Source organism: Mus caroli, chromosome 2 (assembly GCF_900094665.2).
Source record: "Mus caroli chromosome 2, CAROLI_EIJ_v1.1, whole genome shotgun sequence".
In the NCBI taxonomy this organism is placed as follows: Eukaryota; Metazoa; Chordata; class Mammalia; order Rodentia; family Muridae; genus Mus; species Mus caroli.
In genome coordinates, this window is record NC_034571.1 from 26,649,371 (window position 1) to 26,704,244 (window position 54,874).

At 52.5% G+C, this 54,874-nt stretch overlaps 4 protein-coding genes across 11 annotated transcripts in view; 2 read left to right on the top strand and 2 right to left on the bottom strand.

Annotated features, from left to right (window-relative positions):
- Window positions 1-12,719: 12,719 nt before the first annotated feature.
- Window positions 12,720-21,133, bottom strand: C2H9orf50 (chromosome 2 C9orf50 homolog). Of its 4 annotated transcripts, none has more exons than XR_002377350.1 (7): window positions 21,019-21,133; window positions 18,016-18,103; window positions 17,835-17,927; window positions 15,029-15,141; window positions 13,592-13,757; window positions 13,336-13,474; window positions 12,720-12,962 (listed from the first exon to the last, which is right to left on the bottom strand). XR_002377350.1 is itself a non-coding variant. In XM_021155680.1 (7 exons), exons 1-7 carry the CDS (start codon window positions 18,636-18,638, stop codon window positions 12,852-12,854), a joined length of 1,128 nt encoding a protein of 375 aa, XP_021011339.1. In that variant the 5' UTR covers window positions 18,639-18,769; the 3' UTR covers window positions 12,720-12,851. The 4 variants fall into 4 exon arrangements, 2 of the variants coding, with proteins under 2 accessions (XP_021011339.1, XP_021011338.1); XR_002377351.1 differs by having other exon boundaries at window positions 13,300-13,474; XM_021155680.1 differs by lacking the exon at window positions 21,019-21,133 and adding an exon at window positions 18,221-18,769.
- A 135-nt stretch (window positions 21,134-21,268) lies between these two features.
- On the top strand, window positions 21,269-40,609 carry Ntmt1 (N-terminal Xaa-Pro-Lys N-methyltransferase 1). Of its 5 annotated transcripts, XM_021151122.2 has the most exons (5): window positions 21,269-21,443; window positions 24,700-24,860; window positions 37,262-37,465; window positions 38,061-38,313; window positions 39,987-40,609. In XM_021151122.2, exons 2-5 carry the CDS (start codon window positions 24,714-24,716, stop codon window positions 40,241-40,243), a joined length of 861 nt encoding a protein of 286 aa, XP_021006781.1. In that variant the 5' UTR covers window positions 21,269-21,443; window positions 24,700-24,713; the 3' UTR covers window positions 40,244-40,609. The 5 variants fall into 5 exon arrangements, with proteins under 5 accessions (XP_021006781.1, XP_021006791.1, XP_021006794.1 ...); XM_021151132.2 differs by lacking the exons at window positions 21,269-21,443; window positions 24,700-24,860 and adding an exon at window positions 24,867-25,034; XM_021151135.2 differs by lacking the exons at window positions 21,269-21,443; window positions 24,700-24,860 and adding an exon at window positions 25,356-25,641.
- An 82-nt stretch (window positions 40,610-40,691) lies between these two features.
- Window positions 40,692-45,551, bottom strand: Asb6 (ankyrin repeat and SOCS box containing 6). The gene is made up of 6 exons (XM_021151120.1): window positions 45,325-45,551; window positions 44,259-44,434; window positions 43,067-43,173; window positions 42,864-42,972; window positions 42,212-42,298; window positions 40,692-42,082 (listed from the first exon to the last, which is right to left on the bottom strand). The coding sequence occupies exons 1-6, from the start codon at window positions 45,435-45,437 to the stop codon at window positions 41,418-41,420; spliced, it is 1,257 nt and encodes a 418-aa protein (XP_021006779.1). The 5' UTR covers window positions 45,438-45,551; the 3' UTR covers window positions 40,692-41,417.
- A 7,096-nt stretch (window positions 45,552-52,647) lies between these two features.
- Prrx2 (paired related homeobox 2) overlaps window positions 52,648-54,874 on the top strand; it is a 48,113-nt gene continuing 45,886 nt past the window's right edge. Inside the window, exon 1 of the mRNA XM_021155560.1 lies at window positions 52,648-52,916. Within this exon, the coding sequence (XP_021011219.1) occupies window positions 52,820-52,916 (97 nt within the window). The 5' untranslated portion in view covers window positions 52,648-52,819. The remainder of the gene's footprint in view (window positions 52,917-54,874) is intronic.

Here is a 54,874-nt window from a genome sequence, read left to right on the forward strand (position 1 = left end):
AAAAAAAAAAAAAAAAAAAAAAAAAAATTCTAAGTATAGTCCTGAGCCCATCCAAGATCTGTTCCCTCTTGAATCTCCCCAGGGCCCATCACCCATGTGACAGATCTTAGCTGAACATCAGGTCTATTCTCTAACATTAGTCTCTGAGTCAAGGGTCAGGATCCTGGGGGATACTGTCCAACCGCAGGGCAGATCAAGGTGTCATCTCTCCAAATGTGCAGAGCAGAGCACAATTGACATCATGGGGCTCTAGGATTGTGGCTGGTTATCCTGAGAGAGTGATGTCACTGGGTTCTGGTTCTCAGCTTCAGCAGCTTGTGTGTACTGGGGATCCTGACTAAGCTGTTTTTACATGTCTAAAGGGCATTTTTTAAAAAAACCATGTTCCTTACATCCTTACATGGGGGCCAAAGCTCTCTCCTTGAAAGCTAGCTCTACAAGCTGAAAGTCAGATCCTCGTGGCACCAAATCCAGATTATATAGGAAAATTTGTCCCTAGAAAGACCCTTGGCAGAGCCACCCAGGGAAAGGCCAGCCACAGAGTTCCAGACATGCAGGCTGTAGTCATGGGCCTCTTGGGAGCAGACAAGATAACACAGGGGTCTTTTGGGTTATCCCCACACTACAGGGCTATACCCCTGACACTAATGTTCTAGAGCCTTCCACCCCAACTGCCCCTCCCTCTTGGTTCAGCACAGGACCCATCCAAGAGCTGTCCCCTCTTAAGTCTTCTTAGGTCAGGCTGGACCTGGGCCAGCCCACACTGCAGAAGGAAGCCACACCACTTGTTCCTGGTCCAGTTCTCAGCCCCGTGGAACCAAAGCAAACCCGTGGAACTGCGACCCATTTCCCACCTACAGAGAGCTGCGATGCTAAAGTTCTGGAACCAGGCCGCCTGGAGGATGCCCGGCTCCATACTTATTATGGGCTGGTTGGTTGTGGGCAGGTGGTGGGACCAAGTGCTCCTCTCCCCCACCCCTGAGGGTCAGAGGAGGACTAAGGAGCTGAAGCAGGCCCGGCAGGGCAGCGGCTGGGGCTGGCGGACGGGTGCTGGCTTAGTAGGCAGAATTCCTGTCCATCCCCAGCACGGCAGTGATTACACTCTTCACACAGCCCGAGGACAAGGCTGCGGCGGGCTGGGCCTCTAGGTCTGCTTCTTTTCCCAAGGAAAAGCAGTCCTCAGCTTTTGCTGGGTTGCTTGCTGCGTGTTTTGGAGACTACATTTCCCAGTTTCCTTAGCCATGTGACCAAACGCTGGCCAATGAGATGTCAGCAGAAGTTTTCTGTGAAAGCATTGGGTAGAGCGCGCGCGCACACAGACACACAGACACACAGACACACACACACACACACACACACACACACACACACACACAGAGGCGCGCGCGTGTCCCTCCCCATCCCCCGGCCCGTTCCCATCCCCCTGACCGATATCTCTTTTCTTGACAAGAACGGGAAGCTGGAGTCTGGAGCAGGAGCAACCATTGTGTACTGTGTGGTTAAAAGCTATAGGATTTCGTTTGGTTTGGGTTTGAGTCAATGTCTCTGTAGCTGCCTTGAAACCCTCAACAATTTGAGACCCTGCCTCAAAACAATACAAAAGAAAAAAAAAATACTTAAAAAAAAAAGTAGGAAAGGTGGGCAGGGATGTAGCTGGGTCATACAGCATTCGCCTACATGTGCAAGGTCCTGGGTTCAAAGGAAGGAGGGAGGTGGGGGAGGGAGGCAGAAAGGGATTGTGGGTACATGCATTTTAGATTTGAGACCCTCATAGCTTCTACTTTCCCTGCAGCCCCTAGTCTAGTTGGGGAGGACCAGTTACCATCAAATCAAGAAAGAAAGGGCATTCTTCAAAGGGCTGAACCTGTCTATGCAAAGGGCCAGAGGTCTGTCTCCAAAGGAGGGAACATTTTGATGGGGCATAGAAGGATGTGTATGAGGCTGGCCACAAAGTTCGCAAGAAAGCTGTGTGCAGGAGAGAGGGTGACAGTCTTGTTTGTTTGTCCAGTGCCTCACTCATCCTTGGGTGATCACAGACATAGCCAGTCCGTGTGACACCACTGACAAACCAGAACAGTGGTTCCTAGGAGGGACTTGAAACCCCAGGCTGGCCCGGGTTTATCCATGGGCTCCCACCCCACCCCAATACATGCCGTGAAACATGCCCGGTGGGCTCCCTTGGCTTCCTGGAGCCCAAGCCCTTGGGGGAGTGGGTTCAGCAAGGGCCCCAAAGAGAGCTTGGCCGCCAGGGGAACCAAATGGGAGTTTCCGCTCTGGGAACAGCAAACGCTAGATGGGCCTGCATGAACAGCCACAGTCCCCTTGTCTGGAGTTCACAGAGGTGTCAGAGGCGGAGCGTCCCTGCAAAGCCTTGAACGTTGCAACCAGGGGTCCTGGAGCGCCCTTGGGCTCCCAGGAAGGACGTGTTGTTGGGAGCGATCCTTCTCTGTCGTCCCCCCCCCCATCCTTTTCCGCGGTCCTGGGAAGACCCGGCTCACCCTTTCAAGTCGGCCTGGGAGTCCCCCGGGCCGCCCTCCCCAGCGAGGGCCGGGACATCAAAGCGGCCGCCACGGGATCCGGTTGCGGAAGGGGCGGGCGGGCCTTGGGGAGGTGGCTTTGCCAGGCTCCCTTTCATCCCGGCTGGGAGCCGACTCCCCGGGAGGCCGCTCTGGGCTTCAGCGAGTCCCTGCAGGCCAGGGGAGGGAGGACGTGGGGATGCAAAGCTGCACAGAGCTGTGTGACCTCTGCATGCCACTGCCTGTCTCTGGGCCTCGGCTTCTCCAGCTGCCCGTCTCCCTGACCAGCAATCTCAGGCTCGGGCTGACCTCTGGGAGGGGTCTTTTAGGAGGTTAGCGCTGTACAGACCACTCTAGCTGTCCACACACAGCTGATCCCCCCACCCCCCTTGCAGGTACAATATAACCTTATATCCTTTCTCTGTTACGCCTCTGCAAGTTCAGAGCGGGCAGGTGACTTGCCCCCAGGTCACACAGCCTGTGGGGAAAGTCTAGGCTCTGACCTTAACACGTGACACTTGCAATAGATTGCCCTTCCAGAGATGCACATAGCATCTCCATTTTACACAGGGAGAAACTGAGGCACTGGGCCACACAACCTGGTAAAAAACAAAGATGGGTGCTGAGCAGGATGGCACTTCTGGCCTCAGACCCTAGAGACTGCATCACAGACAGACAGCCTCTGGCGGAGACAGGCAGGTCCTATGCTCAGTTCAAGCAGGGAGGCTGGAGGTGGACATTATGACCCCCCACCCCCCACACACACAGGGGGCCACTGAGGAACACAGAAATGACCGAGTTGAAGCTATGTGGGAGTGGGGCTTCCAGGGAGGCAGAGACAGGCAAATCTCTTTGAGTTTGGGTTTGAGGCCAGCCTGGTTTACAGTGAGATCTGGGCCAGTCTGAGCTACACAGCGAGACTCCACCTTCAAAAAAGAGCAGGGTGGTGGTGGTGGTGGTGGTGTCTAATCCCAGTACTCAGGAGGCAGAGGCAGACAGATCTCTTTTAAGTTTGAGGCCAGCCTGGTCTACAGAGTGAGTTCTAGGAGAGCCAGAGCTACAGACAGAAACCCTGTCTCAAAAAGCAAGCAACCAAGCAAGCAAATAAACAAAAACAAAGAGGGAAGAGGGTCCCCTGGATGGAAGCCACAATTTGTACTGGTTTGTCTGGGTCCTGACAGATTTCCCTGTGTGCATGTCAATGTAAGCACAAGTGTGAGTATGTGCGCGCGCGCGCACACACACACACACACACACACACACTCCATTTTACTGCACTGACCCAAGGCTGTGGTGACCCCACTCTCTGTGAAACTGTGATTACAGAACTCTAGAGGGTCTTCTTCGGTGTCAGGCTCACCTGCTGGGGAGGGACAGTTTTCCCAAGCCTCCCTCAGGGCTCCAGGTGCATCCGGGTTGGTGGGATGGGACAACTCCTCAGGCTGGAGATTTAAAATTCCTTCCTTGGAAAAATCAGATAATCACAGAAGTCAGATAGCGTGAAATGAATGTGAGTCCTGCAAGCCCAGAGGAGCCTGGCAGAACCCTCAGACAGCAAGTGCAGGGCTCGGCACCCCGCCCCCCCCCCGTGCCCCCCATCCTTACAGGCAGGGAAACTGAGATCCAGGATATGAGATGCTCACAGAGAGGGCCCAGCCTCTGCCCAGTGTGTGCAGAGGCAGGCTGTGCTGCAGGGGTTCATTGAGAGCTGTCCCTGTGCTGTAGGGATGTGTGACTGAAGCTCGGTTTGAGCGTGAGAAAGCTCCAGTGAACCCATGCTCAGATTCAACAGGGCTGTCAAGTACAGCGTCCCTGTCTCCGGAAGGAGAGCCACACGTGCAAAGGCCCTGGGGCATGAATGAGTTCGGCTCAACAACATAGCATACAGAAGTCAGGGGCCTGCTGCAGAGAACATGAGGGTGTGGGCAGAGGCTGAGGTGAAGGAGCACAGGAACTACCGTGGGATTTGGAGAACGGCCCAGGGAGATGCTGGTGGTGGATACTATGAAGGTGGCAAGCCAGCGGGGATATCAAAACTGAGCATGCAGGACTTCACCACACTGCAGAATCAACCTGGCTGAGAGCAACTGCAGAGGGGCTGGCCAGTCTCTATGCCTTTCTGGACCCTGCTTCAGCAGCACCTAACCACCCAAGGAGGGAGATCAAAGGGGGCATTTGCAAGTTAGATTCAAACCTTGGGAGCTGCTGGAAATATTATTAGGGTCTCCACGGCTACCAACTCTGGATGTTCCTGAAGGGAGGAGGCATTCCCTTCCCCCAGCAGGGATTCGTGCCCTGGGTCCTGCTTGAGTTGCAGCCTCAGCCTGAGGCTAGGGGTAGACAGCCCCCCTCCTTGGTTGTGGGGACAAGGTTGTGCCGCTTCTCTAGAGTGTGGACAGCTGGTGGTGGGGTGGACAAAACACCCGGTCTGCGCTGGGGGAGGGTCGGAGAGAGGACAGAGGGAAGAGGGAAGAAAAGAGGCAGAAATACTAGAGAGAGAGAAGGCAGAAAGGGAAGGAAAGGGGAGGCTGGGGAGAGGGTGGGAGTCAGGACTGGGGTTAGGAGGATGCTGTGGGTAGGAGATGGGGCACTGAGCTGGGAGAAGGATAACAGGGGGGAGGGGAAGCGGTGGTCCTCGCTGTCTGTCACTTTCCTCACTGTGTCAGCACCACTTCTTGCTGGTCCTTCCCTGGCATCTCCAGCTGGGTCTCACAGGGACTGCAGTCTCCAGTCTAGCCAGCTCAGGTCCGAGCGCTTAGCCAGGGCTTTCCCTCCAGGGTCCCAGGCCTGAGCCTGGAGGTTATGGAGGGGCTGTGCACACTTGTGTGATTTGTGAGGGCTGTGGCCTGCGCCAGACAGCCTGCTTGCATCCTCCATCAGTCACTTCCTAGCCCTGTGAGCTGCAGGATCCGACCAACCTCTCTGTGTCCTCAGGCTGAGGCTCAAGCTGATGCTATCAGACTCTCACCACGTGGGTGGCAGTGTGGGTTCCTTTAGGAGAGGGCCTTAAGTGTGTGTGTGTGTGCGTGTGTGTAAGAATGTGTTTCTGTGTGAGTATGTGAATGTGTATGTTTGTGTTTGTCTCTGTGTATGTGAGTGTGTCTGTGAGTGTCTGTGTGAATGTGCCTGTGTGTGAATGTGTGTCTGTGAGTGTGGGAGAGGAAGTGTCTAAGTGTGTGTGGGTGTCTCTGTCAGTGTGTGTCTGTGTATCTATGTCTATGTATGTGTGTCTATGTGTAAGTATATTTCTGAATGTTTATATGTCTATGTCTGTGTGTTTATGTGTGTGTTTGTCTCTGTATATGTGTGTGTGTGTCTGTGAATGTGTGTCTGGTCTCTGTGTATGTGGGAGTGTCTCTGTGTGTGTCTGTATCTATGTGTGTGCATCTGTGTGTGAGAGTGTGTGTCTCTGTGTGTGTATTTGTGTGTGCCTATGTCTATCTGTGTGTGAATGTGTGTGTATGAATGTATCGGTTTATGTCTGTCTCTGTGTGCATGAATGTGTCTCTGTGTATGTGTGTTTGTGTATGTATATGTCTATGTGTCTGTGTATATCTCTGTGTGGTAGGGATGTCTGTGTGTGTCTCTCTCTGTGTGTCTGTATGTGTATGTGTGTGAGAGGTGTCTGAGGGTTTCTCTATGAGTATATGTGTGTGTGTGTGAGTGTGTGTCTGGCTGTGTGTGTCTGTATATCAGGTGGCTCACAGCCAGGATCCTGATGCTTTCTGGCTGCTTTCTGGCACCTGCACACACATGATGCACATATATACACAGAGGTCCACATATAAATAAAAGCAAAATGAAAGAAACACACACATGAGGGCCAGGGGTGGCTGGTTCACACCTTTAATTCCGGTGTTCAGAAGGCAGAGGCAGGAGGATCTCTGAGATTGGAGCCAGCCTGGATTGTACAGAGAGATTCTGTCTTAAAAAAGCAAAGCAACTCACAGTCAGCTAGTGGATGGAACACAGGGCCCCCAATGGAGGAGCTGGAGAAAGTATCCAAGAGCTGAAGGGGGTCTGCAATCCTATAGGTGGAACAACAATATGAACTAACCAGTACCCCCAGAGCTCGTGTCTCTAGCTGCATATTTAGCAGAAGATGGCCTAGTCGGCCATCATTGGGAAGAGAGGCCCCTTGGTCTAGAGAACTTTATATGCCCCAGAACAGGAGAAAGCCAGGGCCAAGAAGTGGGAGTGAGTGGGTAGGTGAGCAGGGTGGGGGGAGGGTATAGGAGACTTTTGGGATAGCATTTGAAATGTAAATGAAGAAAATATCTAATAAAAGAAGTCAAAAAAAGCAAAGCAAAACAAAAAACCCCTGAACAAACAAACCACCCCCCACACACATACACACACACACACACACACACACACCACAATCAAACAATGCTTTCAGCCTAAGGCTTACTGGAGTGGTTATAGCACTAGGTTCTTCCTCAGCCATAGAGCTCAGCCCTCCCTGGAGCCTAGACGGACTGAGTTCCTGGTGCTTATCACTGGGACCTAGTGGACCAGCCACCTCTTCTGCCTGGGGACCTGAGAGGATCCTGTACCCAATTCTTACCTTCCCTGCCTGACCTTGGTGAGAGGACAAAGATTCAGAGAGGCAGTCGTGTCCAGTTTCCCGGGTGGACAGGGCCTGATCCTGACAAGCAAGCCACCTTCCTGGGTTCATTGGCTCAGCTGTGTGACCCCACACAGTAGCTGCACCTCTGAGTCTCTTGTGAAATCACCCAGTTCTTTTACCTCTTTGGTGTCAGGTCTTGCAATTAGAACAGGAGAGAGGCTATGTGGAGGTCTGGAGACATGGCACAGAGAGCTGGTGACTCCACACAGCTGACAAGAATACCCACACTTGCCCTGAGATACTCTGGGGCTCAGTGTCTCCAACCGAACAGCTCAGCAGCCGTGGTAGGCTATGAAGCGGGGTGCACAAAGCTGGCTTCAAGAATTTTGCCTTTGCTTTTCTGTGCAGACTTATTTTTATTTTCTGTGTACAACTGTTTTGCCTACATATATTTTTATCTGTGCACCATATTCATTTCTGGTGCCTGTGGAGGCTGGAAGGCAGGGCCGGATCTTTTGGAACTGGAGTTAGAAATGGTGTGAGCTGCCCTGTGGGTGCTGGGAACCGAGCTTGGGTTCTCTGCAAGAGCAGCCAGTGTTCCTCATTGCTGAGCCAACTACAGCCCCAGCTTTTTGGTTTTGTTTTTCTAAGACAGGGCTCCTCTGTATGTGCCCATGACTGTCCCAGAACTCATTGGGTAGACCAGGCTGGTCTCAAACTCACAGAGATCTGCCTGCCTCTGCCTCCTGGATGCTGGGATTAAATGTGTGTGCTACCATTGCCTGGCTCAGTTTTTGTTTTGTAAGAGAGTTTCATGTAGCTCAGGCTGGTCTTGAACTCAGGATGTAGCAAAGGCTAACCTGGAACTTCTGATCATCCTGTCTCTACCTCCCGAGTACTGACAATAAAGGCATGTACCACCAAACCCAATTTATGAGGTGCTGGGGACTGTACACAGGGCTTTCTGTCTGCTAGCCAAGCCCTGAGCCCCGGGAAATGCTCATCCTTACTTCAGTGGTTTTGAGACAAGGTCTCACATAGCTCAGGCTGGCCTCCAGCTCCTGACTCTGTCTCTACCTCCCGAGTGCTGGAATCACAGACATGCTTCATCACACCCCGCTACAAAGCAGGATTTGAGTAGAATCCGTGTGCAAATCTGATGTAGCAATGGCGCTTCCTCACCACACTGGGAACTGGGTTACGGGGCTGCAGAGGCTGGGCCAGGCCTCTCCTCCTGCATCCTGGGCCTGCCCACCATCACACACTGTCCTAGACCCATATGCATGCCTAGTAGAGTGGATACTAACAGGCAGGGGCGGAGGGGTTGGAGTTCTCTGCCTGACCTTCCTCCTGACGTGAGCTAATACCCACAGTCCTGTGACAAGCTCAAGGGTCAGCAGAAAAAGGTCCCACTTTTCTAGGGTCTCCGAATCCACATTCCAACCCCTCATGCCAGCGTCAGAAACAGTCAGTATTTTACCTTGCTCACAAGACCTGGCCCTGAGGACAGCACAATTGCAGTGCTGGCCAGCCCAGTGCCTGCCATGAACTTGGGGCAGGGCAGCATGTGTGGCCCATACTGGGTGCTTAGTCTTGGCCCTTCAAGAGACAAGCTGCTGCAACAGTCCCATGGACTACACACAGCAGAGAGGCCAAAGTTCAAGGCCATGGGCCAGAAAGCACAGCTGGGCACTTGGGGCAGTCACTGGTGGTTTGTGGAGTGCCCCTGCCTCAGCCCTCCTCAGTATCACTTTATGCATATGGGTGTTTTGCCTGCATGTATGTATGTGTACCACATGTGTGTTGGTTGCCCATGAAGGCCAGAAAAGACATCTATGCCTGGGATGTAACTAGATTTACAGGCAGCTGTGAGCCACCATGTGGGCACTGGGGACTAATCTCTTGTCCTTTATAAGGATGGCCAGTATTTTTTAACCACTGAGCCATCTCTCCAGACCAGGATCACTCATCTTTCTTACGGACACTGGGTAATGGGAAGCATGCAGCCTCTCCCATGGGACACTTGCTTTGCAGGGACTGTCTTGGAACCCCATCAGCACTCAGAGGCCCGACTCACGATGCCAGCATATCCATCCAACTGAGGTCTCCATGAGCGTTTGGGAGACCTTAGTCCTCCTGGACAGTACAATGGCAGCTGGCATCCCTAGGGTGCCAGTATGGCTGGTTTCACTGGAGAACAACGCTTTTCCTAGGCCTGCCTGGACTTGCTAGCTGCCTGCGAGGGTCCTGTCTGGCCTCCAGGGAACCATCTTGATATCAGTCCCTTCTTCCCAGGCCAGTCTGCCAAGTCACCTCCCCTGCTGAGGCTTCAGTCCCTACTGGGGGGGGGGGTAGGATGCACAGAGCTACCCCATCAGGACAGCCTCTGGTGGGAGCAACACTGCCAACGGTGGGCTCAGGATGTGTTAGACCTCTCTGGGCCTCAGTTTCCCAGGAAAGAGCTCTCCTGAGCATGGTTTCTGAAGAAACCCCGTGTCCAGCTGAAGCCTGGCAGGCTGCAGGAAGCTGTGCGTGGGTCAGTATCTGTCTCTCTGGCTTTAGGGTGCTCAGGGTTACCTAGAGCTTTGTAGACCAGGCTGGCCTCGAACACTGAGATTCTCTCCTGCCTCTGCCTCTCAAGTGCTGGGATTAAACCCATGTGCCACAAATTCCAGTTTTTTCTCGCTCTCTCTCTTTCAAGGGCTTATTTTTAAAGCCAAGCATAGTGGTATACACCTTTGATCTCTCCACACTTGGGAGGCAGAGGCAGGAGGATCTCTCTAAGTTCAAGGTCAGCCTGGTCTATAGAGTGAGTTCCAGGACAGCCAGAGCTGCATAATGTGACACTGTCAGGAAAAAAAAAAGTTTAATTGTGTTGGTAATGTGCACACACACACACACACACACGTGCACATGAGCATGCACACATGTGAATGACCATGAGAGAAGTTAGAGTCCAGAAGAGAAGTTGAAATTACAGGCAGCTGTGAACTGCCAGGTGCGGGTGCTAGAAACTAACCCCAGAGTCTCTACGAGAGCAGCTAGACACTGAGCCATCTCTCCAGGGCCACACTGTGGGGACTGGACCCTACTCCTCACACGCGGTACAGCATACACAACCACCCCTCACTTCTAGGGCTAATAAGCCACCTCCTGGGTACAGGTTACAGAGGCTTACATGGCAGGGGACATTCCAGAGAAAGGGACAGAGCTTCCTGTCTGGATAGGAGACACCCCCCAGCTGTCACCCCAACAAGCCTAGTTCCCCTTCTCCACTCAACTTGGCCCAAGGGACATAGTCTGTGACGGTGATCAGGGAAATGAGAGCGATGGGAAGGCCTCACAAGGGGAGAGGAACAGACTGGCCCCAAAGCACACGGCTCACAGATAAGATACCCGCTATGCTACTGGGAACAGACCCAAAGCTAGGATTTTCCCCTAGCTCCCCTGTGCCTGGGGCCACCTGTCAAAGGCCTCATGAGGCACACGGTAGGTATGGTGGCACTCACTTTAATCCTAACCCTGAGGTGGGCAAGGCAGGCAGGTCTCTGAGTACCAGGTCTACAAAACAAGTCACAGATCAGCCAAAGCTCCGTGTGAGACCCTGCTCAACCATCCAGACAAAAACGTTCAGTGTGGACTCTGGGAAGGAGAATGGGACCTCTCTGAGGAGAGACAAAAAACCCAGGACCGAGGTCACCGGAAAGGGTCTTTCCCCAGCCTCAGCATTCCCAGAGCCTTCTTGGTCACCTAAGTTCAGGTGTCACATGAACGTCGATGTTGTGGCTGCAGGCAGATACCACCTCTCTGGAGTACCAGTTCTCTGGGACCCGGTACTCCAGAGGTCCATGCTTCAATATGCAACACATGTTCTGAAGTGTGTTATCTCTGTGTGTGCAATGGGCTGTGTGTGTGTGTGTGTGTGTGTGTATGCACACTCGTCTTCTCCATGTGGGACCATGTCTGTTTGCCATCTGTATGGTCATATGTGTCAATGTGCTGTCTGTTTATGTGGTATGTGTGTGGATAGCTCTTTGTATCTGTGTTTTTCCATGTGTATGTGTTACATGTGTGTCTCTCCGTGTCCATGCATATCTGTGGTGTGTCTCCATAAATATGGACTATGTGGTATGTGTTGTCTCTATGTATGTGTGTGTGCAGTATGTGCCTCTCCATGTGTGGGGTCTGTACATGGTATATATATATATAATATGTTTACTATGTGTCGTGTACCTGGCAGTATCTGTTGTGAACATCTGTAGTATGGTTTTCTATGTGTGTGGGGTCTCTATTAGTGTGGTATGGTGTGTCTGTGTGTTCTCCCTGTGTGTGGGGTCTCCAGGTGGTGGCTGTGTATGTGCTATCCTGTGTGTGGGGTCTCTGTGGTGTATGTGTGTGTGTGTGCACACGCACGCATTTGAGCACGTGCAAGTATGTCTCCACGTGTCCTGTTTCTGTGCTTGAGGTGTTCTATGTGTGGGATCTCTATAGTGTATGTGGTATGCAGTGTGTGTGTGTGTGTGTGTGTGTGTGTGTGTCCTACTTCAACGTCCAAGTTTTTCTCCTTGCGTGGTCCGCTCTGTGTGTTCCCAGACTCTCCGTGAAGGCCAGGTCTCAGGGTTGCAGGTTGGAGACTGGATTCCCACAGTGGGACGCGCCAAACCCATCACAGTGAGCACTGCCTAGGGGAAAGTTTCTGACAACGACACCCGGACGAGAGCTGAAGTTTCGCGGCGCAAAGCCAGGCCAACACTGCCCCCGCGCGGTGCGGTGCGGCGCTGCAGGCGGCCGGGGAAACTGGCAGACCCGGCACGCGCGGCGCGCAGCAAGCCAGAGAAACGGGGATTCCACATCTTGGGTCACAGCCTGAAAGCTCAGAAAGGGACCGAACCCCGTTCCAGCCCAGCGCTGTTGACGTTGATGCATCGCGTCGCATGCCGGGTCAGCCCTTCATCATCCCCAGCCCATCTGGTCCCTAAGATGACCGGCCCAGTCCAACCCAAACCCCCAGCTTTAGCATTCCGTCCTCCCCGTTAGACTCCACTCCGCACCGAGTCCGAGACGTTTCTTCAAGGGCCAGCAGGTGGCGATAAAGACCTGGCCAGAGCGCAAGAACAAAGTGAAACTCCAAAGAGGGAGGGGCGGCACCCAGGCTTCCCCCAGGGGTTCGGACATGGAGTGATGGGGCACCCAGGTGTATGGCAGTATCTATGTTAATGCAGTAGATAAATTCTAGGAGGCCTGCCACGGTGACTCAGGCCACTTTCCCCATGTGGATTTGAACACCGGAGCAGATAAGAGAACTAAGGATTACCCATACACAGGGTCTGGATACCCATATCATGTACTAAAAGGTGGACAGAGAAAAACTCTGGCGCTAAAGACAAGAAGTTGTTTATCCACTCTCCTAGGCTGAGGTTATGGCTGGGGGTCTCCTTCAGATTTAGGTTTGGGGTTGTGTAGTGAGTGGTCCACCCCTTGGGAAAGCATTCCCTGGGACAAGCTGAGCCCCTGGGCTGCACTGTCTCCCACCCCCAATATCCAGCTGTCATCAGCTTCATCCCAGCTGTGTGAGCCCACACCAATCTCCCTCACCCAGGAACCCCAAGTGGTCCCCAATCAGGCACCTAGAGTGGCTTTTCCTGGGAGACCTAGTGATCCATCCCAGGCACCTGGGAGGTGTGTTTATTTGTGGGGCGAAGAAGCACTCTCCTCATTGCCTGGCATGGGTACACTCCTGAGCAGGGGGGAGCTCTGGTAGGCATTCACCTGTGAGCCTGCTGCCGGTTTGTGGTGGACGGCAGGAGCAGCTGGTAGCCCTTAGGGCGGCCTTGCTTCAGGACAGACTGCAGCACCAAACTGGGCAGAAAGGATTCCTAGAGGGAGAAGGATGCCTGGCATGGCACTGCTGAGGGGACCCCAGGGAGGAGACAGGGAGCAGTCCCCTGGGAGTCCAGGTGGGAGGAGACAGGTCCCAGGGGCAGGCGGGGGTAGGGGAGCAGGTGGTTCCACATTACAACTGTCCTAGGCTGAAGCACAGCCCACCCACTCATTAGCCTGGCTCAAGGGCCTCCTCCCCCTTGGCTCCACCCTGAGGGAGGTCAGGCCACACAAATCCAAGCCATAAACCCCATGGTGACTCAACAGAGAGGGTCCCCTACAGAGTCACTGAGGGCTGGTGCTTCTGCTGGCGGGCTGCCCTGGGCTGCTCACCAGCTTCTGGTTCCAGGGATGGGGCAATTTGCCCACCTGATCCACATTGTTAGGGGTGTCCAGGAAGGTTCTGAGGCCTCCCCGTGGCCTTGGGATGGTGGCCCTGGAGATGAAGGGTAGGTGGCTGCTCACGGAGGCATCCTCAGAAAGGTAGAGCTGTGGTTCCTGAGCTGACCTGTTGGGGAGAGGGGTGCCTATAGTTTTTTGGCCCTGAGTTCCAGACCCACGTACAGTTTGTAGCTGGAGGACCTAGACCACAACCCTTCTGCTTCCTCTACCCACAGAGCCTCACACTCGGGGGCAGGTCCAGAATGAGGAGCTGGCCACAGTGTCTTGGGCCCTGGGATAAAGGGCTCTGGGCAGACTGTCCAACCATCTCCCAACACTCCCGAGCACCCGTTCTGACACAGACACAGCTGGCAAAGCTGTCTGCTCACTCGGAAAGATATTCTGCCGGACTAGAAGAGAGAGAGAGAGAGAGAGCAGAGTGAGTTCCCTGTCCCCTCCCCCAGGGAGGGGCATACTGACACGCCCCCACCCTCTCTCCTTCCTCTGACTGGCAAGGCTAGACAGAGCCCTGTCTCCATGGCAACCGCAGGCTCCCCAGTGCCTGACGGTTGCCTCCAGAGAAGTCCTATGTTTTAAAACTACCTCCCTGTGACTATTTCTGCTATACCACAAAGCTGATCCCTGTCGTGGTCCTACTTCTGCTCCAACCGCCAATGGGCCCCTTTTCTCTAAAGTAGGAGGGCCAGGTACCCCACTTTGGAAATTCCAGAGGATGCCAAGAATCCGCAGGGGTTGGAGGGGAGGGGTCTCTCGGGGCTGGAATCCCAGAGGCTACCTCTGATGGGAGAAGCCGAGGGAGGCTTGAACCTGATGCTATGGGGGGTGTGCCACAGTGCTTGGCCTGTCCTAGGATTTCTGGAGCACTCTGCCCTCGGTTCTAGGCTTCCATGGCTCTTACACAACCACCCTTTGCCTCAATTTCCTCTGCAATCAAAATAACCAGAAGCCGGAGTGCAGCATTAGTAGGCAGGAGGACTAGAATTTCAAGGTCAACCTGGGATACATGAGACTCTGTTTCAAAAAAGACAAGTCTGCATTGCTAGTCTTAGTAGGCACACGAGCTCTCAAGTCTATTAGCTGAAAAGTCTATTAGCATGTGAAGCACACACATGCACAAAATATAGCCAGAAGTTGGGCTTCCCTGATTCATGTGAGTGTTAAGGGGAGGTGTCCTGGGGCTACTGAGTCTGGAGGACAGAGGCTGGGTACCAGAAAGTCTTGTCTTTCTCATTGGCCTACCTGCTCCCAGCCACCCATTCACACAAGTCAAAGGAAGCCACCCCTAGAGCTGAGAGGTTCGCTCCTGCCTGGGGTTCTGAGTTTCTCTCTTAGACCCTTTCAACATTTTTCAAGAGAGAAGATATTTCCTCTTCTAAGACTTGCTGGACATCTGGTCAACCTGACCCTTGGACTCTGTGAGGGACTGGGAAACAGTAAACTGTGGTGGCTGAGGAAGGGCTCTTTAATGCTAACAGGGCCCGGGCAGCCATTGTTTCCTTGGCACCATGTGCCCAATGCCACCCACCTCTGCTACCTCTCTGTAGAGTCATTGGCCTGCCCTGCTCTCTAAGGACCTGGAGCCACAACCTGTGGCCTCTGCACTCCTCGCTAGTTTTTTTTTTGTTGTTTTGTTTTTTTCTGGAATCTTCTGTGTGCTCACCTGCCCGGTTGCGTTCCCAGTACCGGAGTGCTGTGTCCTGCAGGGTCTCGTCTGCGAATCGTACCCGGAAGGGACAATAGCGTTTTCGGGGTCTTGAGCCTTCTCCAGCGGGGCTGCAAATGAGCACAGTCTTCACTTTGGGTACCTGTGTGCTGTGGAGTCTGCTGAGAGGAAATGAGAGGCCTGGGAGCAGGGCTCCTCGTAAGATCTTAGGTAGGGCTTGGAGAGATGGCTCAGCCTTTAAGCGTGCATTCCTGAGTGCTCCTGAAGAGGACCTGGATTTGGTCCTAGCACCCACATTGTCGGCTTACTGTCTGTGACTTCCACTCCTGAGGTAATCTGACACCTTCTTCTGGCCTCTGCAGGCACCAGGGCTCAGGTGAACACCCTGCCCTCACCCACCCAAACAAAATATAAATCTTGGACAGATTTTGGTTGGTGGCAGAGCTCTACCAGTCACACGTGCTCCTTCCAGTCATCATGTGACATGTTTTATCCCACGAAACCCTGTCACTATTCCAATTACAAGTGAGGAGACTGAGGCACAGAGATGTCTGGCCCACAGCTGCCACTCTCAGACAGCAGGCTAGAGCCATGGAGAGGTCCTGACACACGGAAACCTGTCTCCTCCTCTGTGATGAAGATTAAGCCAGGCACGGTGTGGCGGGTGGGACACTTGGGAGTGGGAGGTCAAAGGATCAAGAGTTAAAGGCCATCCTTGGCTACATAGTGAGTGTGAATCCAGCCTGGGCTACGGGTTGACAAATAAGCAGATAGAAATAAAAATAAGGAAATGATGGTGCCCCACCCCTTCCTCAGCACAGGTGTGAAGAGATGGGGTGGGCTGCAAGAGCATCCTGTCGAGGGTATGCCGGGCTGAAGAAGCGTCTCTAGTTTCGAGCTGTCACGATAGCTGTCAGCCTCGATTGTGCCGCCGAGGCCGTGTGAGCCGGGGCACACTGTCCTCAGGGTTCCACTTGTCACTTTTCTCCTTCCGGTCATGTGCTCTGTTACAGGCGGGATCATTCCGCCCGCCGTCACAGGAACTGGGAGAGTGGAGTACCCCGTGTGGGGAGGCACCTAGAACAGGGCCTGTCAGTGGGGTTGTGCTCCATAGAGGGTGTGTTATATTTGTATGTAATAAAAATGTTAGACCTGTTCACTTCTCCCTCAGGGGCTGGGCTGCCAGCCTGGTTACCTGATCACTCAGAAATGCCCCATTGGACCTTCTCCACCTTGGCCACATGTATTTACACACCCATACCCACTGATCCTGGGCCATCTTTGTGGATGCATAGGGTGTGTTTCTCACTGTCCACCAAAGAGCCATGCAGCCGGGAACCCGACTATAGGTGTTGGGGCTTAGTTAGGGTCACAGTGTGTGCATGTGGAACCTCAGCTCTGTCCTGGCAACAGGGCGAGGCTGAGACATCTCCTAGGTTCTGCCCGACAGTGACACCATGCTTCCCTGCCTGGGGAAGATCACTCACTGAAGCAATCTATCGTACTGAAGGAATGTTATGTATACATAAGTGTCCAACTCTAGACTCCACTTTTTGTCTGCATGTAGGTCTGTGTGAGGGTGTTGAATCTCCTACAGCTGGAGTTATAGACAGCTGTAAGCTGCTATGTGGGTGCTAGGAACTGAACCTGGGTTCTCTGAAATAGCAGCCAGTGTTCTTAACTGCTGAGTCATCTCTCCATTCTCCTAAGTCTCTACTTTGATCCTAGAGAACTGGGTCAGAGAAATGTGCAGTGATCCATTAGTAATGTCTGCCAGGGATACAGACAGAACAGTAATGGTACGCTTGCTCTGTATGCATGTTCCCTGGTCCATCTGGTCCTTCCTTAAATTGATTGAGACAGGGTCTCCTTTGTAGCCCTGGCTGTTCTGGAATCACTATGTAGACCAGGCTGGCCTTGAACTCACAGAGTTGCTTACTTGAGCCTCCAGAGTACTGGGATTAAAAGTGTGCACCACCACATCCAACTCTCTAGTCTTTAAACCCCCAGACAATGGCCTTCACCCTGCACTTGTGCTCCAGCCTGTTTAAACCTGTTGTTTCCTTCCCCCCTCTCCATTAAGAGCTCTTTAGCATCCATTTCCAGGTGAACATTAATGTGGGTTAATGTCAGGGATCTTTCTTGGTTCCATCTCTCATTGTCTGTTCCTCTAGCATCTGATACACAGTAAAACTTCATACATGGGTAATGCTTCTAAATGAGAGAAGAGTTCAGCAGCAGGTGGATTCAGGAATGGATCTCAGCTGGGTAGCTGGATAGTTATGCAGACAAACATGTAAGCGTGTGGGTGGCTTTATTACTAGCGGAGAGATGATTGGCATCCTGGGTTTATATGAATGAAAGGATAGCTGTCAGGCTGCTATAGCCAGAGGGGATTTCTGCATAAACAAAAGACTGGCTGTCTGGCATTCCAGCAGTTTGGGGGCAGTTATGAGTTCATGGCCAGTTAGATGCTTCAATGGCTAGGTGTATGGAAATTCACAATAGCTTCTAGAAGACCTGGTTTGTGAGTAAGGGGTTAGGTGCGTGCAAAGATGGATAGGTGAGTGGATCGATAGATACACGGTAAATCCATTACTAAATGCCTGGAAACAAGGGAGCGAACAAATGCCTTCCTGTTCCCATTCCCAGAACTCATGGCTTGGGGAAATAATAGAAGTGATTGTTAGGCAAGCCTATGACCTCCTTTCCATCCCCCAAGCCCACGTGAAGGTGGGAGGAGAGGAGAGAGTCAACGCTACAAAATTATAGCACGTGTGTACTCACAACAGCTACTACTCACGGATGGGCCTTTTTGGCTCTGACAAGTTCACCTCTTGGGAGCCCCAGGATAGTCTTCTCTCTAAAACTGTTGTCCCAGTGCAATGGTTGGTCCCTCAAAGAGAAAGAGGTCACAGCTGATGTGAGCAGAGGCCCACCATGGTGGCAACCCCTCCTTCATCAAGAGGGTCCCCTCCGCTTACCACAGGTCTGGGAGGAATAAGCAGCTGGAAGACCGAGAAGCTAGGCAGTGATTTGATGTACTCCTAGGGTTCTGTGGCGCTGAGGGTGCTGGGAGGGGACAATAGGGGGAGGAGGAGAGCCCGTTGAGATGGAGATAGTCCTCGCTTGGGAACCCCAGACTCCGCGCACACACACCCACTCCCCACCCCATCCCCGCGGCCTCACGGTCCGCCTCTGGGTCTGTGCTCGTGGAGCTCAGGTGGTGCAGGAAGTGGCGGAACTTGTTGGGCAGCAGCTTCCCCAGCAGCGTGCCCAGGGAGTCAGGATTGTCGCGGGCTGCGGGCTGCCGGTTCCCCCGAGTTCCCGTCTCCCGGGCCGAGCTGCTCGGCTGCAGCGGCGGCAGTAGCAGTGCGCGCGCGGTCCCACGGTCTCGCCGAGCGTTCGGGGACTCGGGGGACCCGCAAGGCAGGCGCTGGGACTTGCGGTCCCGCCGCCTCGCGCCGTCTACATCTCGCCCCGCACGGCCTTCGAGCAAGGGCAGCAGCATCGGCAGCCCCTGAACAGGGCGGCGTTGGGTGGTCCCGTCGGGATATCCCTTGGGCTTGTAGGCCGGGGTCCCCTCCATGGACTGGCGCCGGAACATCCTGAGTCAGAGCTCGGCTCAGGACACCTTCGCGCCCGGGGGACGCGCAGGGGCGAGCGGGGCCGCAGGAAGGTCGTATTCCAGCCCGCAGTCCATAGCGCCGGGAAGGGGCAGCAGAAGCCAACTCCGGCGCAAAGGCGGTGAGGGCGGGAACGCCAGCCCTTTGGGACGGCTGTGACGTTGACATGAGCTAGACCACGCGGAGCGCCTGGCACAGTGCAGAGCTCGCTGCACCTGCTGGCCGCCTTTCCTATCACTTAGCACACTTGGGAGTGGGTGTGTCTAGAATGTGCAAGAAACTGAGCGTGGCGGCCCTTGCCTGTGATTTCAGCACTTGGGAGGCAGACGCAGAGGCTAGAGAAACAGATCAGCGAGAGGACCGGACTTCCATTCCCATACCGTATATACAGAACAGCTCACAGCCTCCAGTGCCAGTTATCCGCCACTCTCTTCTAGCCTCAAGGTCACCAGGCACGCACAAAATGCACTGCCATGGAGGCAAGACACTTATACTCATATTTAAAAAAAAAAAAAAATTAAGGCTATTGTCAGGAGGTGGTGGCACATGTTTTTAATCCCAGCAGGATTAAAGGAGGCTGAAGCTGGTGGATCTCTGAGTTCGAGGCCAGCCTGGTCTACAAAGTGAGTTTTAGGACAGCCAGAAAACAGAGAAACCTTGTCTTGAAAAACAAAACAAAACAAAACAAAACAAAACACCTCAAGGCTATTAGTTGTGGAAGTGCACAGCTTTAGCTCCACCACCTGGGAGGCAGAGGCAGGCATCTCTCTCAGTTTGTGGCTACCCTGGTCTACATATGAATTCCAGGCCAGCCAGAGCTACACAGTAAGAACCTGTCTCAAATGCAGGGCAATGGTGGCACACACCTTTAATCCCAGCACTTGGGAGGCAGAGGCAGGCTGATTTCTGAGTTCAAGGCCAGCCTGGTCTATAGAGTGAGTTCCAGGACAGCCAGGGCTACACAGAGAACCCTGCCTCAAAAACAAAACAAAACAAAAAACAAAACCAGAGAGAGAGGGGGCTGGTGAGATGGCTCAGCGGTTAAGAGAACTGACTGCTCTTCCAGAGGTCCTGAGTTCAATTCCCAGCAACCACATGGTGGCTCGCAACCATCTGTAATGGGATCTGATGCCCTCTTCTGGTGTGTCTGAAGAGAGCAATGGTGATATACTCATAGGCATAAAATAAATAAATCTTAGGAAAAAAAAAAAACAGAGAGAGAGAAAACCTGTCTCAAAATAAACAATAAATTCAAGGTTGTGCTTGGCTATATACCAACTTCAAGGTCAGCTTGGGCTAAATGAAATCCTGTCTAAAAAAAATATGATTTAGAACAGTGTTTCTCAACCTGTGGGTTGTGACCCTCACAAGGGTCACAACGGCCTTTTCACAGGGGTCACCTAAGACCATCAGAAAAGGGCTGGTGAGATTGGCTCAGTGGGTAAGAGCACCCGACTGCTCTTCCAAAGGTCCAGAGTTCAAATCCCAGCAACCACATGGTGGCTCACAACCATCTGTAATGAGATCTGACGCCCTCTTCTGGTGTGTCTGAAGACAGCTACAGTGTACTTACATATAATAAATAAATAAATCTTTAAAAAAAAAAGATCATCAGAAAACACAGATATTTACATTACAATTCACAACAGTAGCAACATTACAGTTACAGTTAGAGGTTGCAATGGAAATAGTTATATGGTTGGGGTCAACACAGCATGAGGGAGCGTGCATAGGGAGGCTAAGAACCACTGACTTAGCGTTTTGGTTCTGCTCCAATCCTTAATAGCCTTGAGATCTGGGCAGCCAGAGCTTTCCCCTAAAGACAAAGCCTGCATCTGACTCTTGTTCAATTAATTCCTTTTGGGGAAGTCTCCCTACAAGGCACAATCCATCATTCTCCTGCCTCTGTTTTCCAAGTCCTGGGTCACCCCTGGCAGCTCACACATGACTTACAGGCATAGCAGGAGAAGGTGTGGAAGGGCTGGACCTCCTACTGAAATTGTAGACTTCCAGTTTGTAAACTTTGATGGGGAAGTCGCTCTCAGAACAGGACCAGGCTGCAGATACACATGACTTTCTCCCACCTCTTACCCCAGATGCTGACAGTGGATCTGGGGAGGAGCCAAGACCATTTTTGGTGCCCCTTCCCCAAGGCTGGGGATGAGACAGAGAGCCTAGTAAAGCTGTAGCATGGATAAGTGTTCCACCATCCAGCCACATCCAGCCAAGACACAGATTCTGAGCATCATCCCAATTAGGGAGAAAAGGCCCAGTCCCTCCAGCTCTGACACTGGCATCTCCGACTTGCTTCTTCCCAAGACTGTCATCACCTCTAAAAGGATCCTAGGATATCACACTCACCTGCTGGGTGAGGCCACGGAAGGTCCTATAAATTTAGAGCCCCCTGACAGGTGGGCTATTTGCTGGGAGAGCCCATCTTTCCACCTGCTCCCTCTGACAGCTCTGCCCAGGTGCCTGAAAGTGTTCTTAGAGTCATTGTGATCCGATCTTACCCACAGCCACTGGGGAGCAATGGGCACTGTGTCCTGGGGACAAGGGTGGGGCTGGTATACTCTGGGGGGCCCGGGGCCACACCCATAGAGGCCTTGGCACTCCAGGTCAGAGCAGCCATGCCTGATCCAAAGAGGACCAGAGCGCTCTCTTAGACCCAGAGTGGGCTGCGCTTGACTGAGTGGAAGACAAAGATGGATGGAAAGGAGGGGTGTATCACCCCCACCCTCCTAGGACAGGAAGAGCACAGGGGGCCTGGAAATCCAGGAACCAAGGCATGTTCATTTTCTGTTTCTCTCGGCAATATGATGCTGACAGGGTCCTTTTTTCTGGGAGTGCCATGGGGCAAATGGACTCAAATGTGAGTCTTGGTTGGGAGAGCTGGGAGAGGCCCATGAGAGTCCTCAGGTTGGGTGATGAGGGGTTTCTCTGTGTATCCCTGGCTGTCCTGGAACTCACTCTGTAGACCAGGCTGGCCTTGAACTCAGAAATCCGCCTGCCTCTGCTTCCCAAGTGCTGGGATTAAAGGTGTGTGCCACTGTGCCGCTACACCACTGCCTGGCTGGTTTTGTTATTTTATTTATCTTTTTTCCTAAAACAGGGCCTGCAGTTCTCAAATCTAGTCAATGATAACCTTGAACTTCTGATCCTTCTACCAACTGAAGGCCTCTCTGCCTCCTAAATACCGAGACTGTAATAACATCCAGCTACCGCTGGCTTTATGTGGGACTTGGGTATCAAACACAGGACATCATACATGCTAGGCGATCATGCTGCCAACTGAGCTACATCACCATTGTATCATTATTTAAGATGACTCTGTGGGTATCTGTGTGTAAGCATGTGCACGCTCAGTGCAGGAAGCCAGAAATGGACACTGGATCTGTTGGGGTCCAGGAGTCACCCCACAAACCACACAAACACTGATCTCAGTCAGGTAGGGATAGTTTATTGAGTATTCATCACAGGACTGATCAATCAATCGATCAGGGCCTCAGACCAGACTCAGGAGCTGACTGTGACCCCAAGCCAGAATCCTACAGAGCTTTTAAGTATGAAATCCATGAATGTTTGTGCCAAGTTATTTCATCAATCAGGATTTAGGGATAGGGAACTCCTTAGGAGCATATCTTTGCTGTCCATTTATCCTGTCCTCATTTGTCAGGGTGTTTAACTGTGCTGGTGACTTACCTTGCCTGACATTCATGTCTTAACTTGCCAACCAGGATATCATTTACCCATGTACATGACTCTTTCTGCCAAGTAAGATGTCAGTTCCCAGGGAGGTCTCAGGAACTTTACTCACCCCTACTCAAAATGGAAGTCTTATTCCAAATAGCTTCTTATATTAGTGCAGGCGTCTCTCTTATGTTGGGGTCCATCCCAGGGGCAGCTTATAAAAGCAAAACCCATAAAAGTTTATACATAGATGCAGGAAGTGCTGCTAAATGGTTGATTTAGGTCCAAGCTTATTGTGGCTAGTTGTACAAAGCAGTTCAAACTGACTGGTTTTTAATAGCACCAAAGCTCAGGACATACCAGAATATGCAATCAACTTGGGAATGAGAAAGATTCCTAGAAACAACACATGAGAAGTTTTCTTTATAGCAGTAATAACAGCATAAAATATCTGGCTAGACGGGCAGCAGTTACCCAGGCCTTAGCAGGATCCGCTGGAGCTGGAGTTACAGGGGTTGTAAAGACACCCAACATGTGCGCTAGGGACTGAGCTCAGATCTTCTGGAAGAGCAGTTTGTACTCTTAAGGGCTGAGACAGCTTTTTTGAGCAGTTTCCTCAAGCCTCCTCCTCCTCTTCCTTCTCCTTCTTATTATTAATAATTTTGGCTTTTTTGAGACCATGTCTCACTGTGTAGCTTTGGCTGTCCTGGAACTCATTATATAGATTAGGCAGGGTTTAAGCTCACAGAGGTCCTCCTGCCCCTGCCCCTGCCCCGAGTGCTGGGATTAAAGGTGTGAGTCATCACACCAGACCAAACTTGCATTTTAAAGGAAATTTTACTTTTTACTTATCTCTGTGTGCATAAGCATGTGTGCATGCATACATACATGCAGGTGTCTTTTTGAGTCCAGAAGGGGTCAGATTGCCTGGGAACAGAATTCTAGTTCTCTGTAAAAGCAGGAAGTACTCTTCCTTCTTCCCTCCTTCCTTCCTTCCTTCCTTCCTTCCTTCCTTCCTTCCTTCCTTTCTTAAGATAATTTATTTTTGTTTTTATGTTCATGTGCTTTGGCATTTTGCCTGCACATATGTCTGTGTGAAGGTGTGAGATCTTTGAGTTACAGACAGTTGTGAGCTGCCATGTGGGTACTGGGACTTGAATATAGGTTTTCTGGAAGAGCAGCCAGTGCCCTCAACCACTGAGCTATCTCTAAAGCCCTAACAAGCACTCTTAACTACTGAGTCACAAGTCATCTTTTCAGCTCCTTGGCTTTTGTTTTTGAGACAAGGTCTTAGGTAGTGTAGGCTGGTGTTAAGTTCATTGAGATAACCTTTAACTCCTTGTCTTCCGGCCTCCACTTCCCAGGTGCTGGGGTTACAAGTATTCACCACTTTGGGGTGGTGAATAGCTCTTTGAACTATTGAAACCAGGTAATACCTAGAATAACCCAGAGTAGCTATCAACTAATAGGTGCACAGATTTGGGGTGGGAACTCAATTGTGGGTAGGATTTTTCAGCCTCCTAAGCCTCTATTGCTTTCATTGTATTAATGTGTAAATACACATTACGTATGGTAGTGCATTCTTTCAATTCCAGCATTTCAGAGGCAGGAGGATCGCTGTGAGTTTCAGGCTATCCTGGGTTACTTAGCCAGGCACTGATCCAGAAAAAAAAAAAAAAAAAAAAAAAGAATAAGTAAAAGCAAACCCAGCTTTAAGCACCTACTGTATGCAGAGCCCAGGAGGCATGACAGGTAAGTCTAACACCCGGTGTGTCGGCCAACAGAGGTGAGCTTAAGGCAAAAATACTTATTATGCTAACCTTCATTGCCTGCAAGCCCACTGCAAATGCCTAAACTCACAAATCCCACAAATTTAACCCTCCGAGTATTGTAGCTGAAACATTACATCCACCAGTTAGAAGAGGCAACTTAGAACTCCGAGGCGGTTAGAGGGGGTTTGCATGCAGCAAGCTCATCTTTCCTTCAAGACCGGTGCAGATTGTCTGAGTGGATAGGGAAGGGCGGTCCTCAGGAGGGCAAACTTCTAGATTTCTGCTTTATTTGGCCTGGCAATCCTTACCTCTGTCAAAGCCTTTCTTTCCTGTTCTCTTTTCTAGGTTGATATATTATTTTAATATACTAGTGGGCATGGGTGGATTTGAGCAACAATGGCCTTTAATCCTCCTTTTTTTTTTTTTTTTTGGTTTTTCGAGACAGGGTTTCTCTGTATAGCCCTGGCTGTCCTGGAACTCACTTTGTAGACCAGGCTGGCCTCGAAATCTGCCTGCCTCTGCCTTCCGAGTGCTGAGATTAAAGCGTGCGCCACCACGCCCGGCTTAATTCTCCTTTTAGGGTGGAAAACTCTCATGATGTTGGTTTTTAAGAATCCAGCCTTGTGGCGCATGGAGGCGCGTGCCTGTAACCCCAGCAACCACGTCGATGATGCAGAAGGATCCCGAAGTTTACGGCAAGAACTCAGTTGGACTCTTGTCTTAAAAGAGCTACACCCTGAAGTGAGTGAGATGTCAGCTGTGGATCCTTCATCATGAAGTCCCTGCACGTAGGCAAAAAAACTGGGTTAAGATCCCGCAGGAAAAGGCGATCTGGCCGAAGGATAGGGCGATCAAACCTTGGAGTGCGGCGATCTGGCCAGGGGACGGGGTGAACTGGCCTCGGGGACAAGCGAGGTAGCGATGGGGATGGACGAATTGGCCGTGGGACGGGAAAGGGGGTCCTGTGTTTGGGCGAGCTGGGCGTGGGGAGGGGCGAGTTAGTCGCGCGGAGGGAAGTTCTGGGCGTGTCGAAGCGGTGGGGAGGGGCGAATTGGCCGTGGGGCGGGACTAGGGGGGTCCTGTGTTTGGGCGAGCTGGGCGTTGGGAGGGGCGAGTTAGTCGCGCGGAGGGAAGTTCTGGGCGTGTCGAGTGAGCAGGCCGTGGGGCGGGGTGATCCGGCTTTGGGGCGGGGTGAGCTGGGCGTGGAGAGGGCGGAGTTGGCTGTGGGGGAGGGACGATCTGGACGTGAGCTGCCTGTGGGACGCGGCGATCTGGCCCTGGGGAGGGGCTATCTGTCTGTGGAGAGGGATGAGCTAGTCTTGGGGCGGAGTGAACTGGCCTCGGGGCGGAGCGAGCTTGAGTCCAGCCCCCTCCAGGCTCGGGGAAGTGACGTGTGCGGACAAAGGCAGAGGCCGCGAGGTGTCTGGTCCGGTAAAGTGGTGGCGGCTGCTGTGGGCTACGGTCTTTGCCAGCCTCTTCTCAACCGGTCCTTCTCTCTCGGGTCCCTGGAGCCCCGACCCAGGTAAGTATCGCGAGGGACGCGGCCAGGGAGGAGGGGGGTGCTCACCCCAACTGCCTGAAGCGGTGAGGCCCCGTCGTCAAGTGACCTGGGCCTGGCCCACGTGCACGTCCCATGGAGGTTCACCGATCAGACCTGGGCAGGGACTCTGGTGACCACGGATTGGGTTAGAGGAAGCCACATTGGTGGAGGCTGGCAAGACGTATCTTCACTCGCGCCCGTAAATCACTTTCCAGTCCTCAGTTTCCCCTCTGAGATAAGGAAAGCAGCCACTGCAAGGTTGGTGTGTGGAATCGGCGCGGTGCTTGGCTCAAGTCCTCGCAGTTAAGTGCTTGGTTGCACGGGTTGCCATCACGTTTAAGTGCCTCCAGCTCTGCCAACATAGTTACTGTCATGAGCCCTTGAGGCCAAGGTCAGCCTCTTAAGCAAGGCTGCCTGCCATCTTTTCCAGATGCTCCAGGCTTTGCTGCTCCACCAACTGTGTGTTCATTTTGGTCTTTAATCCTTTTGATAAGGGCCTAGAACAGGTGCTGTAACTGATGACAATAATGTATGGGGTGGGTCACTCAGTGACTGGGGACTAAGTGAGAAGCCTAAATCCTCTCCTAACTTTTGGTCCTATCCCAAGTACTGTTTTAAGGCACATCGTTTCCTTGAGCTGGCTTTCCTGTGTGTGTGCTTGTGTGTGTGTGTGTGTGTGTGTGTGTGTGTGTTGGGGGGCGGGGGAGGGATGCTTTCCTGAAGGCCAGAGCCACATAATCAAAAGGTCAGAGTCTGCAGGTGTGTGGTCCTGGATGTATCGGGAGCTTGTGTTTGCATCTTATGGACTGACCAAAGGCCACATGGTCTCATAGGTGGGCTCCAGCCTTACCAGGGTCTGTGTGATTTGGAGGTTTTAACATGTTTTCCTTGCTTGATCTTTTTTAACTATGTTTGAACTAGGCAGAGGTGGTGCACGCCTCTAATCCCAGCATCCAGGAGGCAGAGGCAGGTGGATCTCTGGGTTTGAGGCCAACCTGGTCTACAAAGTGAGTTCTAGGACAGCCAGGGCTACACAGAGAAACCCTATCTCAAAAACCAGACAGAAAGAGAGAAAAATTGTGTTTTAAGATTTATTTTTAAAGATTTTTTTTTTTGCCGGGCAGTGGTGCTGCACACCTTTAATCCCAGCACTTGGAAGGCAGAGGCAGGCGGATTTCTGAGTTCAAGGCCAGCGTGGTCTACAGAGTGAGTTCCAGGACAGCCAGGGCTACACAGAGAAACTCTGTCTCAAAAAACCAAAAAAAAAAAAAAAAAATTGTTATATGTATGCGAGTATACTTTTGATGTCTTCAGACACTCCAGAAGAGGGCATCAGATCCCATTACAGATGGTTGTGAGTCTCCACGTGGTTGCTGGGAATTGAACTCAGGACCTCTGGAAGAGCAGCTGGTGTTCTTGACTGGCGCTTGTCTCCAGCCTCCGTGTTTAAGGCTTTTTTTTTTTTTTTTTTGTAATATTTGATTATATGTCTATGGGGACAGGGCCCTGGAAGGCAAAGGGAAGGCATCAGATCACCAGGAACCGCAGTGATTGGTGGTTTGGAGCTTTTCCACTGTGAGATGCTGAGAAGAGCAGGCAGTGCTCGCTCTAACAGCTCAGCCATCTCACCAAATGTCTCTGACAGTGGAGAACTGTAAGCTCAAGAGAGTATATGCCTTCCACAGTGGAGCCTGGGGCTTCTCAGGCTTGTTTAATAACTACAGCTTCTCTATGAAGTTCAGGGTGAGTTTCAGACCAGCCATGGTCTCAGAGTGAAAAGAGGACGACAGGCACAATGGGTAGGCAGACTGTGTTTATACACTGTATAATTCAAATGCTGATTTCTCTGCCTGAGTTATCTTTTTTTAGATGTGGATAAGAATCTCTGGTCTTAAGTCTGTGTAAACAGTTTTCTTAACCATTTATTCTCTGCTTTGTCAATGCTGATCGCATCAATACTTGGGCAGAATAGGGAAGAGGGCCGCTCATCTGCCAACCAGAGGAAAGAGATAGGAGAGGGAGATTCGGAGATCATCAGAGAGGATGGGGAATTTGGAGCCATGAAGAAAGGGTCTGGAGAGAGGTCACACAGGATGGGGCTGGGAGGTGGCTAGATTACCATAGAAGGCTAAGGAGGATCTTCTGATTGTTCAGTTATTGAGATGCGGACTTAAATAAATCTTGACTTTCTTGTGTAGTTATTGAGGACTAGCATAAGGTAAAGAAATACAGGCCATTTAAATTCACCATTTATATTTATATTAAGAATAATGTATAGCAGAGTATCTTGCTTGTTATTTAGTCATTTATTTTGAGAGGTGGAGGTGAGAGCCCTGGATCTGCAGCCCAAGTTGTTTCTTCTTTTTATTTATTTTTTGATACAATATTTCATGTAGTCTAGGCTAGCCTCAAAGTCAAAGTCACTTTGTAGCCAAGGATGATTTTGAACTCCTGACCTGCCTGCTTCAGCCTTTGAAGTGCTGGGATTACAGGCATGCACACCATGTTCAGTTTTGGGGGTCCTGAGGCTTGAACCCAGGCTTTTGTGTTTGGATTCTTGAATCAGGCTGGTTTTGATCTCCTGATCCTCTTGCCTCAGCCTCCTGAGTGCTAGCGATATAGGCATGGAATACACTATACCAGCTAAGGGCCCTATCTGAGCTTGCACAGCTGGTAAGCAGAGCCAGGTTCCGATCCAGTCCACCCTACTGTCGAGAGGATGACCTCATTGTAGGACCAGGCCTGACTTCAAAAGGGAAGGCTCTGTTCTTGGAACTAGCCATACACACCCCTAAGTCATCAGTCCCAGGAACTAGGCCATAATTCACCAGCTCCAGGAACAGACCATAAAATCCCCCATCCAGAGAACAGCCTGGAGATAACCAAAAGGATGGGGAAATACCATATCTCAGGATGCTGTGCTGGGCAGCCTTAGATGGTGTGGGTATCTCTGATTCTGTGGTTAGACTCAGTGCAGTCCACTGACCACCTGGACACAAGCAAATCAGAAACTGACCCATGTAACATCCCCTGGCACCCGCCAGGAAAATTTTAAATTACCTAACCCTAGCCAAAATTCCCTAGTTCCCTATAAAATGGCCTGCACACCTTTGTCTGGTGTGGCCTATCTCTGCATGCAGACTTCTTGCTTTCTTGAAATAAAAACACTTGCCAATTGCATATGTGAGTGGTGGTCTCCGTGCGGCACTTTTAGACTTAACATTTTTGGTGCATGGGCCAGGAAGCACCCCTGACACCCTTGTCACATTGAATGTTTGACCACTGGCTGGTACATGAGTACTCTGTGTCCCAGTTGTCTGTGTTCCTGTATGTCCAGACAGTCTGAGTTTGTGAGTAGCTTAAGCCAATTACTAGAGGCTCCAGGTGGTTCAGGCAGACACCAGTGGAACCCTCGTCATTGTGACCCACTTGAAGGAGACTTGAGGGTCCCACCTGAAGGGAACTTGATCCCACTGGTGGTTCTGACAGAACGGGGCAGGTCGGAACCCACTCTTGGGACAGGCCTTCATTCTGAATTTTCATGTGCTGTCCCAGTACATTTCTGTGTGAATTGTTCTTTTGTGTCTCTGTCTATTTATTTGTAACTGTCTTGATTCTAGAAATGGGCCAAAGCAGCTCCACCCCCTTGAGTCTTACGTTAGATCATTTCAAGGAGATCCGTAAATTAGCAGCCAGATAAGGGCTTCATGTAAAGAAAAAGATGTCTGTCTTCTGAAGAGATGACTGGGTCACCTTCGGTGTGGGATAGCCTAAGGAAGGAACCTATGACCTCCCACCAACTATAGAGTGAAGGACATTGTCTATGAAAAACCAGGCCACCTGGACCAGGTTGCCTAGCTAACCACCTGTGAGACCCTAGTGAAAGAGCCTTCTCTGCCTGGTTAAACCCACCCACCCACCCATCTCCCCTCCCTCCCTCCCTTCCTCCCTCTAGGGGCATGAAGTGGAGGAAAGGAGAGAGGTCCCTAGGCCATCAGCGCCCTCTATCCCATCCTGCGCCCCTCAGGAGGTTTTGAAGAGGAAGCTCTCTCTCCACTCCCCTGTTACCAGCCATCAGGAAATCTGAGGGAGGGGGCAGCAAGAGGGGAAGAAGAGCCCGTAGGGGAAATGGCAAGTACATCACATCACACACGCGGGCAGGTGGGTGGAAATTAAAGGTTTACCCCCGGGCCACCATAAGGCGGTTCACAAGTTTGTCCAAAGTGATCCAGTAACGGCAGGGACAGGATGGGTCACCAGGGGCCTTCCTGACATGGCTGCTAATAACTTACCGAACTTATACACTCTTCAACCCAGAAGCCAAGGAAAACCAGTCAGTGGTAAATGGCCTTTGTCAACCAGGCAGCACCAGACATTCTCAAGTTGCAGAGACTACAAGGTTTAGAAGGTAAGGTGTATCAGAGAGACAAACAAAGGGATTGGCCAAGATCCTTTTGGCAGCATTGGCAGGGCCTAAAGAAAAAGAATAAGAAAAGTAAAGATGGTGGCATTTGGAAATATAAATAAAAGAGGAAGGAGGATGCGGTCAGGATTACAGAGAGATCGTGTGCTCATTGTGAGAAGGTAGGACACGGGGAAAGTGAATGCCCCAGTGGAGTCCCCCATGGAGTCTAAGGACCTGGAGCTGGAAGAGATGGGTGATTGGGGGAGGTGGGGCTCCGTGCCCCTCTCCAAGCCTTGAGTGACCCTAAAAGTGGAAGGAAGCCTATGAAGTTTCTGGTGGACATGGGCACAATACTCCCTCCTAAAACGACCTCTGGGGCCATTATGTTAAAGACAGGCCTGGGAGCAATGGGGACTGGCCCATACTCATGGACTGTTGTCCCTGATTGGTGATTTGGGGAATGGACCCACTCTTTTGTGGTCATCTCCGAATGCCCGTACCCCTTGCTGGGAAGAAACGTGCTGACTAAAGTGGGAGCCCATATTCACTTCAGTCCAACCTGGGTCTCTGTGACTGATTGGGAAGGAAAAGCCACACACATCCTCACCATGGCGTTGGTAGATGAACACAAGTTATTCATAGACACCCCCAACTCTGGTCGAAGGAGGGAAGCGGGAGAGCCTGCTACAGTGTTGGATCCAAGAGATCTCAGAAGCCTGGGCAGAATCGGGCATTTGGCTGGACCAAGCACTGAGCCCTGTGTTGGTACAGCTGAAGGCCAGTGCAGTGCCAGCCTGAATCAGATGATACCCACTGCCCTGGGAGCCACGCTGGGGACCCCCCCCACACACACACATCGGGCACTCAGCCTGGAATACCTCCCTGCTGCTGGTTAAAAAGCCCAGCTCTACTGACTATAGGCCGATGCAGAACCTCCAGGAGGTAAACAAGTGGGTTCAGGATCTCCATCTTACTGTTCTGAACACACACAGCCTCCTCGGGACCCTTCCCCATGGGTATGCTATACCATCCTGGGTCTTACAGATGCCAACAGCTAGTCCCTCTTTCCCTTTGAGTGGCTAGACCCAGATGAAGGACACATAGACAGCTGCCTCGGACACAGCTTCCCCAAGGGTTCCAACACTCCCCTAGCATCTTCCGTGAGGTTCTCCATGGGGATTTGGGTGAGTACAGCGAGCCCACCCAAATGTCAGTCCGATGCAGTACGTCGATGACTTGATAATTGCTGTTGACACCATTGGAGGCCTATAAAGCCGCCACTAAGGAACCCCCTAAAACATCGTGAAGACTGGAGTACCATGTGTCTGCCAAGAAAGTTCAGCTCTGCCAACTCTAGTAACCTACCTAGGCTACATACTTGAGAGGGGGGAAGATGGCTGTCGAGAGCGAGAAAAGAGACTATTCTGAGGATCCCTGGCTCACCAGTCTCTGGGACATAAGGGAGTTCCTGGGGTTGGCTGGGGTCCTTGGGTTTGCTGAACTGGCCTGTCCTCTGATTGAGGTGACTCGTGGGGGGAACGCTCCATTGGAGTGGACTGAGAAAATGGAGGAGACATTTGGCAAGTCAAAGATACCTGTGAGGCTCTCCTGTGCTGGCCTTGCTAGGTGTCTCCAAGCCGTTCCCCTCCAGTGTGGGCAAAAGAGAAAGGATTAGCAAAAGGGGTCCTTAACCAGTCTCTCGGGCCCTGGAGAAGACCAGTGGCATATTTGTCAAAATGATGGGACCCAGTGGCAACTGGATAGCCCCCGTGCCTCCAGATAATAGTGGCCACAGCCTTGCTGGTCAAAGACTCAGACAAGCTAACTCCGGGCCAGAACCTCAAGGTGACTGACTAGCCTCTGAAGGGGTCAAGCATCTTCCCGACAGGTGGCTGACCAATGCCAGGTTAGCCCACTACCAGGCTCTGCTCCTGATCCCCCCACCCCAAATCAAGTTCATCACCAGCAGCACCCTTAACTCGGCCACCCTGCTCCCTGGCCTGGACCTGGACGGTCCCTTGCATGACTGCTCAGATTCTGAGCCATCTACAAGGGACAAGACTGGACTTTAAGGACGTTCCCCTTAAGCAGAATTAACATGGTATACAGATGGCAGCAGCTTTGTCTGAGATGGCACCTGATATGCGGGGACTACGGTGACCATTGGGGATGTAGCCTCAGGTATATCAGCCAAAAAACTGAATTAATAGCTTTGGCTAAGGGCCTACATCTAGGCCAAAGAAAAAGACTCCATACCTATACAGACAGCCTGTGTGCTTTTTCAACCATGCATGTTCATGGGGCCATCTACAAGGAAAAGAGGACTTCTCACCTCAGAAGGAAAGGAGGCCATGGCCTGGTGCCCCACCTGCTGTATAGTCAACTCTAAGCATGGAGAGACCTCCAGATTGGGGTCCAGGGAAAGGGGAGCTCGACCTGGAGTAAACTGGGAAGTCAAGCCCGGTACAGATCTTGCTAGTGTTGGTAGCGCGTTTTCAGGAAGGACAGAGGCACACCCACCAAGAAGTTGTTAGACATCATCCCAAGGTATGACCTCCTTGTATTCCTGTGGTCAGACAATGGACCTCGCTGCTTCATCTCTCAGGTAACCCCGACGTGAGTCAAGGCTGTGGGGACAAATTGCAAACTCCATCCCCAAAGGTCAAGTAAAAAGAATGAATTGGACCTTAAAGGAGACCTTAACTAAATCAACCCACGACTGGCGGTGAGTGGGTGTCTCTCCTTCCCTTCGCTCTCTTTAGGATTTAGAATTCCCCCTGTACTTGAGGACTAACTCCTTTTGAAGTTATGTGCGCTAGGCCCCCACCTCTGCCACCTGATAGAAAGGCAGCAGTCCTAGCTGAAGTTGATCATGAGTTTCTTTCCTCCCTCCAAGCCTTATTCCAGGTACAGTAATCATCAAAAGACACCAAAAGGAGACATTGGAGCCCACCTGGAAGGGACCAAACACTTTAATCCTGACCACCCCAAAACAGTCAAAGTTGACGAGGTCTGAGCTTAGATACATCGTTCCTAGGTAAAATCTATTGACCCACATGCAGACTCAGACCACTACATGCCTAAGGCCAGCACTGGACTGTGGTGAGCTGCCACCTACCCATGAGACCCACTTAAGCTAAGAGTTCACAAACTCTTGCCTCACACACACCCTGCTTCACCCTAAACAGTGGCAGGTCCCGACAGGTCCCAACAAGTCTCCAGAGGGCTCCATCTACCTGCTTCTCATACTTGGTCTGCTTGTATGAAGTCTGCAGATTTCAGCGGACACAAACCCTCATCAACTGCCACCATCAAATGGATACTTCAAGACCCTGAGAGAACCCCATGAGACTTAGGGAGAGAGGTACAGGCTTTGACACTGACTGGTCCCAGAAATACTACCTTTTTCATTTTTAACCTAGAACTTTGTGCCCTGCCGGATACATATGGAAGGATCCAGGTTGAAGAGGCAAACCCTGTTCGTCACATCAGAAACTGCAAAGCTCTAAGGCCAGCTTGGGAAGGATGGCCAGGAACAGCGACCGTCCAACTCTGTGTGCCCAGGGACAAGTGATTGTGGGACTTTTCGGTGGCACTGAAAGCTGCTTTTGTGTTAAATGGGAGTTGTGAGGCCAATGCCCCACCGGTGCCTGATAACTGGGATCTTATCCAGATAGTCAGGACAGCAAACCTGACACCCAGCGGACTGGTGGGCTCGACGGAGGAACCCCATCTCCATCTCAATAACAGAGAAGGGACAGAAGAGCAGAGGATGGGAGGCTGGGAAGGCGCAGGGCTTAATGGTGTATCTTGGACACAATAGGGGACTCCTCTTCCCCTCCTCATCTGGAACCTCTCTATAGCGATAGGACCAGTGGCACTGGCAACGCCAACACCTGTCCTAAAGGCCACATCAGCCTCAGTTCTAGATCCCTGCTCTCTAGAACCTCTAGGGGGAAGGCTCGCTTCCCTCGCCTTAAACATCTTTGCAGTCACACCCTTACCATGGAAGCCAGCAGCTCCTTTGCCGTGCACCACAGTGTTACTTGATCTACCTGCACCTCACTTGGACCCCTTGGTTCCATCCACAGGTTCTCCCAAAACCCCAGCTTGTGTGTTTGGCTACTCTGTTCCCTCGAGTCTGTTACCTTCCTTGTAGTACCTATATGGAGATGGCTCTGGATCATCACAGGAAAAGACAAGATTTGGGGCCTCAGCAATTCGACTTCCAGTGCTAGTGGGGTCTAGCACAGCTGTGGGAATCAGCACTGGTACTGATAGAACCTAGTGGGGAAACCCCCACTCAATTCAGCGTGCACCCCAAAAATTATGAATAGACCATCTTGATGTAATTACATGAGGTAGTTTAATGATGGAGCTCCGGACCGACATGCATCCCACACAGGAGATAACAGATGTCGGCCACGAGGCTCAAAAGCTAGGGGTTTTTATGGGGTAAAGGGCTTAGGGGTGTGGAATTCAGCATAGTGACACACTATTGGCATATTCAAACATCAGCAGAAAAATTACATGTACGTGCAGGGTGTCAGAATTCTGTGAGTTGTTGACTCAGTTCAGATAGCCCTGTTATGTCCTCACATTCCTCTTTTTCTTTATGGTCAAGCTGTTCCCAGGAATGTTTTAACTACGGGGCATACCTGGGTTTGTTTTTCTTTTTTCTCAGTCCCAGGCAGCCTCTAGCTCACAAACAACCAGCAATTTCTGAGTACTTTATATGACTTACAGGTCTTGAAATTTCATCTTTTTTTCAGTACCACAGCCTTAGTCAAGGCACATCAACGCTTCAGGCCCTAGACAACCCTACAGACTTAAATCTAGCTAAAATTCCCCTAGTTCCCTATAAAGAGTCCTGTGTGCCTTTGTCTGGGGTTGTCGCCATATTTGTGAATGGCCAACCCTGCATGCAGGCTTCCTACTTTTGCGAAATAAAAACTCTTGCCAAATGCATATGGGGTTTCTGTGTGGTGCTTTCGGACTTAATACTGCCAGAGCCATTTGTTTTGGTTTGAGAAGGCTCAATGGTCTTACTTCATAGCTGTGGTTGGTCTGAGACTCCCTGTGTAAACCAGACCAGCCTGGACAGAGATCCTTCTGCTTCTGTCTACTGAGTGCCTCCACCATCACACCTGACTGTGTTTGTTTTTCAGGATAGGGTTTCTCTGTGCAGATCAGGCTGGCCTTGAACCCAGGGATTCATCTGTCTCATGGACAGAGTGCTGGGATTAAAGGTGTGACCCCATAGGTCAGTCTCCCTCCTCTGTGTCTCCCTCTCTTCCCTTTCCCCCTTCTCCTTCCTTCCAGGAGCACCTCTGCTCTTTACACAGGGCCAGCTGCTGATCATAGAGATTCATAGCAGGCTCTGCCTGCCATGCTGCCCGAGCAGGGCTGTAACACAACGCAGGTTTTGTTCATTTAGCCTGCAGTTGCTTTCAGGCTCCTTCAGATGATGTCTCAGGTGCCGTAAAGGCCTGCTGGTGACAGTTACACGTTTCCTTCTCTTCTCCTGGGAACAGAGACTTAGCAAGGCAGCTGCCCAGGTGGAGCGTGGTGTAATTAGATGACTCCAAGGATGTACGGGTGAGCATGAAGCCTCTCTGCCCATGAACTAGCCTCGAATAAACACATAGCCACGCTGCCCTGACCCTTCCTATCCATGGCCGTGCAGTTTCATGGAGCAGGTGAAAGCTTGTTTTGGCTTTGTTTTCCCAGACAGGGTTTCTCTGTGTAGCCCTGGCTAGCCTGAAATTCCTTATGTAGACCAGGCAGCCCTGAGACTCAGCGATCCACCTGCCTCTGCCTCCCCAGTGCTGGAAATAAAGATGTGCGCCTCCCCCCGGGGAGGATGTCACTCTTGATGTCCTGGATCCTCAGGAGCCTTGGGGCCATGCAGCAGACACTAGGGGGCTGTGTTTGGCAGGGCCTCAGGAAGCATGTGTCTTCATGAGATGGCTGTAAGAGCAAATCAACCCAGAACTTGCATTTCCAGGCTTGGATGTGATCCACCCCCACACCTACCCCAGCTGCTTCCTAGAAGCAAGTGGGATTCTTGTAAATTAGATTTCTCAAGAGACTTTGGCAGATCAACAGATGATGTTGGTAACAGTGTCATCTGGTTTGAGGGGTCTGGGAGTCTCCAAAAGTGAGAAATGGCTGTCCCCGTGCATGCTCACTCAGTCACTCTACCGCCAACCAGCAAGGGCCCTTAAACTCCAGCACCGCAAAGGCTGTGCCAGATCCTAGCCCTGCTCAGAGGAGCTGGCATCCTGGGGCCGGCAGACAGGCAGAGCCTGCTCCCTTCTCTGGTTCTCTCCCATTCTCCTCAGCTGGTAAGGACCACATGTGCTGGATGCCCATGTGCTGGTGGGTCCTGGGGAGATATCGGAACATTTTCTTAGGACTTGGGGGCAGCGGGGGAGGCTGGTTGCTGGGCCCCAGTGTAAGCATTGAGCTCCTGTGTGGAAGAGGTCTGAATGTTGTCCTAGCTGGTAGTGGTTGGGACATAGTTGCTATGGTGACTAGAGAGTCACCTGACAGCCTTCTGGTTCCAGGTCATCCCCAGTCCCCAGGCAAGTACGCGGTGATGTTCGGGCTGATGTTCTCTGTCTACTCTGGTTCCCAAGCCGCAGTTCCTACCTTTCTGCTTGCAGGGGTGATGGTCTCGGGGGCCGGCAGGCCTTCACATTGCTCTGTGGGCCAGAAACTTTGCAGCGGAAGGTATCTGTTGTCAGAAGTATGCTGCTGCCTTCCCTGGGCCAGTGCTACTGGCAGGGCGTCGTAAAGCAGTGTGGTATTTAGAACCAGGCTCCTCGACCTGTTACTCCAAGGACCTCTTGGGGTGCAGGATGACTGTATGTCTTCCTCTGGCACCAAACCATTGTCACAAAGAGTATGATAATGTTGCAGTAGGGACCAGTGACAGACAAGGCTTCTTGCTTTTCTTGTGTTTCTTCCCGCTTCCAGTCACAGAAGTACTTGACAGAGACCTCTCAGCAGCCCATGGGGCCCCTTTCCGGTGTGTGCCTTTTATTGTTCTTCTCTGGCTTTGCTGTTTTGCTCCCAGATTCTCATGCTGACTCTTAGTGTTGAGTTGTGACTTGGGTGCTCAGCAACACTGCCTGTACGCTAGAGGCTTCCTGCCATTCAGTGCCCTGCTCACCCTGCCTCTTCCGTGTTCAGGGGAGCAGAGCGGTGGCTGGCGACCTCACGGCTGGTGACGTCATGACAAGCGAGGTGATTGAGGATGAGAAACAGTTTTATTCGAAGGCCAAGACCTACTGGAAGCAGATCCCACCCACGGTGGACGGCATGCTCGGGGGGTATGGCCACATCTCCAACATCGACCTCAACAGCTCCCGGAAGTTTCTGCAGAGGTTTTTAAGGGTAGGCAGGTTTGATGCCCTCTCCAGGAGAGGCTGTGGCTCTGGTGGGGCAGTGTGGGGAGCCACTTCCACATACCACACTGCAGGTTCTCCACTCATCTTGTTGGTGACTGCCACCAAAGGCCCTAAAGAGCTGAGCGGTGATTGGGTGGGACTTGTGACCGTGAGTTTTGTCTCAGAGCCACAAGTCAGAAGCTGGCCAGGCACTAGGGACTTAGCAGCCTGGCCTAGGAGTGCTGGGGGCCGTGGGTGGTGACTGTCCTCCTGTGACTCCTTTTCATGCAGCTCTCTGTCTGTGTCCTTCCTTCTCAGCTCCACGAAGCCCAGGGGTGAGCCCCACAGGAGGCCCTTACCCTCTCTCTGTAGCCCCACTGCCATCCCTAGCACTGTCACCCTGTGGGCTCCTGGGGACTCTGGAGGGAAAGGAGATTGTCCACCTGTTTTTTCTAGCTGTCACCTTGAAGTGACCTTAGAAAGAGTCTGCTTGCCCTCCAGTGACAGGCCAGTGCAGGAGCCTGACTTAGCTTTCTGGGACTCATGGGAAGGGCCATGTGGTTGTAGTGCCTTGTGAGTCATACGTTGCCCCTGTGTTTTAGGAAGGCCCAAACAAGACAGGGACTTCCTGCGCCTTGGACTGTGGTGCTGGTATTGGAAGGATCACCAAGCGCCTGCTCCTGCCACTCTTCAGGGTGGTTGACATGGTCGACGTGACGGAAGACTTCCTGGCCAAAGCCAAGACCTACCTGGGGGAAGAGGGCAAGAGGGTGAGGAACTACTTCTGCTGTGGGCTGCAGGACTTCAGCCCTGAGCCTGGCTCCTATGACGTGATCTGGATCCAGTGGGTGATAGGTAAGGGTCCCATTGCTCTTCCCCATATGCACCGTGCTCCCTGCCACTCAGGTGCTCCATCAGCCCTAGTGAGCTGGCCAGCCGAGATGCAGCTCCCTCCCACTTCCCAGGACCATAAGGAGAGGTGCCTGAAGCCAACTGAATAGCAGCTATCTAGTGGGCCATCTTAAGTGCTCAGTGACTCTGATTAGGACATGAGACCATGAGCTTTGTTAGGGTTGATTCTTTTTACATTTTTATTTCAGGGGCTAGAGAAATGGCTCAGCAGTTAAGAGCATTGGGGGTTCTTGCAAAGGACCTGGCTTCCATTCATAGCACCCAGATGGTGACTCATGGCCATTGTCAACTGCAGTGTTAGGGGATCTAGTGCCCTCTTCTGGCTTGAGTGGACACCAGGCACACACATGGTACAGATATCTACATGCAGGCCAAATACACATACACATGAAAAGTAAGAGTAGATTAATTAAAAGTAAAATTAGAATTAAAAAAATTAAAATTTTTATGAGTACTTGCAAATCTTTGTCATGTGTGTGCAGTACTCATAGTGGCCAGAAGAGGGCACCATCCCCTGGAGCTGGAGTTCCTGACAGCTGTGAATCACCTGTGGATGCTGGGAACTAAACCCTGGTCCACTGGAAGAGAAGTTGTGCTTCTGATCCAAACCATCTCTCCAGCCCTATCTATCTATCTATCTATCTATCTATCTGTCTGTCTGTCTATCTATTTGTCTATTTCAATCTCCTTATAGCTCCTTATATCTTAGATTGGCCTCAAACCTAAACTCCTGCCAAGTGGCAGGAGTGTGGCAAACACAGCCCGGCCAGGCCAGGGATGTAACTGCACTTGTGCTGTTTGCAGTGGGGTTTGTGGAGTGTCTTAGTCAGGGTTTCTATTCCTGCACAAAACATCATGACCAAGAGGCGAACTGGGGAGAGAAGGATTTATTCAGCTTACACTTCCATGTTGCTGTTCATCACCAGAGGAAGTCAGGACAAGAACTCAAGCAGGGCAGGAACTTGGAGGCAGGAGCTGATGCAGAGGCCATTGAGGAGTGTGACTTACTGGCTTGTTTCCCCTGGCTTGCTCAGCTTGCTTGCTTATAGAACCCAGGACCACCAGCCCAGGGATGGCACCCCCACAGTGAGCTGGGCTGTCTCTCATTGATCACTAATTGAGGAAATGCCTTACAGCTGGATCTCATGGAGGCATTTCCTCAACTGAGGCTCCTTTCTCTGTGATAACTCCAGCTTGTATCAAGTTGACATACAAAACCAGCCAGTACAGGGGCCATGCCTGTGTGACCTAACAGCTCATCTGGAATGCTAAGCACAGGGCTGCTGATCTTATAACACTTGCCTTCTCATGGGGGTGGGGTGGGGTGTACAGTACATAGATAGTGCTGCTGTGAACACTGTGGGCTTGGCCCTTTTGTTTGGGGGCTTTCAGCTCCACCTTCCGATCTAGGCCTGGGAAGGGTGTGTGGTATGATGGGTAGGTGTCGAGCAGGGCTGGAGGGCACCCAATCAGGTTAATCCCAGCTTCTGACTCTGCTTTTGTGTGGATAACGTCTGGCCTCCTTTGGCATGAGATGGTCTTAAGATCGACAGAGACACTTGCTGGCCTGTGCGCAGGGCACACATATGGCACCCTCACGCCTCTCTTCTCCCCAGGCCACCTGACGGATCAGCACCTGGCTGAGTTTCTGCGACGCTGCAAGCGGGGCCTGCGCCCCAACGGCATCATCGTCATCAAGGACAACATGGCCCAGGAGGGTGTGATCCTGGATGACGTGGACAGCAGTGTGTGCCGTGACCTTGAGGTGGTCCGCCGGATCATCCGCAGTGCAGGCCTCAGCCTCCTGGCCGAGGAGCGCCAGGAAAACCTGCCAGATGAGATCTACCATGTCTACAGCTTCGCCCTGAGATGAAGCCAGGGCCAGAGCTGGGGGCCAGCAGCTGGCAGGCCAAGAGACACACCATTGACTCCAGTGGGAAGGGTCAAGCCCTAGGGGAGGTGTGCCCTGGATTGGGGCACTGCAGCCCTGTCACTCTAAAGCACCCTGGCAGCTTCCCACAGGGCTATGGAAAGCAAGAGTTGTCACCGCTGGACTATCTGCCCGAGGGGAAAGACTTCACTTGGTTGCCTAGGGACCCCAATGTGTGGACTGCTGTGTTCCAGGACAGCCAGGCCACACATGGTACCTGCCAGACAGTACCACTTACAGAAATGGTCACAGCAGCCTGCAGCTCTTAGGAGCTCCTCTCTGACACAGCCAATAAAAGGGTGAGTCCTATTCTCAGATGTCCCAGGCAGTCTGTGTGTGGATGTATGTCAGATCGCTTGAGCGTGCCAAATTGTCATATAAAGACACAGAGTTTAATCTTATAAATATATTTAATCGTCTCTGCTCATTCCCAAAAGCTAACTGCGAAGATCTTGTGAGGGCTTGGCACTAGAGTGGAGCCAGCTTTTGGCCTCAGCAGTGTCTTCTGGGCCCCTCACAAATCCTGCCGTGCTCGTGATGCCTTTAAACAGAAGGCACCAGCCCGGAGACCTGGGTATGGCGTGAGCAGAGCTACCACCAACCACAATGCCAGAGCCCTGACCACCACAGGACTGGGCAGGCCTCTAACCCAGAAGACCAGCCTGTGGCAGCCTCAGTTCTGTCCCCAGCTCCTCAAAGGCATCATGAGACCCAAGGTGGCAGAATAAATGGGTAGGGCCTTACTGGATGGCCCAGGATTTTTGGCACTGGTTCTGGGAACCTCCCCCATGGGGCCAACCACAGCTTCCAGGGCTCTGAGGGGCCTGGGCCTCATTCCCTGTGCACAGCCAGGGTCAGCTCCTAATACAGAGGGCAGCTGTATCCCCTCTGCACTGGCCCCTCCCATTGTGAAACACTGAGAGGGAGGGGGGTGGGGATCTCCCTGGAGCAGCCTTCCATGCCTTTGGCCTCCAGGGCACCACCCTAATGGTTTCATAGCAGTAAAGGGCAGGCCTTTCCCAGATAAAAGGGACCCCTCCCCCAAAGGCCATTATAGGTACCAGTTCTATCCTCAGGCTGGTTTCAGGTACCGCAGATCATTCCACCCTGGGACTTGTCAGCAAGTGTCTTGGGTATCACTGTGTGCACTGAGCAGGTACCACTTGAGCCTGTCAGGCAAGGGCAGTGCTTTGACCTTGGTGTCCACAGGCCACGGTCGCAGGCACAGCCGGATGGACACCCGGCACAGGTGTTTGAGAGGTGGCGGGTAGCTCTCGAGCTGCCTCAGGGAGGCATGAAGGGCCTGGATCTTCCCTGCCAGGCTACCCACTGGGTGGATGTTGAGGTTCTCAGGCAGCTGCAGCCTCTGGGAGCTGGTCACCATGAGGTCCAGCACGGTCTCAGCCTTATGCAGAAGCTCAATGTGGCTGTCGTCCTCGGCACAGCCCGGGTGCGAGCAGAGCCTCTCAAAAACGAGGTTGAAGCCAGACCAACAGGACGCACCATGCAGGGAGCAGTTGTAGGCGGCTCCAGACTCCAGCAGGAAGCAGAGGAGCGGGAAGTGCAGCTTGAAGCTCTTGAGGCAGATGTGCGTGAGGGACTCATGGGCCGGGCACTCGCTGGGGTCGGCACCGTGGGCCAGCAAGAGCTGCGTGACTTGGAAGCAGAAGCGGTTGATCATCGGGGCCTCCTCCTTGTCCCCACAGACAGTCTCACCGAGCAGGAAGATGATGCAGGTGAATACAGTGTCCCCATCCTTGGTGGTGGCCTTGACGTCTGCCCCTGGAAGAGCCATGGGAACAGAAATGAGAGCTGACCAGCAGCCCTTACCAGACAATGGTGTAGATGTGTGGGGTGGGGGTGGGAGGTGAGGAGCAGCAGCAGCAGCTATGGGTGGACAGGGGCCCTCACCTCCCTCCAGGAGGAGCCGGATGTTGTCTGTGTTGTGGATCTGCACGCCATCGCTGCTGGCCAGGGCGTGAAGTAAAGCTGTCTTCCCTACAAAGCAGAGGGAGGTGAGGCCCAGAGGAGGGTGGAAGCAGGATTCTCAGGCTGAGGGAAGAGCTGCTGGCTTGATTTCATCCACACAAAAACAGGAATAAGAGGGCCAAGCAAGGTCAAGACCCGCCTGCATCCACACACAGACGCTGGGTATACTCACCTCTTAAAGATGCCTCCTGGGGCAGTGTGCAGACAGTGACCACACTCTCTCCAGAGTCGCTGGGTGCTGGACTCAGGCAGGCTGCCACCCTCTGCCCGTATGCCAGGTGTGGCCATGCCATCGACTGGGGCCAGCACCCAGACACTTGGCCTGTCTTTTCTGAACCCTTAACAGGTACCCAGCCCCAGGGATGGCCAGCCCTCTACCCCAGCACTTAAGTTTTATTATTTTATGTATGAGTGTTTTGCCTGCATGATGTATGTTTGTGTGTGATATGAGGTCTCGAGATCCCCTGGCACTACATTTACAGACAGTTGTGAGCTGCCCCGTGGGTGCTGGGAACTGAGCCGGGTCCTCTGCAAGAGCAGCAGTGCTCTTAAAACCTCTCAGCGTCTCTCTTACCATTCTTGTCAGCTGCATTGACATCTGCTCCAAGATCCAAGAGGCGCTGCAGGCAGGGCAGGCGTTCGGGTTCCTCACTGGCCAGATCCAAGGGGCTGCTCTCATGGATCTGAGCCAAAGGGGACAGCAGCCATGTTGCCTGGAGCCTGCAAGGCTCTTTGGTAAACGTACCAAACATGCCCAAGCCTGGAGCTGGCCCTTACCCGGTCCCTCCTGTTGATGTCAGCCCCGTGGCGCACCAGCAGCTCCACCATGTCAGGCTGGTTTCTCAGGACAGCAATGTGCAGGGCTGTGTAGTAGGTAACAGGGTCTGAAGGCAAAGAAGTTCAGGTTTGTCTGTTCTTGAAGGTTCGGGAGCTAGCCTCGGAGCCTCTCCCAGCACCCTTTTCTCAGGTGTGTAGATCAAGTCCTGGTGTGTTCCCGTAGGCTACAGCTCATCTGCATTGTCCTGGTGTGTTCCCGTAGGCTACAGCTCATCTGTATCCTTTCCGCTTATTTCCCCCTCAGGGCTGTTCCTGAGGAGAATGCAGTGTGGCTGCGTGCTCTAGCTTAGCAGCACAGCCAGCCTTTGTTTGTTTTTAAAGATTTTATTTATATGGGTGTACTGTAGCTGTCCAGAAGACACCAAATCCCATTACAGGTGGTTGTGAGCCACCATGTGGTTGCTGGGAATTGAACTCAGGACCTTTGGAAGAGCAGTTAGTGCTCTTAACACTCTGAGCCATCTCTCCATCCCAGTCTTTGTCTCTTGAGCCAGGGTCCCTACTACCTAGCTCTGGCAGCCCTGACCTTGCTAGGTAGCACAAGACCACTAGAGATCCTTCTGCCTCAGCCTTCTGCATGTGTCACATAGCCAGGCCCTTTGACCATAATGTGGATGGGCTTTGGAAACCACCCCTCCCCAGCATCTGTAGCTTGTAGGATTCCCAAGTTCCCTGTAGTCTCTAAGCCTGTTTTCCAATGAAAGGCATGAAGGCCTGTGTGGGGGTCAGTCCCCACAAGCTCATGGGCAGCCCTACCTGTCTCCTACCTCCTAGGGGTGACAGCAGGACAGGTGGCTGGCCCTTCATCATTCCTGATGCTTAAGGAACCTATGCAGCCAGCTGTAACAGATGCCCAGTGTGGCTTATCTTCCCACCTCTAGGGCCAGAGCAAAACCTGCAGGACAGCTCAGAGCAGAGAAAATCACCTTCCCTTAGCTCTGGGCACTGCCAGTGTATTCTCTACATGGTAGAAGGATTGATCTGGAAGATGTGGGAGTAGAGGCGCTAAGAGCCCCCAGAAAGACACCCACAGGAAAAGAACAAGGGAAGTCACCCCAAAGACAGGAGGGAAAGCAGTGGCTGGGCCTGGCTGCCTAGTCCTGCTCACCCCACCCCTCAGGATGCTGCTGACCTTCAAAATTGAGGTTGGCCCCACTCTGCAGAAGGACAGCAGCTGCCCGAGTCAGGCCCAGCTCAGCCATCTTCAGCAACGCATTGCTCACGCCTTCCTGGTAGAATGGAGAGTGAGCCTTCTGCTCCAGCAGCTCCGTGAGGACCAGGATCCGGCTCTCCTCACTGGAAGCATAACTGTGCACCAAGAGGCAGAACAGAGAAAGTGGGAACTCACGGGGGCCAGTGGCCCTAGCCTGTGTGCCCTTCCACAATCATCCACACAAGCTGCGCATGCTCTGTGGGGCACAACTCTTTCTTGGTCAAAAGCATGAAGTGATTTCAAAGCCTTCCTTCAGCATATGTTACCCCAGCTCTGACAACAGCCCAAACACCACCTTCAGAGTCACCTGGCCACGACGCGCCTCACTTGCTCTTCGCCCTAATCTCACCCACCAGACCTCTTGCAACAGGTGGGCCCTAAGATCTGACCAACGCCCGGACACAAAACGCTTATCTGGGGCAGCCCTCCTGAATATGCTGGGCTCCGCCAAAGGAGGGCAGTAGCGCCTTGTTGTGTAGCCCTGCGGCCCCGCCTCCGAGTTCTTAAAAACGCCTGGCACAGCATTTACAGAGTAGGCCGCAGAGGAAAGGGCTGATGTGGTTTAGAAAAGACATCCTTGGTGAGACTGCTAGCCTGCAATGCCGGCTCACGACTCCCCCAATGCTATTCCTCTGCCCCACCCTACTCCCTGCCTCTCACACCGCGATGCCGGTCTGGGTGCTCGCTTGTCTCTGTAGCACAAGCACTCCGAAGGCGTAGCGCTCCGAGTACCCATCTGCACAGGGCACACGGACCACACCGGCTTGCTTCCCCAGAGGCTCTCGGAGAGGCCTGCTGTCTGCGGAAAGCGCGGTCGGCTCCAGCCAGGACGTCTCCTCCAGCATCCATGCACAGGGAGCGGAGCCGAGGCCCGGGTCTTCTGCCCTGCAAGACGCTCCGAGCCCGCCTCAGGCTGGAACTCGAGCTCGCGGCCACGCAGCTCCCACTCCCGCTGCGACAACCACAGAGGACCGCAGCGACTTACTCATCCAGGGGCTCCTGCCGCTCCAGATCCTGGATGCCCAGGGCGCCAAGGATGGCGTCCACCAGGGGCTGGTACTCGAAGATGATCCTGCGGAAGCCGTGCAGGAACGGCATGGCGTCGGCCGCGTGTCCCGACACCCACTCGCCACCACCTCCTAATCTACCGGTTCAGACCCCGCGCCCGTGAGCAATCCTCCCAGGCTGCAGTTCCGCACCGGAAGTTATCCTACCACTCCTACTTCCGGTCCGTGCGGGCCTTTGGAGGAGCATGTGCAGTCACACTGCCCCCTGCCGCCGGGGAGGACCTCGCGGCGATCATCACTGCCCGGCTCTGCCCCGCACTGAAATTCCCCGCGAGGCTGCTGAAGGGCGTCTGAGCTCCGACGGGGCGTGCGGCCCCGCTACTGACTGGCTCCAATCCGAGGTGACACAGGCCCTGTTCGGAGCCTGAACACTACTTTCTGCAGCCTACTTGACTTTGGCCACTCTCTAAGGAAAGGCTGCAACCATCTCAGTTTCTCCACTGTGTAGACCAAGTGGCGTAATGAGGATCTTGCACCCCAACTCTTCCCCACAGACGCTGGGGGCAGTTCCTTATTCTCTGTCCCTTGACGCCTAGCCAAACAGGCTGCCCACTTTTCCCGCTTTTCACTGGAGGGACTCAGTGAACCTTCATGTCCTGGTCTGGAAAATTGGCATAATATCACTTGCCTAGACCCTGAGCAGGGAGGCAGCTGTGGCATAGCAGAAAGGACTGTACCAGGTAGGGTCCCCCTACACAAATTTGAGTGGCTGCAACTTTGAGTCCTGCGGCAAGGCCCTGATGACTCTAAATAGGTCAGTTATGGGGAGGTGTCAGTGGTCCTGAGGCTGCACCATCATAGACATAGCTCCAATCCCTTATGGGGGCTTGTGTTCTCTCTGCTTGGTACCTGCCATCTGCCATAGAGTTACTGGCTTGGAACAAAATTTCTTCTTTGTTTTAAACAAGAGCCTTCCTGCCTCCACTTCTCAAGTGTTGGGATGACAGGCTTGGTTCCGGGATAGCCCAGGACACCAAACCCAGTGGCCACGGATCTTACACAGAATGGGTACACAGCTCCTCTCATGACCTAATTCAGCTCTATGTGACTCTGCACCCAACAGAGTAAATACCAAGTTGGTCATTGTTTATTGGGTTGTTAAGGGAATAATGGGCCGGGTGTGGTGGCGCACGCCTTTAATCCCAGCACTCGGGAGGCAGAGGCAGGCGGATTTCTGAGTTCGAGGCCAGCCTGGTCTACAAAGTGAGTTCCAGGACAGCCAGGGCTATACAGAGAAACCCTGTCTCGAAAAGCCAAAAAAAAAAAAAAAAAAAAAAAAGGGAATAATGGGGAAAAATCTGTACAGGGGCTGGAGAGATGGCTCAGCTATTAAGAATACTGGCTGCTCTTGCAAAGGACCTAGGTTCTGTTCTTAGCCAGCCAGGACTACATAGTGAGGCCCTATCTCCAAGAGGGGGAGAGGAGTTGGGTGGAGGGTGTCAGGTTACTGGAGAGATCTTGATCAGCCCAGGTTCAGCTCCCAACACCCTCATAGTGGCTCACAGCCATCCATAACTCTAGGCTAAGGGGATCTGGTGCCCTCTTCTGGACGCTGTGGGCACAGGCACAAAAGTGATGCACAGATGGCCATGCAAGCAAAACATCCCTATTCATGGGGGAAAAAAAAAAGTTCCCCTTTGGAACTGGGAGTTGGCTCACCCAGCAGAATGCCTTGCGTTCCATACCCAGCACCATAAAGACTGGGCATCGTGGTTTCCTGGTCTGTGCCTTTGTCCAGGTCACTTCTCTTCCTCAGTGGCTCCAACCCTTGGATTTGGAGGCTGCCCTGATCCAGAATAGCAGTAGTTTAGCCTCCTGACATCTACAAGACCCTTCTTCCAAATAGGATTACTTTGAAGGTCCCCAGACTAGAGCGTCAGTGGAACTGAGAGGGCAGAATACAAGCCCCATGCAACAGGTGAATCTAGATGTGGTCCTTCTGGCCTTGGCCTCAGCATCTTCCCCTAGCCTAGCCTTTAATGGCTGAGCCGTCTCTCCAGCCAGTCTTCATCTATGACTTGATCACTTGCCTGGCTCTGGCCGAGGTCCAATGAAAGGCATCTTGATGTCACCAGTGTCTGAGAAAAGGGACAGGCAGAGTAAGAAGAACTGGGCTGCTGAGCTGGCTCAGGAGGTCGAGGCTTGCCACCAAGCCCTGTGACCTGAGTGTACTGGCTAGTTTTGTGTCAACTTAACACAGCTGGAGTTATCACAGAGAAAGGAGCTTCAGTTGAGGAAATGCCTCCATGAGATCCAACTGTAAGGCATTTCCTCAATTAGTGATCAAGGGTGAAAGACCCCTTGTGGGTGGGATCATCTCTGGGCTGGTAGTCTTGGGTTCTTTAAGAGAGTAGGCTGAGCAAGCCAAGGGAAGCAAGCCTGTAAAGAACATCCCTCCTTGGCCTCTGCATCAGCTCCTGCTTCCTGACCTGCTTGAGTTCCAGTCCTGACTTCCTTTAGTGATGAACAGCAATGTGGAAGAGTAAGCTGAATAAACCCTTTCCTCCCCAACTTGCTTCTTGGTCATGATGTTTGTGCAGGAATAGAGACCCTGACTAAGACACTGAGTTCAATCTTTAGGACCCTATGGCAAAGGAAGAGAACAGACACCTACAGGTTGTTCTCTGATCTATACACATACACACACACACAGACAGCACGTGTGGATACATGCATACTCAGTGTAAATACACATAGAACACATGAGAATTAAGGTGCATTGATTGGAGCCCTCCTCGGGTCCTAGCCCTGGGCTAAGCCCTCTTCACACTGATGCTGTGAAGCCGCTAGACTAAGGAGAGTATTCTCTTTCCCGAGCAGGAATGTGGCTCAAGGTTTCAGAGCAGGCCCAAGGAAGCACAGCAGGGTAGACTGCCAGCCATTCTATCCGACCTCGCTACACATAAGCCACCAGGGACTCACACAGTCCCTTCAGCTTCTCTGGCTTTGGATCTTTAGAGGGTCTAGACTTGCAGGAGGGAGGAACTGACCTTTGCCCTTTCATAGCCCTTAGGCATCTCACAGAGGAGCCAGGCTCCACTGCCAGCCAGTCACCCAGGCTCCTGTCTTTAGAAAGCCCTATGCCCCTTGACCCCTCTTGTCAGCAAGGGGTCCTGTTTCCTCCATCTGCCTTCCATTAAAGTTGTCATTCAGAGCCCCTGCCTTCAGCTCTGACCCTTCCCTCTCTTTTCCTCACCACTGCTCCCTCTGTGCCTGACCAGACAAGCTCCATCCTGGCACCCAACTCCAAAACTTCTCAGCCATGTGAGGGACAAACACAGTCCTTAGACCCTGAAAAGGTCTGTGCCTCCTCCTTACTCCCCCAGGGGAGTTTAGGGGTTACGCTGAATAATGTACAGAGGTAACCTTAATATATAAAGAACTTCCAAAAATCAATAAAACAGTAAACATTTCCTACAGGATATAGGCACAGGACATGTATAGGTGAATCACAGACGAAAAGTCAACAAGCATGAGAAGAAGTGGCTAGCCTCTCTACCTATCCATCAATAATGACAACAATGACCTTTAATCCCAACACTCAAGAGGCAGAGACAAGTGGATACTATGTGTTCACACCCATCCTGGACTATATATTGAGTTCCAGGCCAGCCAGAACAATCAGATGAGATTCTATTTAAAACAAAACAAAAAAAAGAAAGATCAAAAAATTTTTTTAAATATCTAGAAAGCTGTGTGTGTGTGTGTGTGTGTGTGTGTGTGTGTGTGCGGGTGCGCACATCAGAGACCTTAGGAAGTTGGTTCCTCCAACCATGTAGGTCCTGGGGGTTGAACTCAGATCTTCAGCTTGAGCAGCAAGCTCCTTTATCCACTGAGCCATCTCGCTGGCCCACCCTTCTTTGGACTTGTATGGCTTTTTTCTGCAGTGAATATGTCCTACAAGAGACCAGAAGCCAGACAAGAGCTGTGGGTAAGGAGTAGCCTGTGTGCACCTCCTGCATCTGAGGCTGAAGTTTGGTCCAGCTCTGTCAACCTTGTTCCCCCCTCCAGACCCTGTCAATCAACATCCTCACCAAGGTCACTTCCTCAGTGCTCCTCAACTCCTGGTTCCCCAAGCCAGGAGTGATAACCTTCATTTGACTCAAGGGTGGCAAACGGTCCTGAGCTCTGTGGAGGGAGAAAGGCCTCTAGTATCCACAGTAGCCTTGGCCTGAGGGTGGACTGGTTTCTCATTGATCTTTGGGAAGACAGACAGACTGACAGACACAGATACACATGCACACACACACACACAGAGGCTCTTGTTCTTATATCTGTTCAGACTCACATGCATTATCTCACACACAGCCGGACACTCTGGAACATAGGAGTATTCACAATTATTCTCACCCCCAGTGGTGCCTCCTCCACACACACACATACAGGTACACACACGCTCACACACACACACACACACACACACCCCGGCTCACTTTCTCAGACACAACATATAATTCATTTTCGTTCACTGGCTCTCTCTGTCACCTGGGCCTGGGGAGGGCAGCTGCCAGGACAGGTGATGCCTTGGCCCCATCCCAAGTCCTTCATGGCTCCCAGAGGAGACTGGTCTTTAGCCAGCTGTCCCTCAGAAGGCCCTGGGTGGGCAGCTGGGAATGGTTCCCCTTTTCGCACCCTGCTTTCCCTCCACGCCCTTCCTCTGGGGTTTGTACGTAACTGGAACCTAATTATCCATCAGGTGAGCTATTTGAAAGTCATGGCTGCCACTACAGGATGTCCCACCATGGAGGACAGGTCTGAGCTCAGTCTTTGGGTATGTGTGGGGACTGAGGCGCTGAGCTGATGAGCTCAGCCTATTTCTGAAGTGCTGTAATGGTCACCACCCTCTGGTCCACTCCTTTCTGTTCCTACTTCCCGCCCTTATGATGGCCTATGACACTGAGCGGCAGGTTCACTGTAGTTGGTCCTGTTCAGCTCCAGTTCTAATGACAGAGGGCCCTAATTTATAAGTTCCCTTTGTAGGCTCATAGGGGAAACTGAGGCACTGGGAGCGGACTGAGCTTTCCTACCTATCTCCTGGGACATCTGCCCAGAGCCCCTCTCTAAGGTGAGACACCAGTCTAGCTTCAATTGCTCTACCTTCTAGCCCCTGCAGATGGTCTGTGGTTTGGGGTCACAGTGTGGCGCTCCGGGGCGGTCACTTATAGCTGAGCTGAGCCCAGGCTAGTTCCCTGGTGGGCAGTCTGTGACCATGACGTGTATACCGAGAGGTGGCCCCATGGCATCTTCCGCATCTCCAAACAAAGCACAGGCCTTTAATTCCCCCAGCAGCTGTAGCCCCAGGGACCCAGAAGCCCAGGAGAACAGGGATGAAGTGCATAGAGTCCCAGGGACCCGGGCCTGGGCTCTGGCTGCCCTTTGCTCAGCTTGAAGGCCTATCCGCCCAAGCAATGGATGGAGCAGGGGATTTGTTAGTTTCCTCTCAGGGTCTGCCAGATTTGCATGCTGACTGTGACTTCCAGTTCCCTGTGTGGGTAATCAACTGGCAAACATGGCCCAGACCTGTCCCCAAAAGATCTGCCTAAATACCAAGTCACCTCGATCTCTGTGCCATCTGCGCTGTGGTCAGACTGCACAGAGGACTTGAGGGTATGCCCAGGAGGCTGAGGCTTACTCCACTGGTGGCAGATGAGTGGGCTCAGAGTCCTGGCCCCAGAGGTTCCCCCATCACAGAGGCTCACTGGTGCCTACTTGGCCTGAAGCTCTGGCAGGCACAGGATATTGGGGGGGGGTGCTCTCTTAGGAGAGAGCCCTGCTGGCACCCTCTGCCTGCTCAGCAGAGTCTGACCAAGCCTGCCAAGAGCCTGCAAGAGGGCTTGGACCCCTGGAGTTAGAGGAAGGAGGGATGGACAGAAATTGGGGCCAGGGGCACTTGCTCCTGGGAAGACCAGTTCTCTGTGCTCTACCCTGTTGGCGAAGCTGACTCAGGACAGGAAGGACCCGTCGCCATCCGTCAGGGAGACCGTGGGCCCATGGCTGCTGGAGGAGGGAGCCAGGAAATCTGATCACTAAGAGCCTCTCCTGGCTGTCTGGGGAACTTAATTAAATTGCTGGAGAGAGCCGGGAGAGGGCCACATCTGGAATCAATATGTGGCCTGCTGTTTCCTTCTTTCCCCCAGCCCATGTCTCTGCTGGAACAGAGAATTCAGCAGAGAAGGGAGCTGCTTCCTTAGACACATGGAGAAGGGGAGAGACAAGGCAGGCAGGGACTGGAACCCAAGACCAGAGGGACACTGTGACAGCACAGACGGAGTAGGGGTCAGAGAACCAGGAAGATGACTGGAGAACAGAACTGAGAGAGCCACAAGTCAGGCATGCTCTGGAGTTTGACTATAGTCAAGAGGTGTATGTCTGGGGCTGAGTTTGTGGCTCAGTGGGGAGAGCACTTACCCAGCAACCATAAGGACCCAGGTTCGATCCTCAGGGGTACATAAAAATCACCACTTGAGAGATTGTGACAAGCTCAAGGCCAGCCTGGGCTACTTGAGACCCTAGCATAGAAAAAATTCAAGCAAAATAAACCTCACATCTATTTTACAGGTGAGAAGTCACCAGATCCTGGCACCAGTCCTGTGCATAGCCAGCATTTGCCAGGGTCATGCTCTGGCTGACAGGAGGTGATGCCTTCGGATACCCTCGGGCATAGATTCTGTCATTTCTGTGTTGGTGACAAGAGGGAAGCAAGCTAACCCCCTTGGCCGAACCTAGACTGTCCATACCGATTTGACCTTGGCCTATCTGCACACTGTCTAGCCATCCTGTGTGCACCATTTCTATTGGAATGACGTCATGGAGCAGTTATTTCTTGCTGGCTGGTGTGGGGTGTGGAGCTCTACTCTGGGGAGGCTACAATGTATCCTGCAGGCACCAGGTTGGAGCTAGACCACTGAGGCTGAAGCGGTCTCTGATGTGGGCCCCAGACCCAAAGGGGAGCCCAAGCAATAGTCTCCCCTGCAGAGCAGAACACCCCCCCCCCAAGTAGGTCAGTCCTCAGGACAGGAAGGGTGTATGCTTGGCCAGCCTTGATTCCTGAGAATCCTGCACCATGACCAAAGCCTCTTGCAGCCCCGCTCTGAGAAGAGAGCAGATTTCTAGGCCGCCTGCCTGTGAGGCTGCGTCGGGTAATCTCTGCCCCCACTCAAATCCAGTGCAGCTCCGAAAGCCCAGTTCCTTCTGAAAACCACCTTCAAAACAGCTTTGTGCCCTGCAGAGACACTGCCCCGCATCCGACAGCTGGGACCCTTTCTTCCTCATGCCAGACCCAGCACTGCTACTCTGCCTGGTTCCTCCCCACAGGGTCACCCTGCCAGCTCACAGCGGGTGGAGCACTGGGCTAGTACTTGTTTGTGGTATGGATGTCCAGGACCTTGTTGTAAAAGGGTGAGAGATTTTTAAATGTCACCTGAACTCTCTGGTGTAGCCAGGCAGGAAAGTAAGGCACAGCATGGCAAGACCCCGACGATGAGAAAGCTGACTGCGCCTTCCACCTGGGGTGAGTGGGGCTAGCTGGTGCTCTGTGGGTCTGTCTGGACCTAAGCATCCATCCGGCTGCCTCTGTGCTGTTTGCTTGTACCATGACCCCTCCCCCCACATACACATCCTTTTGTCTCCTTGGTTTCCTTACTTCAGGCTCAGCGGCCCCTCTGTAGGCATGCCCTGTTCCCAACACCACGTGGAAGGCCCTCAATAGAATTGTTGATGGGCGCTGCTGGGCTTGGTGGCACACACCTTTGGTGCCAGTGCTGGGTGGCAGAGGCAGGCCAGTCTCTGAGAGTTTGAGGCTTGCTTGGTCTTCTTAGTGAGGCCCTATCTCAAAACACATAAACAGACCACAAAACTCTGTTGATGGTTACTAAGATCAGGATTTAGAGGCAGAGTGTTTGAACCTGTCAGGGGAAGGGGCCCAGCAGCAGCTGGCACAGTGGACACACACCACAGGTCTCCAACACAGCTCTCATCAGAGACTCTCAGGAGAAGAAGGTTCGAGGGGATCTTGGAAGCCAGCAGCAGTAGCCAGGGAGCAAGAAGCTCCAGGCCAGACTCAATTCAAATCTAGGTCGAGCTATGCTTCCTGAGGGGGAGGGGAGGGGACGACCCCTCTGAATCTGGGGGCCAGGGTTGAGTAGGTAGGAATGGGAAGGTGCGGAACCTGAGGAGCATGGGTAAGGGTGGTAGGTATGTTTGGGTGCACAGTTGCCAAAGCCTGTTTAAGGTTCACCAGGAGGGGCGCGAGGCATGGACCAGTGGCCTACTGCAGGCCAACCTCATGGAACAAAGAAGTCGGACACCTCATCCCGGCTTCTGTCCCAGTCCTGACAAGGTGATGATGTACAGAGTTTAAAATAAGCCAACCTTATTAGCCACACATTGTTTGCTGGGAGAAAAATGATGCTGTCCCCATGAAGAGGAGGGGAAATGGAGGAAGGAGAGGAGGAGGGGGAGGGAGAGGAAGAGGGGGAGGAGGAAGAGGAGGAGGAAGAGGGGGAGGAGGAAAAGGAAATTTCATTAATACAGACGCTTTTCTTTAAGAGTCCCCAGGCATCCTCCCTTTGAGGAGCCTGTGGGAGGAATTGGAGGAATTGAGTGAAGATCTACTTCACTCAGTGGCTAACGGCCCAGCAAGTGTGGGAGGGGGTGGGGGTAACTCAAGGCTCCCCGCAGAAGGGTGTGTTAATCTACATGCCTCAAGAAATTTAAGCAGACCACTAAACCCCACTAAATCGGAGCAAAGGAAAGCTGGAAGGGGGCTTTTGTCCCATTTCCCCCACTTTAGAAGTCTGCTCTCTTTGATCGTAAAAATAGTCATATTTCACCCCCCCCCCTAAATATCAGCAATCAGTGAACGAAGGAAGCGGAAGCCCTCTGGGAGTTTTCCCCAGATTAGACCCTTGGTTTAATTATTTAGCGCCTGCCTGGATGGGGTAGGCGGGGAGTGAGCCCTCCTGGCGAGGGCTGGGGTAAGTTACAAATGAGAGGAACAATTATAGCCCCAATTAGCCGTCAAGCTGGGAGCCTTGTCCGCAGCCTTGGGCCCCCGCCCAGGCCTCTCTGCACCCCAATTCGGTTCCCCGTGCAGGGCCTCCTCCCAGGCGCCACCTCGCCCCTCCCCCCACCGCAAGAGTAATCATACCAAGATGTTGCTGAGCCCAGGCGCGATCAGGGCAGAAGCAGCCCAGGGCTCCAAGAAGGTCCTAAGAACTCCCAGCCTCGTCTGTGCCGCACTGCTTAGGATCCCTTTCCCTGATCCCCTGAAGCCAAAAGAGGCAAAGTTTTCTAGGATATAAGAGCTGAGGTGGGGGCTTGGTCCTAGTCCTTGGGCACCAGGATTTGTGTCCTAGTGTCCACCTAAGCTTTATCAGTATACAGTAGGTGCTCAATAAATCGCTGTGGAATGAGTCACTTGGGTGTTTTTTTCCCTCCCTCCCTTCCTCCCTCCCTCCCTCCCTCCCT

Excerpts from the sequence above, each read along its gene's own strand:
- C2H9orf50 (XM_021155679.2), bottom strand. The coding sequence starts at position 18,638 with ATGTTCCGGCGCCAGTCCATGGAGGGGACCCCGGCCTACAAGCCCAAG. Across the intron at positions 17,928-18,015 it reads TTATTCCTCCCAGACCTGTG|GGACCAACCATTGCACTGGG; the intron begins GTAAGCGGAGGG and ends TTTCTCTTTGAG. Across the intron at positions 13,758-15,028 it reads CTGGGAACGCAACCGGGCAG|TCCGGCAGAATATCTTTCCG; the intron begins GTGAGCACACAG and ends TCTCTCTTCTAG.
- Ntmt1 (XM_021151122.2), top strand. The coding sequence starts at position 24,714 with ATGATGTTGGTTTTTAAGAATCCAGCCTTGTGGCGCATGGAGGCGCGT. Across the intron at positions 24,861-37,261 it reads TAAAAGAGCTACACCCTGAA|GGGAGCAGAGCGGTGGCTGG; the intron begins GTGAGTGAGATG and ends TTCCGTGTTCAG. Across the intron at positions 38,314-39,986 it reads CTGGATCCAGTGGGTGATAG|GCCACCTGACGGATCAGCAC; the intron begins GTAAGGGTCCCA and ends TCTTCTCCCCAG.
- Asb6 (XM_021151120.1), bottom strand. The coding sequence starts at position 45,437 with ATGCCGTTCCTGCACGGCTTCCGCAGGATCATCTTCGAGTACCAGCCC. Across the intron at positions 42,973-43,066 it reads ACATCAACAGGAGGGACCGG|ATCCATGAGAGCAGCCCCTT; the intron begins GTAAGGGCCAGC and ends CCTTTGGCTCAG. Across the intron at positions 42,083-42,211 it reads CCGGCTCCTCCTGGAGGGAG|GGGCAGACGTCAAGGCCACC; the intron begins GTGAGGGCCCCT and ends TGGCTCTTCCAG.